Source organism: Sprattus sprattus (genome assembly GCF_963457725.1).
Source record: "Sprattus sprattus genome assembly, chromosome: 20".
Classification (NCBI taxonomy): domain Eukaryota; kingdom Metazoa; phylum Chordata; class Actinopteri; order Clupeiformes; family Clupeidae; genus Sprattus; species Sprattus sprattus.
This window is the reverse complement of record NC_137918.1, coordinates 23263427-23335515: the sequence shown is the minus strand read 5'-3', so window position 1 is coordinate 23335515 and position 72089 is coordinate 23263427. Positions and strand designations below refer to the sequence as shown.

At 44.4% G+C, this 72089-nt stretch overlaps 3 protein-coding genes across 3 annotated transcripts; all 3 read right to left on the bottom strand.

Annotated features, from left to right (window-relative positions):
* Window positions 1-17509: 17509 nt before the first annotated feature.
* On the bottom strand, window positions 17510-24808 carry LOC308381667 (uncharacterized protein; the record flags this gene model as incomplete). The annotated part of the gene is made up of 3 exons (XM_080859254.1): window positions 17510-17557; window positions 23199-24484; window positions 24763-24808. 3 exons carry the CDS (start codon window positions 24806-24808, stop codon window positions 17510-17512), a joined length of 1380 nt encoding a protein of 459 aa, XP_080715380.1.
* A 16066-nt stretch (window positions 24809-40874) lies between these two features.
* mogs (mannosyl-oligosaccharide glucosidase) lies at window positions 40875-45836 on the bottom strand (the record flags this gene model as incomplete). The annotated part of the gene is made up of 5 exons (XM_080858875.1): window positions 45789-45836; window positions 44752-45113; window positions 44174-44397; window positions 43186-43379; window positions 40875-42654 (listed from the first exon to the last, which is right to left on the bottom strand). Exons 2-5 carry the CDS (start codon window positions 45098-45100, stop codon window positions 40875-40877), a joined length of 2547 nt encoding a protein of 848 aa, XP_080715001.1. The 5' UTR covers window positions 45101-45113; window positions 45789-45836.
* Window positions 45837-46345: 509 nt separating this feature from the next.
* pdcd4a (programmed cell death 4a) lies at window positions 46346-69242 on the bottom strand. The gene is made up of 12 exons (XM_080859719.1): window positions 69022-69242; window positions 68765-68887; window positions 61049-61348; window positions 60710-60807; window positions 57366-57479; window positions 56520-56741; window positions 55766-55863; window positions 54959-55073; window positions 51276-51383; window positions 50749-50859; window positions 48787-48926; window positions 46346-48544 (listed from the first exon to the last, which is right to left on the bottom strand). Exons 2-12 carry the CDS (start codon window positions 68808-68810, stop codon window positions 48493-48495), a joined length of 1404 nt encoding a protein of 467 aa, XP_080715845.1. The 5' UTR covers window positions 68811-68887; window positions 69022-69242; the 3' UTR covers window positions 46346-48492.
* Between the last annotated feature and the right edge of the window lie 2847 nt (window positions 69243-72089).

The following is a 72089-nucleotide window of genomic DNA, read 5'->3' as shown; positions in this document are numbered from 1 at the left end:
ACTCTCAGTATCACGCTGGCTTCTGAAGGTTGAAGTGGACATAAGACAAAGGGCTTGTCAAAATGTTTTGTCCCAGAGGCTGTCTGTCACTGTCTCTGCTGTCTCCTGTTGATCTGCAGAGGACTTCACTGGGCCAATTATCCTCCATTACACATGGATCATCACATGTTGAAAGCCTCAGGGGGATTCCCACAAAACAGTCCCTGTACAACGGCCCCATACCACCCCATCCCCGCCCGCCTCCAGTGGAACGTCACTAATCTATGTGAGCAGCAAAATGGAGCTAAACCAATCCTGCTTATAAAACAACCCCCAGCCATTTACTTAACTCTGCCCATTATTATCTTTGAGGTTAAGTGGCATCAGTCAGTCAGTCGTATCAGAATTGTTGTATTCCTGGCGTCACTGTCTCCCCCGGAGTAACTAAGCACAAGTATTAGACGTGAGGTAAATTCAAACATCAGCAATCCAGCACCCAGGTTCCTGCAGAGATCTCATCTTCATGAATGCAAATGACACAAACAGGCATTCTAAAACTGATTGTTCCAATCCTTGATTGTGATTGGCTAAATGCGTTGTAAAATCCAGCATAACCTTTCAAGTTGTCCTCATAACATTCTATGATAACATTCCATATTACTGAGCATAGTATATTTAAAAGAAAAAAAGACGTTACAAAGTTACAACGTAGCAAGCAACCTAGGTTCGCGTCGTGCCTAACTGTTCTAAAATCAGCGCAAACCACGGCCTCTTGGGGCTTATTGCTTAAATGTGGCCTACGGCCCAGAAACCAGTGACTAACAAGTAAAAGACACTCATGAAACCAGTGACTACCAAGTGAAAGACACTCATGATGAGAAGGCGGAGACACATTGACCCTCTACACGAGGTCATCCTTTCTGTCTGCACGTCAGTACTGTTGAGCCACAGAGGAGCGCAGACACATTTGTTGCACCACTGGTGCCTTTCATGAACCCAACTCAAGCGTGCTAAAGCGTCTCATAAGCAGCCCTCATGCAGCACAGAAGGCCAATATGCTCCTGAAAAGTAGACAGTGCTCCAGCAAATGATCCAGAAAATGTCCCAAAAGCAGCACTGTGGTTTTTTTTCATATGGTGCTCTCTGCTATGGTCCTTAACACTTCTTCACAACAGTCAATCCTAAGGACTGACCGCCGTGATCTACCGCAGCCTCCAGGGCACCCAGAGAATCAATACACACACACACAAACACACACACACACACACACACACACACACACACACAGACACATCAATACTGGTAATGTATGTCTCCCCATTAGTCTTCACTCAGCGCAAGACAATCACCTTCACTATATGCTAGCACTCGGGAAGGAGCTAGCTGAATACATGTAGTTTACTCAGTTGTCTGGGTAAAAGTGGTGCGCTCAAAGCATTTGAAAAGATGTAAAAACATCAGTTCAGAAAATCCATAAAAGGTCTTCAGGGGGAGACACTTCCCCTAAAAGCAATGAAATATGGATGGGCTATGTAATGGTTAACAATATTGAGGTAACTATCTCTAAAGCACATCTCTGTGTTGGATGGCATAATCCATAGAGCTAAGACCAAGACTAGAGCTCAGACAAAGACTGTTCAACACACACACACACACACACACACACACACACACACACACAGCCTTTTCATTGCTGAGGCACAGTCTGGGGAGCTGGCTTGTAGTGGGACACACCCCTTTCCAGTCACTCTCCCAACACTCAGCACCGGCAGCCGCCCAGACGAAGGCTCAGTCATATCCTGCCCATTTATACTGGGCTACCCTAACCAGACAGTACACATCACTGCCTGTGGCTTAAATCAAGTCAACGAGTAGAGCTGTCGCCCTGATACTGGGGTCCCATTGAGCACAGAGCACAGTCAAAATGTCAATCGACTTAAAAGGATTCAATGCACTGTCTCCATGGTTGTCCTTAGCACTGAAGTGATTTGAGGGGAAACAGGATATTGAAAGAGGAGAGAAAAGAAAACAAACAAGGATCATAAACAGCTTTGTATATTGACCATCCCTCGTGATCAATAGAGATATCAGGTGCAGCAGACAGTCGATGACTTTTGATGTGAATAACGCACTCCCTCATTACAGAGATATGGCTGCTGAACAGGACAGAATTCAGAGCAATCGATGCCCTGTGCTGAGGGGGACGATGGGAAATTATGGCGAGGGGATTCGATGTTGTCACATGTAATTCGTACGTGTACAAGCAAAAGGAGGTGCAAAAGGAGGTGCAAAAGGAGGTGCAAAAGGCTGCACCAGAAGGCGGTGTGAACACAAGAGCAGTCTATTAAAAGAAAGAAAACTGTACTAGATTCATTATTTTTAACCAAAGCCTGTCACTGAAAAGGGCAGTGCAGTCATCTTTGAAATAATCTTGTAAGCAATTATTCTATTTTGAACTATCTTGATGTTCCAGGCATTTCATAGAAATGTCTGTTTAGACAAGTGGACAAACATAATCAAAACAGCAGTTCTACATTGCATGTGCAAATAACTGTGATGAACAGTTCTGTGGTCAGGTTAAGCCTTCAAGATTACATATGCCTCACTATTCAGATTTAAACTTAATACATGGGGGGGGTTAGACAGGGCCTAGACATTCGGCCAGAATACAATTTATTGAAGAGCAAAGCAACTCTTAATATAATACATAAACTATTGACAATTCCACAGGCATTCCTCAGTCAAACCATGCATCAATTCATAGGCTATAGGCCTTATTCAAACTCAGCAATGTTTGACTATTGATTCTAATCTGGCTAACTACTGACATAACAGTACTAAAGTCTAGCTCGTCTGGGCTCTTTCTAGCATTGTGACTCTATTCAGTGATGCTGTGAGCCACTGCTGGAACATATTTTTGCCTGAGCAGTTCCTCCCGGGGCTAAAATGAGAAGTAAATAAATTCCCACAGTGCTAATGTGCGTTCTTCAGATATGTTACACCAAGTCAACTGCTGTTTTCCAAAACAATTGAAGTGCAAACATGCTGACAGATTCTGTCATATTCGGTATCCAATACTATGTTACAGATAACAGGATTCTACCATCACGAAACTTGAATTTAGCTGGAAGACAGTTCGCGGGCCCTTATTTAAGACATTAGGACAGCATAACACCTTGGCAAAAAGCCAACAGGGGCACTGCATGTTGACACGCTAACCTGTTTAGGTAGATAAAGTCAAATCATTGGACGAATCTTCTTCACCCCTAATACCGGTGGGGTTATCAACACCGAGGGCGCCGAACAGGGCCAGTGGCATTAGCGATTCCAAATGTAACGCTATTAGACTACAAAGATTTGTGCGTCATTTGGGATTATCTACGAAGTCCGCACACCCCCTCCGGACGATCGACAATACAGCGATAATCGTACTACATTATTTTATAGAATATATTACCGGTGAACGCAAAATGCAACATCTTAAGCCTATTCCACGATGGGAACCGGTGCAGTTCGCACCACATGCTGCAGCCTTAGCTCATACAAAACGTGCATTTTTTAATGTAAGTCAAAAAAAAAATCTAAGGATATAAAGTCTGTTCACAGTTCGCATAGGAGCGCAAGGACATTCCTCCAGGCCGAATGAAATACAACCGATTTGTGCCCAGCGGCAATGCCAGCCATCATTTTTCACCATTTTCCTTCATAACGCATCCGATAAGAAGTGTCGTTACCTCTTCTACAACGTTTCACAAACACAGCTTTGAACTAGAAGGCGACCGCACTGTTGCCCCATTAAGAATATGCAAGACCTTTGTGCTGCCATCCATTAATAACATGCATAATTGTATTTTAAAAAGCGGCGCTTCTCACCTCGTAATTTTCTCCCCATTTTTCCACCCGAGCCAAGGAACCGCTCCAGCATTGACGTCACGCGCACCGCTCTGCAGTAGAGTGTACGCGCGCCTCCGCTGTGAAGGCGTGTAGCTGGAAGAGGAGACCGGGGAATAGAGCAGGGATGTGCTGCCTCCACGGCAAGACAGCCGCAAGACCGAATACTACAGCTGAATACAGCAGGTATCGTTCAGAAGGGCGATAAGAAACGTAAATTAATATTATCATGCTCTTACAAATATAACATTTGTTATTATTATAGAGTGGTCGAGTTCTCGCTCCATGAACATAGGACGCAGGTACAATAGGAAATCGTCATGGTGTATCTAGGAAAACAAATATCCAAATTGTTCACATTTACATTATAGCCATTCATTATTATGTATTTAGAAATCGGTAGGAGCCGTCGGGCCGGGCTAAAATCTGCAACGACGTTAATGATAGATAGATAAAGCTTCATTAATGCCTGATATTAAAAGGCAGTGTTACAGCACCACGTCATATCAACCAAAAGCAATGTCGTATGTAAACAGATAGGCCTATATACGATAAATGTATGATAAGTGTGTGTGTGTATAGCCTTCAATATAAAGATACAATGAATAAAACTAGAATTTGAAACTATGGATAGCACTAGGATACTGCGAAATTGTATGTAGGCTACAATATATTGTGACAGTCAGGGGAGGAGAACCCTCTCATGAGAAAAGACATTTCACTGGGTTATGGCAGTTGGAAGGAACACGTTGCTGTATCACAGCGGAATTAAAGAAACATCCAACTGACAATGCGCTGCTGTTTGACCAGCAGGTCATGGTGGGGGTGTGAGGCGTAATGATGTCTAACAGCTTCTACAGTGTTTGTTAGTGTCACTGTTTCTGATTCTGCTGCTCCAGCAGTCACAAAGAACTGTGTACTTGTCACAACCAAGTGATTTGCAACAACTTGCAGCACACATAAAAGACCCCAATTTCCACAAGAGAAGAGTCTGCTCATTCTCCTCCTGTAAACAGCTTCTGTGTGACATTTCCAGTCCAGTCTGTTGTCCATATGTATCCAAAGTATCTTAATGCGCCCACCACCTCCACCTCTTCTCCAAGCATGTTTTTTCCCACAACACTTCACAAAGTTGTCAATTCAATTCAATTGTATTTATATAGCGCCATAACAATACAATTGCCTCTAGGCGCTTTTCAATCAGTTCCCTGCTATCTGTCAACTGTCTACCACTGTTACACCCCACCACTGCAGAGTCATCTCAGAAAGTCTGCAGATGACAGGACTCACAGAGCTGCACTGAAGGTTTGAGGTGTACAAGGTGAAGAGGAAAGATGAGACGATGGTCCCCAGTGGTGCTAACCGCCCAAACCATTGGTTTCCTGGAGTAAATACACCTGTACTGGGACTTGTGGGTGTCACTAGTGGGCGACTCTCAGGAATCACATAAAGCTGCAGGCCAATTTTGTGTTCAGTAGATAGCCGTTGATATATAGGAGGCAAGAGTGTAATAGTCGGGTAATGATATATAAGAGGCAATAGTGTTATAGTTGGGTATTGATATATAAGAGGCAATAGTGTTATAGTCGGGTAATGATATAAGAGGCAATAGTGTTATAGTGGGGTATTGATATAAAGGAGGCAATAGTGTTATAGTCGGGTAAAGATATATAAGAGGCAATAGTGTTATTGTCGGGTAATGGTATATAAGAGGCAATAGTGTATTAGTCGGGTATTGATATATAAGAGGCAATAGAGTTATAGTCGGGTATTGAAAGTAGCAGAGGTCATTATAACAGAGAACAGCAAAGGAGGGTGGTGTTTTAGTCGTGTTGTGGGTGGGTTTCAGAAGGAAAGGAAGGAGCCGTCATTGTACTCATCACAAAGTGTTAAATGTACATATGGCCCCACAAGACTGCTTCTGTCTTCCAGCAAACTGTCCAGTTGACATTGGTGCCAACTCCACTGATCATCAGATGGCCGCGCTAAAAACTGCTCAGTTTGTTAGATTGAAAGGGGCTGGTAAACATCTACGGCCATTTAGCTAGCATGTTCAGACTTTTGCAAGGGTCTCTTATCTTCCTACTTGTTTAGATTATGGGTGCTGCATACACAGACTGCAAAACGATATGTTTTCCACTTGCTACATAAGGTTTTACTGGTATCAAGTGAGCATCTAGTCACAGGCATACCTTGTGTACTGTCTGAATCATTGCCACTTATTTCATGCCAACATAGATGTTTATAGGAAGCAGTGTTTTACCTACACAGCTCTCTGCATCTAATGTTATCAAAAGTATCATACCATGAACAGAACTGTTTTCAACTCCACACAGTTGATGTTGTTGGGAATGTTGTCCACATACCCTGCAGCCCAGATCCTCTTCATGCACTGATCCAGCCTTCCTGGCTCTCAATGGAGGTTTTTATTGTACAATGGTTCCTAGAGCTAGAACTCTAAGTGATTGAGATGGCTATTGGCTATTCATAGCCGCTACTGTGTGGGAAAGTAACTATTTAACTAATGTTACGGCAGCAAGTCTGCTGAGGTTAAACACGCTATTTGATTGAACTGGATGAAATGGTTTTCCACAGACATGTACAGAAACATCAGATGCTGGACTGCATGTGACTGACAGCTAGCCATGTGAAAGAAACCCCAAGAAGACAATGAAGTTAACTACAACATGCAGAGTCACCAGGTGATTTGGCAGAAGATTCTTGACAGAGACTAAAACAGTTATGAACGTTCTCCTCCATTTCTACCCACCGGTGGTCTGAAGCAAACTAAACTGGACGTTTGTCATCACAAACGAGATGGCCGATTCATTCAACATTCACATACAGCATTCAGTATACAGTATTATACTCCTGGTACCGGTTGTCTGCACATTACACAAGGCAGGAATTTCCTTACTGGAGACATTAAGCTTCTGTGATCTGAATCTCCAGCTGTTTGGTTTGGTGGTGCTGCACCTGCAGTGAAGACTTGCAGTTAACAGCTGCAGTGATTACTGAACTGAGGCGGTTCCCCATTTATTCAGTGTTATTGTGTGAAGGTGATTCCCATCAGGGGACTCAAATGTACACCAATAATTAGGGATTATTTGTAATGAATGTACAACAAAGCCTATGTGACCTAGTTTTCTGGTTTTACATATGTGTATTTGTATACTGTAAGTGTATGTATAATCCAACGAGTGCACTGAACTTGCCAAAAACGATAGAAGACATTCCTCCAACATACCTCTTTTTAATGATTAAATTGCCGTTTCATGATTCCCGTTTAGAAATAAATAGTTCTTCAAGCAAATAGAACTTTGAAGTTGCAGGTGTTGCGTAGCAACCCATTACTTGCGGAGTGCACTGATTGATGCTGATATCTGGCTGTTGGATGGAGCCTCCAGCAGCACTCCACATGTCCACAGCAGCAGCTTAGGCCTCAGGTACACTCACGTGTGGCAAATGACCTCCAGAGTAGGGGATATTCAAGAGGGCTGACAACTCCACACTGTGGCCAGACCAGGTTACTGCAAACTAACACACATCAGTCATTTTTAGGTGGACACTAAATTGTGTCACCAAAATACCTTCATTTGGTAGACTTTAATCAGCGTATGAGGCTACTTGCTATAAGACAGGATCTCCTCTGACTTTAGATACAACCAGGAAATGAGCCATATATAGAAGTTGCCTTGATCAGCTGTGTTTCAGGGGACAATATCATATGACACAGGTTTAAAAACACCTTCTATCTAAGAGCTATCATTGCACTAAACAATGCACAAAACTAACCTGTATTTGTCTCTATGTTGTGAAATATGTCTTGTGTTTTCTTTTTTTTTTTTTACTTGTTTTTACTTAAGCTGAGTATTTATTGTGTAAATCTGTATTAGTTATATTGTATATATTCGTATTGTTTTTGTTTTTTACTTTTCAATCGCACTGAAGTCTGAGAGCTGCCACCTCAATTTCGTTGCACTTGTGCAAAGACAAATAAATATATTATTTTCTATTCTATTCTATTCTTAATTGACACTTTTTTGACTGGCTTTTTTTAACCTAATGCTATGAAGACTAGCGAGGTCATTGGTGATTTAAGTGGGAAGACAGGAGATATCAAAACTGTACTGGCACATCTTTACTTTGATATTTGTGCAGTGTTTAGTAAACGGACACTCTGAATCTCATGTGACTGGGGCAGTATATCTGAAGAAGACGAGGAGAGCCTGAAGAGGACTAAGCTATGTCAGTCATTAGTTGACAACTGGATGATTATCTAAAAACATTTTTTACATTTTAAACTGTTTAGACAGTTTAACCGACAACCTCACAGACATACTAAATTCATAGACTTATCATTCATGGGATGAAGAATTTCTTTTGATCTGATTATTTTAGATTGAATGAATATTAGCATACATTTCCATGTATGTAATATGGATAAATAGTTAGTCATATCCTATCCTACCCTAATTAGATGTATGTTAACAGTGTGTTTGCACTTCCCAGAAATATATTGAGCCTTCTGATGCCATTTCTGTTAAATTATTGCTGTGTGACCCAGATCTTCTGGTTGAGTTGTTCCTGTCTCCATTGGTGGTAACACTGAGGCAACCGATAGGGTCAGCAGACGTGCCCCTGAGCTGCTCTAGTTGATCAAACCAGGACACCTGCTTACTCCCTGGCCATGAACACATTTCATTTCCACTAAAGAAATATCTCTCTCCAATGTGCATGAACAGGCAAGATTGCATATATGTCACCAGTCATATAGTCATGAAATTCCCTCTACAGACGAAGCCTTAAAAGTCTAGGCCCTTTAATCACAATCAACAAATGGATTTGAGCTGTGCTGAGATGTAGATTAGATAAATAGATAGATAGATAGATTGATGGATAGATAGATAGATAGATTGATTGATAGATAAATAGATAGATAGATAGATAGAGGGATAGATGGATAGATAGATGGATAGATGGATAGATAGATAGATAGATAGATAGATAGATAGATAGATAGATAGATAGATAGATAGATAGATAGATAGATAGATAGATGCATACTTTATTAATCCTGAGGGAAATTTAGGTAATTACCAATAATAAGTAGCATAGCGTCATAGTAATAAAATATCCTTACCTGTGGTTGCTGTTGACCCATCATTTTCTGGGAGCAGCTTTCATCCTGAGAGTCGACCCTAAATGATTTAATTTCCCTTTCCTTTGGCACTTTGGGTTGAACTGCCCTCATGCATTGTTAATTTACCTCAATATTTTATAAGCGAATTTCATGGCTGTGTTCATGGAAATGGCGTGGCTTTTCAGGAACGCTAACACAGCAGGGGTGTGTATCAAAGCCACACAGACTGCCCCCATGCCTCTACTCTGCTCAGTGGCAAACTGACACATTTCCAAATGGCAGTAAAATAATTGGCATGATTCCACTGTATTGTGCATAGAGTTTCATAGAGAAAGGATATGAGAGTTCATGTGGTTTGAAGAAGTCGCTGTTCATTACTAGCATCATTGTACACACAATAAACAGACAGGCACTCACACACACTACCAGACATACACCTCTATACATACTGAAGTAGGAGTCAAGCTTATGTTTGCTACAGAAGGGACTGGATGGCAGGGATGCTAACACGTGAGGGAAACTACACCACGGCATTTACGCACAACACACTGACTCTAAGTGCTAACAGAAAATACACACTAACATTTACACAACAAGGGAGCACGAATATATTCCAAATTTGAATATTCACCACAAAATTAACATCCACAGAAAACACACAGAATTATGGGAACTACACACAATCAGGAAAAGCACCTGGAACACACACACCCCACTCACACGTTATAATACCTACAGATTTCCAGACAACCTAATCATGTGCTGTTCTTTAACAAGCATGGTGATTATATTCATAATTCCCCCAGTAGCTGGGGCAAACTAAATGGGCCCGATATACACGGAGCCTAATGTCTTAACCCAACATCACTCACATGTGTCAAGGATGACAGCCACACTATGAGGTAATTACTGCCCTACCGGCTGCTTTTGTCATCTGATTGGCTGCATTTGAGGCACTCTGTGTTTTCCTGTTTGTCTGGCTCACGCAAATGGCGTACGGCGTGGATATTATTAGTCGCCATTCACTTGGCAACCAGAGCTAACGCATATGTGGCATTGCAGCACAATGCAGTCATTTCCTCCGGGTTATTTCAGCACTTGGCACAGAGATGGGTTGACAAGAGTATAGGAACAGAAAGGCTAAAGGCTATTCAGTCTCTCCAGGGAAACTTAATTTATCTTAATTCATCTTTCCAGGCCGAACTAGATTTAGGGTTTACAGTGGGATTTAGGATTGAAGTGCCTGCCTAGAAACTCTCATCTGAAGAAAGTGCACAAAGGTATATAAAAAAGGGTCATTTTAATCACTTGTAGAGACCACCTCTAACCAGCAGAGGGCAGCATGAAAGTGAATGTCAGGGTTTCCAACTCTACACTGGGAAAAGCTGTAGATTATAGCTTTTCAAAGACAATGCAGAAATGCACATTTCTCCAGGAGACCATGGTCAGTTCTGCTGTTTGTCAGCAAAAGCAGGCAGGTATATCACAGTCACCATTTTGTATACATTATATAATATACGTATATGTAATGTAAATATACTGTGTAAACTATTGCAATTACAATCATCCAAGTAAGAAATGCTATTTAAAGAGAACAATGTAACGATTTTGACACAAAGTCATTAAAACAGCAGATATGAGCAGTTGAGCATTATATAAACATGGAATTATGGAATATTAATTATTTAAAAGAACTCTATACAATTCATTTAATTTACATTTTAAACAACATGACTGGCAAGAAAGGGTCAAGGAGAATCACTATGAGAGAATCCTTTTCAGCTGACATTTTACAAATGTTTGAATATGTAGTGTACCTGTTATTCCAGGAAATGTGGTGTAAGAGTTCTTTCTGGCCTGAGAGTGATGCGAGGGCACAACAACATGAAATAATAAAGTCAAGTTCAGTAGCATTCATGCCAGTTGAATACCTCAAGTGGTCATTAACAACGCTAAGTGGATGAAATATCAACAAAATCGAGGGGGAGAGGCTTCATAATGACAGGCACATGGTGTGCATACCAATTCAACTGAGACACAGCATGACTAAAACGCTGAGGAAATTCAAGTTATTTTTCTAACTCACTGAAATGGCTTGAAATCCCCCCCCCAATCCCCCCCCCCCCCCCCCTGCCTGTGCGCGACCGTTGAAACCCCTGCAGGTAGCAAGTCACCTCGACCTCCCTGCAGTGAATAGATGGTGTGCCATTACCCTTTGAACATGACAAGTAAAATAGCAGCAAAACTTTAAATCTTTCTGTGCAATTCAACACAAACTGACTACACGAGAGCACAATGAATGGTGATCAGACACCTCGCCATTAATGACAAAGCCATGCTAGTAATTATGAGAATCCAGGCGCAGTGATGACAGTGATAACACAGACCGCAGCATTCTTAACTTGAGCCATGGACGTTGCCATAGTAACAGAGTATGTCTTATCAAGTATGGCTCTTGTGAATTTTTTTTTTTTTTCCCAGCTGAACTTATTTGGGCTTGCAGTGTAGGTATGACAACAGGCTGTTGAATTGTTGCGTTCATTTGCATGTTAATAGTATTAACTACCAGTGTGTGTGTTAACTTAACCCCTAGCAGGGGTCCCATCAAATGACTGTCACACCACCTGAGCCTGGCTATATATAGAGGCTTTTATGTAAATTATAAAATACACTTCAAAACTATAAATAGGCACAGTGCATAGAACATTACGTTGGAGAGAATACCAACACAATTACAAGGAATTGTTTGAAATGTAGTCCTGTCCTTGATGTAAAGGAATACAACAAGGAAGTAAGGGTTCTGACGTACTTGCAGGTTTATTCTGAAAAAAATGTTAACATTGTAGACAGAGGAAAGCACACTGGCAAAATGATGTTAGACCGTTATACAGTTTTGTACTGTACTCTTGCTGCTGGCCTTGAAGTAACAGAATACTAAAACGCTCGGGGGAATTGTGATGGATGCATTCATTTGGTCCCATTCTGCAAGGAGGACCCCGGTTAGCCTTTATCACACTCTCCTTTGGAAGTAGTGCGTCTATTTGAAGTGAGGGCTCTGGTGTGGTTCATGACAGGACGGGGCTGCATAGGTGAACCCTCAGGTTAGTCTGGGTTGTATGAAGCCGTTACTTTAGGGTTGGACCACTCTGGACACATGACCAGCATGCAGCAGGCGTGTCCGTTACTGACGGCTGCAGGGAAGAACGACCTCTCTGTACAGCCAACTAATGGACTGACCACTACCCTGCCACCTCTCCCCTCTCTGACCAGAAAGGCCAAAATAAGAGGTGAGGTGCAGGAGAAGGCTTTTAAAGCACACCATAGAATATGACCTATAGAACTTTTAACTTAAGGACAATCTAAAGTGGACCTTGAAGGGGGGGCACTGTGGCTCAACCAGTAGCCCCGACCACATTCCGGCTTGATGCCCATGGAGGACACGGGTTCGATTCTGGCCTGGTGTCATTTCTCCAGTCCACTCACTACCTCTTCTCCCCACATTTCTTGTCCCACTTTTCACTACAACTATCAATTAAAAGCCCAAAAATAAATCTTAAAAAACTAAAAAAGTGGACCCAAAAAAACTCGTCCTTTGGTGTCTAAAACACAAGAACTGTAATCTCCCTGATAAGACTTGGTGACAAACTTCCTCATCCTAAAATGTCACCAGCGGTATCCGAGCTGTCCACAGATCAAACGTGTCAGCTTTGAGTGACAAAACAGGATGCAGAAAAAAGGGAGGAGTGTGATGTTGAATTCTTTTGACAACATCCATCCCTCCATCCACCCTACAGAAAAAAAGAGTGTGTCAAGGACCGGGTAAATGGTTAGCTGGGCCACATAATCCATCACTACTGGAGGACGATCCCAGCTACAGGACCCAGGGCTTCAGCACTGCATCTGTATGTGGTTAATGATTAACCCAGCCATCCTGCCAACAGTGTTGCCGGTACAATAGAGCTTGTAGGACTGGTGTCCCAGTGTGAAGGAATGGTGATATCTGTCTTCATACCTGCTTCCTCTTTCCCTCACACGCAATAGGATTTGGTTAATGGTTAATACAGCGGCTGGTGGATCGAAGCCTGCGGAGGCCGCTGCAGACCTGTCACACATCTCAGTCTGCAGGAGACGGATGGGGGAAGCACTGACAGGTTGTCCTGCTAAGCCCTGCTTTCCCAACAGGAGCCAGAGGCATACTGAACACACACCAAGACCAAAAACATCCAAAGATCATCATCCACTTCTGTTTAAAGTGCCATTACTGTGAAATCCTGCAGATAATCTAATGGGAAGCCAATTGGTGATGCTAGCAACCTATCACATGAAAGTGCTTTGCGGTCACACCAATATGGGTAAAGTCTGCTTGGTAGTATTTGTGTTTTTTTTTTGAGAAGGTGATGTGACTGCAATGTGAATTAAGCGCTACGAAGGCATGCTGGTGCTGTGAAAGATATAACCAATCTATTTTAAACACCAATATGGCCACAAAATCTCAATTTGGCACAGCTCTTCTGTGTAGGTAATACTGATAATTAGTGAGGGGGACAGAATGCATGCGTTATCCCAAAGGGAACTAAACTAAACTGTGCAGAAATGTATCTCTATGAGGAGTGGGTGGAAAAAGGTGTGGTGAGCCAAGCAGAGAAGGACTTTCTATTATTATCATTCTATTTGATGAAGTAATTTGCTTATTCCATTCGCACTTGTGCCGAAACTACTCTCACTTATGCTGCTGAAGTAATAACACAAGTGTTACATTCATTTACATAGTTATACTACATATCCCACTGTCATCATTGCTGAGAACATGAGGATTAATGTGTGTGTGTGTGTGTGTGTGTGTGTGTTTGTGTGTGTGGTTGTGCTTTGAATTTAAAATGGGTTCATCAAACAAGATTACAAGGCATGCATTTAGGTGGTGATTTGTGGCTTGATAGATGCCTTCTTTAAAAACTCTCAGCAGGCAATTGGCTTAGATCCTTGTTGATCTGAGAAGCGCCCTGTCCTTAGCATGGCTCCAGCATGGCTCCTAAAGGGCTCCTAAAGGGCTCCTGTGTTAGTCACCGCATGGGGCCTTTACAGTGAGACACAGGGAAGACTCTCCTCATGCCCCCCCGCTCCTCACACTGACATCCATCTTATCAAAGGGGCCAAGGTGGGTGGGGACATACCATTATGCATCACAGAGGGGGGTAGTGGGGGGTATACATGCCACTTTTCTTTTTTCATTAGCGGGACTAAAACTGTTGATAAAGGGGCCTGAAAACACAGGGATTAGGCCTGGACTATGTGGATTGACAGTTTGATATAACAACTGATGAAATAGGCAAAATGGCTGAAAGTGACTCTCTCTGTATTGTGCATGACAGTGAGCATATGGCTGGGCCATCAGGGCCATCAGGGCCGGAGTGAGAGTCATGCCCTTCTGATCCGCTGTGGTAACTCTCTGGCTGCTGACCCACCTCCCCTGCACGATCACAGCCAGATTAGCACATCATTCTTGGCTTTGGAGGAATTTAAATGTCACTTATCCTAATAAGCTCCTACAATGAAGTTTGCTGTCTTGTTCCTCCACGGGGGAAAAGGCTGATAATGATGTTAAAGTGTTTTTAATTGGCCGTCTTCTAGGATCACCGAACGTGGTGGTATCTTACAGATCTGTCCGTGTGAAGGATAGAAATGGTCTTAATTCGCTCTCGCCTGTGTTGTTAGAGCAAACCAAGAAACCCATCCCCCCGACCCCCCTCCCCCTCCCCCTCACCATTTTAACACATAATAAGACTAAAACACTGTGTGGCATGAAAAAAAAAAAAAAAACATCAAGAGCAGTGACTCTATTCATCCATAGCAATATATGTGCATATATTTCATGCTGATCGGATCCTTAATGGGCGCATTCTGTGATGATTCATCAGCAGTGAGAGCGGAGCGAGGAGCGCGGGCACAGATTCCTCCAGCTGAGCTTGGGCTGATACACTTCAGCACGGGAGCAGCAGCAGCTCTTCCTGCCCACACACACACTCCTAATGCTCTCTTTGTCCAGGCTTCTGCCAGGCTCCTCTCCTCGGCTCTCCCCCTGCCTGCCTGCCTGCCTGCCTGCCTGCCTGCCTGCCTGCCTGCCTGCCTGCCTGCCTGCCTGCCTGCCTGCCTGCCTGCCTGCCTGCCTGCCTGCCTGCCTGCCTGCCTGCCTGCCTGCCTGCCTGCCTGCCTGCCTGCCTGCCTGCCTGCCTGCCTGCCTGCCTGCCTGTTCGCCGCCATTACGTCCCCCTAGGCCCCTCCATCATACGAAGTCTCTCTTTCATTTTTTTACGTCTCTCTCTCTCTCTCTCTCTCTCTCTCTCTCTCTCTCTCTCTCTCTCTCTCTCTCTCTCTCTCTCTATCTATCTCTCTCTCTCTCTCTCTCTCTCTCTCTCTCCAGCTCTGGCTCTCTGTCTGTCCATCTCTGGCTGACACTGGCTATGAGCCGCGGTGAGGGAGGTCTGAAGTGACAGTGACGGTCCACAGCAGGTCTGCCTCACCGGTCCTTGGGCTGCTGGATGATGTGGCACAGCCCGATCTGAAGACATGCCTCATTACTGCAGTGCAAATGTCAGCCGTGCTGCCATCACTGTCCTGTTCTGCTGCCGGGGTGCATTCATCTCTACGGCAACTCCCTCTCATGGGCGATTCTACTATGCATGCCTTTTATGGAACATGGGTCTTATGGACTTGCATTAGTATCGAAAAGCAGAGTGTTTTACAGGATTCGGAGAGATGGCACCGCTTGGATGACACTTGTTGGGTTTTTTCAGTTAGCAACAAAGCGGTGGCTTGTACTGTAGCTGCAGTCCTTTGTCATCCCAGAGTTTATCAACTACTGCCATGCCTCTAACAGTCTTTTGACATCCCAGAGTTTATCAACTACTGCCATGCTTCTAACAGTCTTTTGACATCCCAGAGTTTATCAACTACTGCTATGCTTATAACAGTCCTTTGTCATTCCAGAGTTTATCAACTACTGCTATGCTTATAACAGTCCTTTGTCATCCCAGAGTTTATCAACTACTGCCGCCATGCTTCTAACATAAACGCACACAAGGATGGAGTTTCTGTAACTACATTCATAGTCATCAGTGCCAACCATCACCAAGAGCTCCAACCCATCTTAAATCTAGAAAGTGTGTACAGCACTGGAGAAGGGCTCAAATACACATAGGCGTTTTTTTTAAAACGCGACGCTAGGAAATGCATTGATTCCTATGGTACGGCGCGCTTTCACGCAAAGCGCGCCGTAACATAGGAATCAATGCATTTCCTAGCGTCGCGTTTAAAAAAAAAAAACGCTTATGTGTATTTGAGCCCGAAGGGAACCAGACAGGATTGAATTTCAGGCAGTACATCAGTCAATCTAGGGTCAGGCTCAGAAAGACATGCCACCCAGGGGCGTTACGACAGGGAGGCAAAGCATGCAATAGCCTGGGGCCCCAAACTGGAAGGGGCCCTCGAGGATAGCTAATTACCTTAGTCCATAGCAACAACAATTCTGTGAGAACACCCTTAAAATCGATGATTTCGTGCGGGGAAACCTCAATGACATGTCCAGAAACTTCCTACCAGGTCCACATAACATTAGCTCGCTAGGAGCTTCATAATTGGGCTGCAGTGCTGTAACATTGAGAAATGCAACTACCTGTAATACTACTCGAAACGAATAAGCGGGCAATAGGAAGGGAAAAAGAAAAACAAAGTAGTGGTTAGTGAGAGTCAGTTACGTTGACTGAAGTAGGTATGGCAACAGTTTAATTTGTCCCTGCAGATAAATGGGTTGACAAATCTGATAACAATTATTTAATACAAATAAATGTACACTATTTAATGTGCTAGGTGTTCTGTAAGGAGTTTGCGTTTACATTCTGGCTGCTATGGTTATGTCCTACGCTGTCATCTGCTTTAATAACCTGTTTTCATGGATAAGCAGCCGATACTGTGTGTAATATGGTTATTCAGGTCTGACAATGGACAAAGCTTTGGCATAACCTAGCATGTAGCCAAGGCTGTGGATTAAGAATTTCATAAAGATCTTAAAAAAAGGCCTTTCGGTGGATGTGAATAGCTGGCATTGTTCTCTCAAAACCAACTGAAGTAACATCTGTTTTCAAGGTAGCAGACCAAATACTAAAGAAAGAAGGTATGATCAGTTTATTCTTATATGAATATGACAGTGCCTTGGATTACTAAATATCTTATTACAGTATTCTGTATAAGGCGTGTACACACACACACATTTTTAACTATTACAATTGATACATAATTATTTATTTGTAGCAGTTCCATCACTTTCCACCTCTTGCTCTGCTCATGATCTATATGTGCACAAACATGACAATCACTAAATACAGTATAGTATGCAATTCATTCTGTACTTTTGAAAACTAAAAGGCTCACTTGAGCCGTTGTAGACGTGTAGACATGGGGGTCAGGGGTATAGGGTTAAGGGGCCCATGCTCAAACTTTTGCTCAGGGCCCTAAGAGTGCCTGGAAAGCCCCTGCATGGCTCAACGTCCCCTGTGACACAGGTGTGGAGAACACAGTGACAGCAATGAGCACTGATCTGTCATAGTGAAGGAAGCAGCCATCGCTTGTGAGGAGGAGCATTTCAGACAGCATCGGGCTAATGGTTAACAGTACATCCTGCCATCCATCCTCAGACCAGCGGTAGACACACAGAGACACTGGCACTGACACTGACACAGTGCTGGCTGATCAAGTCCTGAATGCCACTCACAGTGGAAGGGAGGAGGTGCTGGATGTCAAGTGGAAGGATTTGTAAGTTGCAGACCTCTTTAGAGGCTGTTCAGTGACGAAAGATGTTTAAGCTAAGCTACTCTGAGAGCGCAAGTTAAAACTCTTCTCAAATATACTGTAGGTTAAAAATAAAATGCATTCAGGGTTGATTACCTTACCAGGCTCAATTGTACTGAGACAGCGGTCATTTTGGATGTAAAACAGGATTTGGGCTTATGCATTTGCACATTCAGGTTCTGAATTTTGCTTGGTTCAACAGTGTAGAGCTTCATCATCATGGACATTGCTGAGATGTGCTCTGGGGGTCTTATACAAGACCCTTTGCCTCAATCGTTCCCATCAAGGACAGGGGCGAATTGTACTACAGTGTGATTGAATTGGTTTGAAGCGATTTATCTCACTCAAAACGTTCACCTCTCTCCATTCCGTTTGGATGCAACTCGACACCTTTGACTTTGTTGCCATAGCAATATTGCGCAGAGGAAGACAGCTCAAGACTAGACTCCTTGACCCGCAGAGGTTTACTTGTAATTTAACATGGATGAAAAACTCCATGGAAAGTTGTTCAATCTGTCACTAGCGGGTATCTGTCCTGACTGGTAATACTAATGAAGAAATTCATTTTCCGAACAATGGCGAGAATAAGGTACTCAAATGTTTGCATAACGAGCTCCTTTACCTCGCCATTCTTGTCTTAATCACCTGGACTCTCCAAAACACCTACACCCCGCTGAAGGATCAGACCTTGGCCCGCCTGGCTCCCGCCATCCCGGGGAATTAATCCGCTGCGGTTGATTGCCATTAGAACCGTGTGATTATGCAGCCTGATTACGAGGCCCACCCAAGGACCAGAGCCGACTGCACATCGCTGCAATGGGGGATAAAATCACGCAGTGATTACGCTAGAACGGATCAATCTGGAGCGGCCGCGCCGCAATACAGACTGTCTAAAGTGCGACTCTGATTATTAGGGCACACTTGAAATCCATATAACCATTCTCCACACTTAACAAGACCTTCGACTTACACACTAAACGCTAGACTCTCGCAATTACAAGAAAGCAAACATTCGATGCGAGGAATTGACATTTGCGAAGACAACCCACTTTATACTGCACTCATAATTAATTTACTTTCCATATTAATAGTGTCTCATGGAAAATACATCTTCATGGAGGACCGGATGTAGGCTAACAACTAGGTAGCCTATGTGCTGTGACTATGGGTCGGGTGGTCGCCTCATAATCCTCTACTCTTTTTCACGGTGCGTGTTTTTTTATCTCTAGTCAGAAATGATGTACAAAACAGATGAACAGCCTGTTGATTTATTCAACCAGCAATAATAATTATGTAATTTTTTTGGAAAAAGACAAACAAAAGTTCCCCCTGTTAATCCACTGCACAAAATAACATCGACTGCTCTTCGGTGGATTTGAACAAGAAGTCTGATATTGCAATGCTCTTTGAGGTGAGGGTGAGGGGTCTGGACCCCGCGATTAGTTTCCTCTCTATACATTTATGTGCTATTCTGTACTGAGGATTGAGACAAGCGCCTCGATTTACTGATCAATTAGTTGGATTCAGAGATTTCTATCATTAATACTCAAAACTTCTCAAAAAAAAAAATGTGTTAATGCAGCTGCCCCTACTTTTGTAACCCCCATTCCCCAAAGCAATAGGTGTGTTCTCTGCCTTGGAGTGCACTCATTCACTTCCATTAGGTGGTCAGGGTTACTGAGTTAGTGCCATACCATACCAAATGCTGGCTGCCAACATTATTCTTTGCATATGTGTAAGTGTGAGCTGCGCAAGCTAGTGCCATAGTTTAACAATGCTTCAGAAATCAAGTGCCATGATATGGTCAATGCAGCAGCCTGGCTTCCCAGTACATTACCATCTCACTTACTTTCCAGTGACCACTGTAAGAGGACTATAATAGCAACTGTACTCTTTCAAATCAAGGGTTCTCACCAGAGCCATTTTGGGGTTACCCATTTGTTATTTTTGAAGTATTACTGTTGCAACAAGAGACCATTTATATTGTACAGGTTTCTGCTTGGCTCTGTAGTAACGTGTTCTCCAGAGATAAAGGGAGAAGTGCTTTTTTGATGGTATCCCATAAGAGTATCACCACCATACACTAATGCTCTCTGCCCCAGGAGCTCAGGTGGAGATGCGATTTTTAAACTGGGGGGGGGCGCTAACATCGCCTAATCAGCTGTGCAGAGTTATTAACTGATGATTGTCGCCTTACGTAGGGAGAGTGGGGGGGGGGGGACAGATCGGGGTCACTATGAATCTGGGGGGGACATGTCCCCCCCCCCCGTCCCCAGTGCTATCTGCGCCCCTGCCCAGGAGCTGGGGTGGAGGGCCCGCTCTGATCACATGGTCAGTGTTGTGTCACTGAGACGGACAGTGCCGGCTCTCTCACGCATTGGCGTGGGCCTTGGCCCGATGTTCTGCCAACAGGCTGCGTCACATCATGTCCTCACGGGCGTCCTACGTACCGAACCGCTCACCATGGAGTTCCTGGGGCTGCTGCTGCCTGCTTGCCTCTCGGCGACAGATTGTAGCGGCCTGGAGAACCAGGCGAGACACCCAGGGAAGCCGAGCCAAGCCTCCACTGACAGCTCCCCATCTCTCTCACACACACAAGAGACACACAGCTCCCCATCTCTCTCACACACAGGAGACACACAGCTCCCCATCTCTCTCACACACACAGGAGACACACACAGCTCCCCATCTCTCTCACACACACAAGAGACACACAGCTCCCCATCTCTCTCACACACAGCTCCCCATCTCTCTCACACACAGGAGACATACAGCTCCCCACCTCTCACACACACACAGGAGACACACAGCTCCCCATCTCTCACACACACAGCTCCCCATCTCTCTCACACACAGCTCCCCATCTCTCTCTCACACACAGGAGACACACAGCTCCCCATCTCTCACACACACACAGGAGACACACAGCTCCCCATCTCTCTCACACACTGGACACAAGGACAGAGAGGGACAAAGAGAGAAAGAAAGAAAGAGAAAGAGGTTCTGTTTGTGGGAAGTGAATATCAGATGTACATATGAATAAGTGGGGGGGGGGGGCGACGAGAAGGTTGGCGTGGAGGACTCGGCAGGACCACATCAGCGGGGACATCAGCGCTCTAACTACATAATGTGTTGCTAATGAGGCTTGTCATTTACGCTGATCTCCTCCAGCCACAGTGCAGAAAACAAAGGATCTCTCTCATGCCCGCCTTTCACTCCCAGTGCAGGGAAAGCATCAGGTCACACACACACACACACATGTGTTTTTATTCTCACTCATTCAAATCAGGCAACAACAAGGGACTCCCATCTTTGTCTTCACACGGCATGGTCACAATTAAGCGCCTGGGGGAAGCATTAGACTATTCATCAACCCAAAGTGGTGGTTGTGTTCCATTACAGGCTGCTGTAGGTATCAGGCAGAGTGAGTGACAGCTGTGAGGTGTCTCTTAATTGGAACTTCTTTCATCTTTAGTCTTTAAATCTTTAATATTACTAGTTGAACCGTAACAGTTCTACCCTTTGAGTAAAGCATTGTCTATCTATATTGTCGAAATACACTTTGACTTGTCTAGCTAAGGCACTGGATAAAATGGGGTATGAGATGGCAGCTATCAAATGGAAGACCACTTGAGAGAATGGAGATGGGATAGTGCCCTAGAAGAAGCCACCATTTCTAGTTTTCCCTTGAGTGTTTTATTTCTGCTGTGTCAGTGTAGATATTCAACAAAGCACCTCGAGAGTGGTTCAAGAAAACAAAAGGTTTTATTCATAAACATTTGTCATAAAAATAACAACATCAAATGCTCATTCAAAGTATTCTGTATAAACAGTGAGAATATATACAAACATTTCCGAGCAGTTAATATAACTTAAGGCATGATCACTTTATCTTTGTTTTACCCTGATTGTTCTTGACAATCTCAATTAAAGACATTCCATTATGAAGAAGCACATTTCAGTTTAGTCAGGATGCCTTTTTGAAATAGCTCATTTGTCATCTATAAAAGAGGTACAGGAAATCGCAGCAATGTGTGCTACCTGGTTACTCAACTGCAAATGTTCTGGCTTGGACAGCCAGTTGTCACAAACTACAACTTATTGTAATTCAAAAATATATACATATATTGTGATTCAACATGTTCAGTTCTTAAATGATGTCATGTAAGTCTCTGTTCATACCGGATACTATCCAACTCCTTTTTTGACAGAAAATGTTTGAAACCAGTCACAGGTCTGGTATTACACAGCAGGGACATCAGCTATTTTCTGGAATTGTAGTTAAATAGATGAACCACTTTCCTGAGGCCTTGCAAAAAACCTATCACACGAGAACATCGTGAGTAAGTTTAGAAATTCAGTGTATCTTTAAAAAATCAACAAGAACAAGTTGTTGTGGAAATATAGATACACAGTTATAAAAATACAAATTAAATATAGTCATACAAATATATTTATTTTATCCACTTATTATCCACGTACGTCCTACACAATTAATTATTTTTTGCCATTATTAAGAACAACACAATAACTATTAGAAAGCATTTTAACAGAAAACAAACAAAATAAATCTGGAAACCTTGGCACAAATGAATAGCTTTGTAGTCACGCCAACATATCTTACATTCATGTTATAAAAGGAGGTCAGATAGCATTTCCTCCGCCTCCTATTGGGACCACGTTGTGATCGTAATCTTCGATCTTAATCAATAATACTGAACATATAAACATGCATTTCAAAGAAGCATAACTGCTGGCAGCGATGGTATATAAAAGCCTCAGAAGCATAAAAGACTCTCAATTTGAAAGTGGACATCTCAGTGTAGTTACTGTAAGTGCAATACATTCCAGCTCTTCGGTGTAGTACCGCTTTAGGCTTTAGTGTAGTGTTCGGAGCTGTCCAGCACTGAAAGTACCAGACCACTCAATGTTCTGCTGCTGCTGCGTTCCCTTGCAAACTGGTGAGATCGTTTGGAATACCGGGTTGTCTGTCTGCATGGACACTTGGAAGTCTTTTACAATCAATTTATGCAATTGTTGCATAGGGGGTTCAGCAGCACTTTGTAAGTATGGGGGTCGAACAGGCACTTCCCCCTAAAGTCAGTCGCATTTAAAGCATACTGTTTCATTCTGTCTCTCTGTCTTCTTTCAGGCCTTAGACACTAAAGCCGGGTCTTTTGGAACCATGCCTCACACCGCACAGACATCGATCAGTGACCAGCTGTTTTCGCACGGGCTGAATCTTCCAAGACGGAAAGATTTTGACATAAAGCCAATTTAAAGCGCGTTTTTAATGAGCGCCTCAAATGCCTTCGGGGAGAGTAAATGGCCATGCGCTAATCACTTGAGGCTTCAGCTCCATCTTCTCTTTCTGTTTAAGATGAACACGTCCATGGCGCTTCCTCTCGTCGCTCCTGGCAAATCGTTTGCCGCATACGTCGCAGGAGAATGGCTTCTCTCCCGTGTGAGTCCGGGTGTGGGTTGTCAGGTGATCGCTTCGGCTAAAGCTGCGTAAACAGATGCGGCACTGAAAGGGTTTGTGTCCAGTGTGGATGCGAATGTGCCTGTTGAGCTCGTCGGACCTGGAGAAGCGTCGATCGCAGTTTTCCATAGGGCAAGTGAAAGGCTTTTCTTTGGCTGGGCCAGTGGAGGAACCAGGAGTTTTCTTCACACGGGGTGCCTTTTGCGGGCGAGTGTAGGTCTGATTAAAAGACTCAGGCAGCAACGAGGAATACAAAATAGAGTCAATAGTGGAAGATGTGTATGAAGTGTCGCACTGACTCGACAGGGGCTGCAGCTCAATATTTGGAAATAAAGTCTGTTTCAGAAGATTATTGGTTGAGAGATCAATAGCTGGGGAGGGGTAACTAAAAAGTGGGGTGCTGAAACTTTGTGAGCATGTATCCGTGAAACACTGCTCCTGTTTGATTACACTCTCTACTTTGAACTCCATGTCTGGGTTGGGGCAAATAGGGGAGAATGTGTCCAGAAGTTCCTTCACATCGACTTGATCAGGTGGGAAATCACTAGACATGGGAAATGTCTCCGACTGAAACCCCGCGTCCAAGTAGGTGTCAGTTTTATTAAAGGCGCCCCACTCATAGCAACTGCTTTCGAATTCGTTCTTCACGACCACTGGGAACGAAGCTGTTTCAGACTGAGGTTCGGATGGCTTTTGACTCACAACTGGTGTGGGAAGAGAAAAGTTTAACTGAGTGGAGGTTGCCTCAGGAGCTTGTGTGTTGGTCTGCGCGTCGGAGAACGTTTGACACATATTCCCCGGGGAGAAAAGGGGCGGGGTGGTGGTGGTGCAAGCGGGCGCTTGCCTCTGGACCCCTGCGTCGCTAAAACCGCCGCTTGTGTTCTCTATCGAAGGTGGGCTGGTGGTGTACGACGTCCCGGTCCCGCTTTGCAGCTGCACCTCAGTTAAAGGCGTAGTTGAAATACCGACAATCTCGGTGATCATGTTGAGGAGAGTCTCCGTGCTGCACGATGCGCCCTGAGATGTCTCAACATAGAAGCTGCCAGAGTATGCAAGGGAGGAAGCGTAGCCACCTTTTGCGCCGTCACAAGGGTTATAAAGAAAATCTGAATTTGTAGGTTCCGTTTTTGGGGTAACAAGTGTCCCTCCTAAAAAGACAGAAAAAAAAACTTTGTGTCATTACACTATCATGAAATGAGTGCAAATGCATATGATGCGTTTGTTACATAAGCCTAAAAAAAAACATTCAATAGGCAAATTCACCATTCTCCATTTGAATGAAATTACAAAAGAACTGCAATGCCACTACATTTAAAGCACATGCAATCACACCACTTAAATTGCTTTTGCAAATTAACAGCAATATTTGTAAATGTCAATGTATTTGACTGAACAGCAACAGATTATACCGCAGCAGTGAACTTACCAGTTGCGAAGGGAGCAGGTGTTGCGCTGTCAGCATCTCCAAACATATCCTGATTATCTTTCTCTCCAGTAGCTTCCCTTCCAAGTGAGGAGTTTTCGAAATGGAGGTAGTATGAGTCTTGAGAGTTCAAATCCATGTTGTTAAGCATGTTTACAAGACTGAAGTCCAAATGTGAAGTCAACCTATTTTTGTGCACCACGGATGGTATACCACAACAGTGTCCCTTCTTCACGCTGCAAATGTTGCGTATGTAAGTCCGAAAAGGCAATCGACGTGCTTTGAGAGAATGTAAATATAAAGGGATTCCCTTCTCTTCTGAGTGCTGCGCGATGTCCAGAGCTTCTTTGCTATCTGCTGCTGTGAATTCACACCAACGGCTTCCCTTCTGTCTCCTTATATACTCTTGGGCAGAGCGATGGTTCCTCCTCCCCATTCAGCGTCTCCGGTTTGAGGATTCCCCGCTGCGTGTCATCTCTGTGCCCATACATGGACAGAGGATGTGACGGGCTTTCCCTAAAAAGGAGAGTTACGTTTGTGACGTTGCAACAGGTCTCTTGCACTTCTTTGCCTGAGAAACACTGCGAACACTATAGGCTATATGACCGATGCATCTACAACACTATTAAGATCACTAGCTGTCTATTTAGGACAAGGGTAATTCAGTTGTATGCTTGGCAAGGATAACTGCAGCTGATTTCAGTGTAATGTAGAAGAAAGTTGACTTGGGTAAATCATTTGCAGGCAATTAAGCCACAGATTTGAGTTCCGTTCAGACGCGCGCGCATGCACACACGCACACATTATCAAAATGATCACAATCTTAAAGGATAAATAAACATAGCTATCTGCACTAATTGATAGAGCAATTAACCTAAATTTCATATAGCATGCATTGCCTTTGTGTATCTAGTTCTGAGGGGAAAAAACAGATATGTTGGACTACAGCATAATAGATAACTTGCTTTTTGTAGACTTGATGCAGACAAAAAAACTAACCGGCACTTTATCTGAGTGACTGCACTGTTAAACACTGTGTTTAAAGGAATGTGTGCTTAGAGTAAATGTATTTAATGGCTGACTGCAATTGTATGGTAAAACCCGGGCTTATACAAGTATGCTAAAAGGTGACGGGGACTCTTAAGTGCATCCCGAAATAACGGAAATAACGGTGGGGTAATTGTCTCCATCAGTTGCAGACACACCGTGCACGCCGTCACACCTGCGGTTTCAGTCTGCATGAGCTAGGCTTTACTTGACTTCTATTCAAGATACCATTGTACTTAGAAATACCAAACGCAGCATTGGCCTTTCGGAACTGGGATAAATCGATTGAACCTCCTGTGAGTTCAGTGGTTGATCTCACCCGTTTAGGCAATGACATTTTCAACACAGTCGCTTTCATTTTCAGCTGCAACATAGCCATTCGCACGCGAAATCAACAAACCCATTCGTAAAAAAACAGCAGTACGTATCATGAAACACCAATAAAATAGTAGCTACTTTGAATAGGCATAGACGTCAACTGCTTTTTGGATCCACTGTCTGATGAAGCGCTAACTACGCAGCCCCCTTGTGAGCGCTTTTAAAATCAGTACCAAGGACAGCTCCAGCGCAGTCCTACTTCTGCAAAGGCAGTTTCTCCTTATAACCGGCAACAATCCGCTTGTCATAATTGCTTATCTGTGTTTCTTTGATTTAGTGTAAACAAAACAACGACTTTAGGGAAATGAAATGTATTGAAATACATTTATCACATAGGTAATTTGACAGACAGATGATCATTTTAACCAGGCCTTCTCGCGAAATTGCATTCAGCAAATGTCTTCAAAGGAGTTTCTTTATGCATCTTTAAATTGATGTCATAGGCGAATGTAAAAGTGCACCTGGTGTACCTTTAAACTTAGGATAATGACACAATTACGTTCGGCGTCCAGGTTGACATTCTCGGGGAAATTCAGGGGATTTTTTTTGCAGTGAGTTAATGTGTTCCTACTCCAGATACCTAAGTGTTCCGAGGTGTCCTTAAGTAAGCCTAAATCTATTAAAAAGGTCTCGTCATATTTAGTTCACCAAGACGTGTTATGATAACTGCTGAGTGAAGCCTCACCTCTCGCCTCTGCGAAATATCACGGAGAACGGTAATGGCTTTATGTAATGCTGGCACTTACAAAGATCAGGAGGAAACCATTGTTGGCCTAATGACTCCAACGTTGTTTTTTTTTCTTTAATCCAAACTGCTACTGCTATATAAACCACATATGTGTGTATTCTACAGGGAAGGCCTATGAGTGACATTGTCATTACAAATGAGGGAAAAAAAATTCACGTACCACATGTAAAGTAACTATTTCACAATAACGCCTGGTAGGAAATGTAGGAGAAAGCTATGCAATATGCTTTGACTAGTGAGGTAAAGATGTTTTAGACATTTAGTGAAGATTTGAATTCATCCAAGGCCTTGCAAAATAAGTTGTTAGGCATCCCTTTCAGTCTAGCTGGCACTGCCAGCCGCTTTTGCGTGCCATTAGTTGTGTGCCATCTGGCCTGTGAACCCGCTGCCATTTCAATGCATAGATTCATCTTGAATGCATCACCTCCTAAATCACGTCTTTTCAACATTCATTCCCACCTTGCGGCTCTGAAGATGGCTTCAGAGACACGAGGTGGGAATGAATGTTGAAAATGCCTTACAACTCATTTTGCAAGGTCTTGGATGAATTCAAATCCTCACTAGAGGTCTAAAACATCTTTAGCTCACAGTAGGATGACAGACTCCCTGTCCTCCAACAGCTTTCCCTAACAGCTAATGAAATGTAACATTCCTTCACAACAACAAAAAATCTCTCATCATCTGCATCACAACAACACAGCCAAGAGTGATAGATGATAAACAGAGGGGACTGAAAGTCACAGCATTGAAATTCACTGCACAGTGTGTGTGTGTGCATCATTCTGTCAAAGCAAAATAGGCATCTCCACGCTTTCATGGAGATTATGTAAGCCCGGGTCTACCACTGCAGGAGTACATTCTTAAATACATTTGAAACCAAGAGGGCGAGAAGGGAAACGCCGCTGAGCCACGGCAACCATTTGTCTCAATAATATGTTGCTGTAGCTTGTGAGAGTAGTGTGCCAAGCTCTGCTCAGCTGCTCAGAAACTGACTACAGTGCTAAGTTTGGGAGGTACAGTGTAATGTTTTGAGTGCAGAGGGAGTTTAGGGTTTAGAGTTTAGTTAGTACAGTGCTAAGTTTGGGAGCTACAGTGTATGTTTTGAGTGCAGAGGGAGTTTAGGGTTTAGAGTTTAGTGAGTACAGTGCTAAGTTTGGGAGGTACAGTGTGTATTTTGAGTGCAGAGGGAGTTTAGGGTTTAGTGGGTTCACAGAGGAACACCAGCAGTGCCATGGTGTTGCAGGGTGGTTGGTTGGTGGTAAGAAGGATCACAGGCGCCCCCAGATCAGATTTCTGCACCATGTCCCACATTCCAATCCCCCTCAAGGCTCCGGATGGAAGGATCAGCTCCTCCGTGCCAGGGGAAAACAATGGAGTTTCTAAGAAACCGCAAAAAAAGGATTTGAAGAGCAAACCATCAGAGAAACCTCTGCCGGAAGCACGACTCGCTATAAATACAAGACGCTCATCTCAACTGCCAAGTATGATTTTTTTTTCTCCTTCACGCTCTCTCTCGCTCTCCTTCCATCACTCTTTTTTTCCTCTCCACGCATTGGTTGGTTGCATACCAGCACTGCATGCCCTGTGTGCAGGAGAGGAAGCGAACGGAAGCGTGGTGTGTGTGTGTGTGTGTGACTGTGTGTGTGTGTGTGTGTGTGTGTGTGTAGGGGTGTGTGTGTGTGCGTGGTGCCTTTGAAGGAGCAGCCCGTGGGTCTCTCCTTATCGCTCTCGTTCTCCCTCTCTCTCCGCTCTTCCAAGTGTGGGAGTGGGGTTAGGGAAGCCCGCGCTGCAGCTCCAGTCCCCACTCAGAGAGAGAACGACAGGTTTCCCTTGTGTTCCCAAAATACAACCTGCAGCCCGCCCGCCCACCCTCGTCCCCCGGCGGACGCCCATCCACGGGATTAGAGGCTGCTGTTCTTCTCTCCTTCCTGATCGTGACTGCGGAGCATTCAAACGGTTTCCCTGCCCACCCATTGGTCAAACTCCCCCACACACTACTGCTGCCAGTGCTCGACCGACCCCCCTTCTCTCCACACTGAAGGTCCTGAAGTGCACTTCAGATGGGATAACATCTGGCTCAGCTCCAGTTACCTAACCATCAGCAAGAGAGTTAAACCCACTGGGGCTGGGCTGGCTGTGCATGGGTGATACACGGCCTTCTTTTTCCATTTCATCATTTCTCCAATGCAGTGGTTTCCAAAGGGGGGGGGGTAACAGCAAGGCTTGGGGGCGAAAACATGGAAGAATAACCCTAAACAACCAACAAGTGGTCATGTGAAGTGCCAGTGCTGTTGCAGCATAGCAGCCTATAACTAGTCAAATGAAGTATGCTATTGCTGTTGCAGCAAAGCAGCCTTTAACTAACCTACTGGTCAAATGAAGTATGCCAGTGCTGTTGCAGCATAGCAGCCTTTAACTAACCTACTGGTCAAATGAAGTATGCTAGTGCTGTTGCAGCATAGCAGCCTTTAACTAACCTACTGGTCAAATGAAGTATGCCACTGCTCTTGCAGAATAACAGCCTATAACTAACCTACTGGTCAAATGAAGTATGCTAGTGCTGTTGCAGCATAGCAGCCTTTAACTAACCTACTGGTCAAATGAAGTATGCCACTGCTCTTGCAGAATAACAGCCTATAACTAACCTACTGGTCAAATGAAGAATGCAAGTGCTGTTGCAGCATAGCAGCCTTTAACTAACCTACCGGTCAAATGAAGTATGCCAGTGCTCTTGCAGCCTATAACTAACCTACTGGTCAAATGAAGTATGCCAGTGCTCTTGCAGCCTATAACTAACCTACTGGTCAAATGAAGTATGCTAGTGCTGTTGCAGCATAGCAGCCTTTAACTAACCTACTGGTCAAAAGAAGTATGCCAGTGCTGTTGCAGCATAGCAGCCTTTAACTAACCTACTGGTCAAAAGAAGTATGCCAGTGCTCTTGCAGCCTTTAACTAACCTACTGGTCAAATGAAGTATGCCAGTGCTGTTGCAGCATAGCAGCCTTTAACTAACCTACTGGTCAAATGAAGTATGCCAGTGCTCTTGCAGCCTATAACTAACCTACTGGTCAAAAGAAGTATGCCACTGCTGTTGCAGCATAGCAGCCTTTAACTAACCTACTGGTCAAATGAAGTATGCTAGTGCTGTTGCAGCATAGCAGCCTTTAACTAACCTACTGGTCAAATGAAGTATGCTAGTGCTGTTGCAGCATAGCAGCCAATAACTAACCTACTGGTCAAAAGAAGTATGCCAGTGCTGTTGCAGCATAGCAGCCAATAACTAACCTACTGGTCAAATGAAGTATGCCAGTGCTGTTGCAGCCAATAACTAACCTACTGGTCAAATGAAGTATGCTAGAGCTGTTGCAGAATTTCTCTTTCAGAGTAGTCAGTACATTGGTTTTGGTTATTTCATTACTCCGTCTGATTGTTGTACCTTGAACATCATATAGATTCAAGGCATGAGTTTCCTTTCACATATTAGTTCAAATGCCAGAATGTAATGGTGTCACCTTGAAACCTAATTCAATAACAGTAACATATAACGATCCCTTTGTGCACACCCATCGCCTCCTCCTGATGTACAACCAGAGGTGAAAAGAAAATCGCCCTATTGAAATGAGCTTTTTTTTCCTCTTGTGAGGAAACAGACTAAGAATGTGGAGCCTCGCTTGGCGCTTAACAGTAACTATGGTAACAGGCGCTCGGCATGGCACAGCTTCCACAGGCTCTCCAGAAATAAAACTGTTGGGCTAAGAGTGAGCAGGTAAAGACAAAAGATCCCAGCAGAGCCTATTTATAATCGCCCAGTGCTTGCGTAACACACACATATACACAAGACAGCATCGGCACAGGCAGTCAAAGAAGGGTGCAGGACTAGGGGCCACTAGGGGCCACTGAGGGCCCGGGGCTGCACAGGGCTGCAGAGGAAGGGCCACTGATGGCCATCGGCCCCCTCTGCATGGAGGCACAGGAAAGTCCTGAGGTCTGAAGAAGGCTGATTGGAAAAAGTGCACAGTTAAAAGAAGGGCATTCGCAGCGAGAAAGGGAGAGAGAAAGAGAGGGATAGAGAGATTAAATGCAACAGAGATAGAGAGAGAGAGAAAGAGAGAGAGAGAGAGAGAGGGATAGAGAGATTAAATGCAACAGAGATAGAGAGAGAGAGAGAGAGAGAGAGAGAGAGAGAGAGAGAGGGAGAGAGAGAGAGAGAGAGAGGAAGAAAGAGAGGGATAGAGAGAGAGAGAGAGAGAGAGGAGGGTGTTTTTATTGATGTTTGACAATGGTGAGTGATGGACATGGAGTGTAGTGTGCCGGGCGGCTCTCTCTCATAGGCGACTCCCTCGGGAGGCATGAGCGTAATCGCCACAGTACCAGAGGGTGAACGACCAGCGTCACGGTAACACTGTTTGCATCATTGGACGACCTCGTTGACGAGGAGTGTTTATCACAGTGAACACTCACGGAGGGGAAAAAAGGCAGATAACAGGAAACAAAAGGCAGTGTGTCCTGAGGGCTTTGTTACTCACACAAACATGCGGTCCTCGGCCTATCATCTACAACGTCACCACCGTGTGATGATGAGGTCATCCAGGAGAGGCCTAGGGCCCTGGACATGAGCAGGGGCTAGTGGGTGGGATTCTGTTCATGCATAATGTCATGAGAAAAACAGCCAAGAAAAATGCCAGGAATTACTCCACTATAACAAAAATAATAGTTAAAATAATAATTAAAAAAACATTCCAGTGAAAACATGAATTCTTTGAAAAAAAAAAACTTTTACTATAATTTCAAATGGCCTGTAAATCACAAGCTATTTTTAACAATCTCCTTCTATAGTACATCAAAAAAGCTAAAAAAACAGCGCCATCTAGCATAATTACCTCGTAATTGCACCTTTACTTGAAGTCAGACTCACGCTGATAAATGACCTTTTCTTCCATTTCACACACATAAAAAAGGGACTTTTCACAGTTGCATTAATTGGTGTCTTGCTCTGAGAAATAAGAGCTAGAAGTGATGGCAGTGACTGGAACCCATTCTGTGTACCCTCTGACCACGGGCGCTGGCCTCAGAGAAGCTTCATTGGACCTCATGTGTGTGTGTATGTGATTCTGTGTGTGTGTGTGTGTGTTTGCGTGTGTATGTATGTGTGTGTAAGTGTGTGTGTGTACCCGTGTGTATGTATCTGTGTGTGTGTGTGTGTGTGTGTGTGTGTGTGTGTGTGAGTGAGTGTGTGTGTAGGTGTTTCAGAATGGTGGTCCCTGGGACAAACCCAGTTGAAAACCCATGCCTTGGAGTGCTTCCCCCCTATGCTCCTGTGTGTATTCTTCATTTGTACATAATCACAGACATATTTGGTGGTGCGAGCTATTAACTTTACTGAGACACCATTGATGTATCATTGCATGAATGCACAAATCGTTCCGACTCCTCCTGAGTCTCCTTGTGCACGGCACTGATCACCCAACCGCTCCCGGTGTGCAGGTCGCCGCCTTGTGTGGTCGCCTCCGCCGCCGGTGTGTGACTGGGTAGATGTCTGAGGCATGAACATGTAAGGGCTCAGATACACATACGCGTCTTTTTTCAGGCAGAAACGCTTCAGTAACGCCTTGGCAAAGTGCGGCGGCCAAAACAGAAGCGGTGCGCTTCCCTGCCTTGCGCTGGAAAGTTGAGAATAGTTCAACTTTTAAGCGCGCCTAAAAAACGCTTCAAAGACGCAACGCGTGGTGAAGAAGGGGCGCACGCTTTTAAACGCGCCGTACCATAGGAATCAATGCATTTGCTCGCGTCCCGTTTTTACAAAAAGGCGTATGTGTATCTGAGCCCTAAAGCACCTTGAGTAGAAAGGCGCTATATATACAAATGCAGCTCATGTACCCTAAACCAATGACACAGTGTCCTAGAACCTCCCTCAGTGTGCAGTCTGTCCCTCAGTCCTGTGTCTGATGCACGTCTGACACAGCGATGTCCCAGCCTGCTCACAACAAAACCCCCATTCCATTCCAGTCCAGTCCCCTCTCATCTCAGGAGTTCCCTTACATCTAGCTCTGTTCACTACACCAGGAGGTTATCTCTGGCCTACTACACTCACAGGTTATCTCTGGCCTACTTCACTACACTCACAGGTTATCTCTGGCCTACTACACTACACTCACAGGTTATCTCTGGCCTACTACACTACACTCACAGGTTATCTCTGGCCTACTACACTACACTCACAGGTTATCTCTGGCCTACTACACTACACTCACAGGTTATCTCTGGCCTACTACACTACACTCACAGGTTATCTCTGGCCTACTACACTACACTCACAGGTTATCTCTGGCCTACTACACTACACTCACAGGTTATCTCTGGCCTACTACACTCACAGGTTATCTCTGGCCTACTACACTACACTCACAGGTTATCTCTGGCCTACTACACTCACAGGTTATCTCTGGCCTACTACACTACACTCACAGGTTATCTCTGGCCTACTACACTACACTCACAGGTTATCTCTGGCCTACTACACTCAGAGGTTATCTCTGGCCTACTGCACTCACAGGTTATCTCTGGCCTACTACACTCAGAGGTTATCTCTGGCCTACTACACTCAGAGGTTATCTCTGGCCTACTACACTCACAGGTTATCTCTGGCCTACTACACTACACTCACAGGTTATCTCTGGCCTACTACACTCACAGGTTATCTCTGGCCTACTACACTACACTCACAGGTTATCTCTGGCCTACTACACTACACTCACAGGTTATCTCTGGCCTACTACACTCACAGGTTATCTCTGGCCTACTACACTCACAGGTTATCTCTGGCCTACTACACTACACTCACAGGTTATCTCTGGCCTACTACACTCACAGGTTATCTCTGGCCTACTACACTACACTCACAGGTTATCTCTGGCCTACTACACTACACTCACAGGTTATCTCTGGCCTACTACACTCACAGGTTATCTCTGGCCTACTACACTCACAGGTTATCTCTGGCCTACTACACTACACTCACAGGTTATCTCTGGCCTACTACACTCACAGGTTATCTCTGGCCTACTACACTACACTACACTCACAGGTTATCTCTGGCCTACTACACTACACTACACTCACAGGTTATCTCTGGCCTACTACACTCACAGGTTATCTCTAGCCTACTACACTACACTCACAGGTTATCTCTGGCCTACTACACTACACTCACAGGTTATCTCTGGCCTACTACACTCACAGGTTATCTCTGGCCTACTGCACTACACTCACAGGTTATCTCTGGCCTACTACACTACACTACACTCACAGGTTATCTCTGGCCTACTACACTCACAGGTTATCTCTGGCCTACTACACTACACTACACTCACAGGTTATCTCTGGCCTACTACACTACACTCAGAGGTTATCTCTGGCCTACTACACTCAGAGGTTATCTCTGGCCTACTACACTACACTCAGAGGTTATCTCTGGCCTACTACACTACACTCACAGGTTATCTCTGGCCTACTACACTACACTACACTCAGAGGTTATCTCTGGCCTACTACACTACACTCACAGGTTATCTCTGGCCTACTACACTACACTCACAGGTTATCTCTGGCCTACTACACTACACTCACAGGTTATCTCTGGCCTACTACACTACACTACACTCAGAGGTTATCTCTGGCCTACTACACTACACTCAGAGGTTATCTCTGGCCTACTACACTACACTCACAGGTTATCTCTGGCCTACTACACTACACTACACTCAGAGGTTATCTCTGGCCTACTACACTACACTCACAGGTTATCTCTGGCCTACTACACTACACTACACTCACAGGTTATCTCTGGCCTACTACACTACACTACACTCACAGGTTATCTCTGGCCTACTACACTACACTCACAGGTTATCTCTGGCCTACTACACTACACTACACTCCAGTGGTGGTCCGTCAGGGCCTTCAAGGCCTTCTCTGCTGGCCTAAACATCATCAGAAAATAAATGTAATAAAATAAATGTAATTTTAATATTTTCTTTTCATAAATATGTATTAAATTATTCCCCATAGTCCATTATCTTCATTTCATAGCTTCCAGCGTTGTTAATTTATGTTAGAGCTTTCATCCAATCATATTTCAGCTATCATGTGTTGCCACGCTCCTAGCAATCTTCCCCGAGAACAGAAATCTTCCCTGAGGCCTTCAGAATTCATACATTGAAGGCCCGTGTATATCTGATTGGTTATCACAACTGTCTGTTTCAGTTCATTTAAGTTGAATGAACTGAAACAGACAGTTGTGACAACCAATCAGATTTCGAGTTGGCGACACTGGGCCTTCTAGAAGGCCCGGAAGATTTCTTTCCTCGCGTTGAACGTGATACGTAAACGTCCTTTGATTGGATACTGAGGCAGACCGGTGCAGTGCTTCAGTGCTCAGTTTAGCTGGCTAATGCAAAATCGACGTTCATCGGTTTCAATTGGTAAGACTAAATATAATAACATTAACCAACTCAAATAAACTAGTTTACACCAACTTGATAATTCCAGTTTTTGATACAATTACAACGCCATTTTCAAGACGGAACTTTCAAGAAAAACTGGATATCGTGAGGATGGGAAGTTTAATGAAACTGCTTTGCAGGTGGGACAATGCGATGTTTAGTGGACAAACTTGTTAAAGCTCACAAAAACTTTGTAGACTAATCCCTGAAAATCTTCTTTTGTTTTTAAGTTGTGACAGTAATATCCAAGCGATCATATAACTGAGAGTTTACTACTCTTAATGTATTGTTAATACGGGTGTATTGATTTTAAATGCTCCGGAAATATTAATAGTCTGTTGTACTCGACTATGTTAAGGTGATGCAATGCTCACTTATACTGCCTTTCTGTATAAATATAATGGTTCGAGAGCCATGGCGTCATAATGATGGTATGAGGAGGTGGATTCACTCAGTTTAAAATCGTGTAGGACATCGCTGAAGGCCTAGTCGTGAAATGCACGGACCGCCACTGCTACACTCACAGGTTATCTCTGGCCCACTACACTACACTCAGAGGTTATCTCTGGCCTACTACACTACACTCAGAGGTTATCTCTGGCCTACTACACTCACAGGTTATCTCTGGCCTACTACACTCAGTCAGAGGTTATCTCTGGCCTACTACACTCAGTCAGAGGTTATCTGTGGCCTACTACACTACACTCACAGGTTATCTCTGGCCTACTACACTACACTCACAAGTTATATCTGGCCTACTACACTACACTACACTCACAGGTTATCTCTGGCCTACTGCACTGCACTCACAAGTTATCTCTGGCCTACTACACTCACAAGTTATCTCTGGCCTACTACACTACACTCACAAGTTATATCTGGCCTACTACACTACACTACACTCACAGGTTATCTCTGGCCTACTACACTCACAGGTTATCTCTGGCCTACTACACTACACTACACTCACAAGTTATCTCTGGCCTACTACACTACACTACACTCACAGGTTATCTCTGGCCTACTACACTACACTCACAAGTTATATCTGGCCTACTACACTACACTACACTCACAGGTTATCTCTGGCCTACTACACTCACAGGTTATCATTGGCCTGCTACACTCAGAGGTTATCGTTGTCCTACTGGCCTACTACACTCACAGGTTATCTCTGGCCTACTGCACTACACTCACAGGTTATCTCTGGCCTACTACACTACACTCAGAGGTTATCTCTGGCCTACTACACTCACAGGTTATCTCTGGCCTACTACACTCACAGGTTATCTGTGGCCTACTACACTACACTCACAAGTTATCTCTGGCCTACTACACTACACTACACTCACAGGTTATCGTTGGCCTACTACACTCAGAGGTTATCTCTGGCCTACTACACTCACAGGTTATCTCTAGCCTACTACACTACACTACACTCACAGGTTATCGTTGGCCTACTGCACTACACTCACAGGTTATCTCCGGCCTACTGCACTCAGAGGTTATCTCTGGCCTACTGCACTCAGAGGTTATCTCTGGCCTACTACATTCACAGGTTATCTCTGGCATACTACACTCAGAGGTTATCTCTGGCCTACTACATTCACAGGTTATCTCTGGCATACTACACTCAGAGGTTATCTCTGGCCTACTACACTACACTACACTACACTCACAGGTTATCTCTGGCCTACTGCACTACACTCAGAGGTTATCTCTGGCCTACTTCACTACACTCACAGGTTATCTCTGGCCTACTGCACTACACTCACAGGTTATCTCTGGCCTACTGCACTACACTCAGAGGTTATCTCTGGCCTACTTCACTACACTCAGAGGTTATCTCTGGCCTACTACACTCACAGGTTATCTCTGGCCTACTACACTACACTACACTACACTCACAGGTTATCTCTGGCCTACTACACTACACTCAGAGGTTATCTCTGGCCTACTACACTACACTACACTCACAGGTTATCTCTGGCCTACTACACTCACAGGTTATCTCTGGCCTACTACACTACACTACACTCACAAGTTATCTCTGGCCTACTACACTACACTACACTCAGATGTTATCTCTGGCCTACTACACTACACTCAGAGGTTATCTCTGGCCTACTACACTCAGATGTTATCTCTGGCCTACTACACTGCACATCAGAAGCTGCAGAGCTGGATGCAGATGTGGTGCACACATGAAAGACATATCGATGAAGGGAACCCTGCAGAATGCGCTGCTGCTAAACGCCATGTTTTATGTACAGATCATAAATCCTTTAGGGACATTTCTTTTAACCAAGCTGTTTGCTCTAGACGTGGTGCTTCGTGGAAGCAGTGCATGTGTAGAGGGAAGATTACTGTGGTGTGAGTGCACACAGTTTAATAACAGGCCTGTATAAATGCTGTGAGCGTTTCTTTTCTTTTTTTTTTCACGCTTTCCACAGATGCAGTGCTTTGTACTGAAGGCTGCAGTCGCTGAGCTTCCCGAGCGCAGGCCTATTTATAGAGCAGTAACCTTACTGCGCAGAGCGCTGCCTTGAACCACTCATCTATTCAGACTGGAGCACATGAAAGGAAACAGCGTTACACTGTCAGGGCTACTGCTAACACACAGGTGTCCAACAGCAGCAGATGCCACAAGGCCTGTCGATGGTTTAGCCTTTGGTAGATAAAAGTTCATCCGTCTATGTGTGTGGCAATTGAAAGGGAAGAAGGGAGAGGGGGAGGGAAGAGAGAGATAGAGATAGATAGAGAGAGAGAGGATGCCTATCCACTTCCACCAGTGTCTGTATTTCTGACACTTTGGTTGACGGAGCCCTCAGAACAATACCTTTCCATGGTAACGAAGCACAGTGGAGACAATGCAAGCCTGACGCAAGCTGCTGTCCCTCAGCGTGAACACGAGGCGTGAAGAAAAGCTTCGCTCCAATCCGATCAGAAGGACACACTCTCACTCTTCACCATTCAGTCTAACTTGACTTGAAGGTAGCGTCGGCCATTCTGGGAAGATATTCGAGCTCAACAGCCATTCAAATGACATCCCTCGCTTCAGTGCTCTCAAAGAAATGTGTTGATTTGCTGTTATTGTTCTTGGATCGGTCCGAGCGACTATGTTTGCTTCCGAATAACAGAGGAAGGACTGTGTATAAATCCCCCAGCGCTTCTTTAGCGCACACAAAGCTACATGACCCTGAGGAGCAATTCGTTCATGTTCATGGCTCGGTTTGTCTTAATCGAAAGGTATGATCTGATTCGAGCAAAGCTTTCTTCATGATGAGGGACAGCAGCTTGCGGGAGTGCAGTGTAGCGACTATGTAGGCTTCCGAGTAACAGAGGCAGGACTGTGTATTAACACAAGCGCTTCTTTAGCGCACACAGAGCTACATGACCCTGAGGAGCAATTCACTGAATCTCACCATTAGTGTATCGGATTGGAATCACAGGCTGCGGGGGTTCCGGTCATGACGTGCAAAAACTGTAAGAATGGTTTTGTTATTTAGAACCTTAAATCCAAGTTGACAAATATAGGACCGGCACATATTTGAACTACATCCTGCATAGTGCAAGACGGCCATAAAGAGAGGGGACTCTTTCATGACCACTGAACACGTCAGCATGAGGTGCCCCTAATTATGAATCTACAGTGCCTTGCACAATTATTAGCACCCCTAGTAAATTTGAGAAGGATATGAAAAATATGACTTTGCTGTTTAACATCTTGGTCTTTCACTCAAAATATTTACAAAAATCTTACCTTTTCATTGAAGTAAAATGATAGAAAGAAACAAAAAACTGTTGCCATTAAATAAATATTTTCCCCCAAAACGGCACCCCTAGAAAATTCTTCTAATTAAAATATAACTGAAGTATATTTCCAGTCATGTTTTATATTTTAAAGTTCAACTGTTTGATTAGGAACTCTTAAGAGGTCACCCATGACTTCCTGTTCCACTGGCATACAAACATGAGGTGACACAGGCCAAGTCCATTAGTCATTCACTAAACAATGTGCAACGAAAAGTTGTTGAGCTGCACAAATCAAGAAATGGACAGATAATCTCTAAACAGTTGAAAATTCCCATTTCCACTATCATGGAAGTTTAAAGCGACAGGGCATCACAGCTGGAGAATTGCAGAGGTTAGTTGAGTTTTGGGGTCAGAAATTCTCCAAAACTACCATCAGATGTCACCTACATCACCACAAGTTATTTTGGAGGGTTGCCAGAAAAAAAGCCTCTGCTGTCAATCAACAACAAACTAAAGCACCTACAGTTTGCCAAATGTAAGACAGACTTAGTTATATGGTCAGATGAGACCAAAATAAAGCTTTTTGGCAACAAACATCAAAGGTGGGTTTGGCGTACCTAAATGAAAAGGCAAGATTTTACTGAATATTTTGATAGGAAGACCAAGAGGATAAACAGCAAAGACATTTTTTCATAGCCTGTTTTGCTCATATTCACTAGGGTCCCAATAATTGTGGAGGGCACTGTTATCCTAGTGAACTACAGCTGGTGTGTGTGAAAATAACTAATTCCGGAGAAAATAATGTGACGTTCTAACTAAACATTCGTTAGTTACTTTTCTCTGAAGCCTCAGTAATGAACACCCCCTGAAACACACAGTTTTGCATTATTAGTCTGATGTATACATTCTCCTGATCTCTTCACATCGTTAAAAGTCTGATGTATACATTCTCCTGTTCCCTTAACATTGTTATCAGTCTAATAGATAGATTGTCCTGTTCTCTTCACATTGTTATAAGTCTGATGTATACATTCTCCTGTTCTCTTCACATGGGCAGAGCACACTAGTGGTGCTTCAGTAGAGCACTCACACCTCAAATAAACACATGCAGATCTTTGGAGAATTTACTTTTATTCATTTGTTTGTTCTTCCAACAGCAGGATCAAAAAGGTACTCTGTTCTGTTATATTTTGCAGGAATACCTTCCATCTTTACCCTGAGGACTCAAATTGACTGTTAGGGATGAGCAAGAAATGGCATTTAAATTGCTCCAGAGTGGTCTCCTTCTTTTTATGTTCTGAAAATTCTGTATAAAATGCTCTTGGCCGGCGATGTAAACACCCTTATTCCTTCTGTGAGACTAAATCAACTGACCAATGTCAGACTGGGCATAATTCAGGTCACTTAAAAACATCTGAATACTTCAAAAGTGAAAGATACCAGTGACATGTCCTGCCAGGACACAAGTGAACCGACATGAACCATCATTAAGACAAAAACAAAGATAAAGAATGTCATGGAACTCCTTCAGAACAAGTACACCTAGTAACCATGGAAATACTCAGATGACATCAGCTGACACATTTGAAGAAAGCAGGCTAGAGATGATGGCACTTTTGCTAAACAGGAAGAGAAGTAGAGTTGATGGCTCCTTTGCTAAACAGGTAAAGCTGTAGAGCGACTGTTCAATACTGCTCAGCCATCATGAGGACAGTCAGCGCAGACCAGCCAGTGAAGGGGTGACTGCCCTGTCCACGGCCTGTGCCGTCATTGTACTGTTCCCATACGTAACCTGTGTCCATGTACTGTCTGTAAACGTTATTGACAAGGTTAGTCCTGAGCTCTTGGTAGAGGGCCGCTGCATGTTCCTGATATGGCCCTTCCAAGTTGCCGTAGTGGTGCAGGGCCCTGACGGCCAGGTAGTTTATATTTATCCATATCGCACCGCGCCAGTAGGGGGCATCGTGCTCCGTGTTCCGCTCCATGTAGATGGGGTCGGTGCGGGAGAGCGAGCGCAGGCCGTACGGGGTCCACAGGCGGTCCGGGTCCCTCATGTCCCTCAGGATGTGCTCCAGCTTGGGCGAGTCGGGCGTCAGGATGTGCAGTAAGAAGGGGAAGAGGCTGACGTAGCCCAGCGCGTTGACGAACTGCAGCTTAGGGGCGTTGCGCCCCGAGCCGACGGAGCGCACCAGGCGTGCCACGGGGAACTGGTGCCGCGGCTGCCCGGGCGGCACGTACACCTTCTCCCGCAGCAGGGCCACGGCGTGAGTGTGGTTGCCATAGTCACTGAAGGCGCGCAGCTGCTCGGACCAGTGCAGCTCGGCCAGCAGCTGGTTGTCGCTGAGCATCTGGTGGGTGCGCTCGTACTCCTGGTGGGGCTCGCCCAGAAGCCTCGCCACCCTAGCCATGATGCCCGACGCCTGCGCCATCCAGCAACGCAGGTCCACGTGGCGCTCGTCCGCAGACGGGTGAGACGCCCGCGGGTAGTCGTCCAAACCCGAGGTCAACGTCTTGGGGTTGAGGAAGACGTTGGTGTCCTTGTCTCGGCCCCTCCAGCGGTAGGAGTTGGGCAGGGGTCCGGCCTGGGTGGTGTTGTACCACTCGAACCAGGTCTGGAGTCGTGGGTAGAGCCTGCGGAGGAACGGCAGAGTTCCCCGGGTGGAGGGAGCGTCGGGCCGAGCCGCCAGCTGCTCCACCAGCTCCTGCAGGGCCAGGAAGAGGGTAGGGGGGTTGGCGTTCTCGTTGCGCTGCACCACGAACTCTCCGGGAACTTTGCTCCGCGCCTCGTCGCCCAGGATCTGCTCGCGCGGAATCCAGCCCTCGACGTTGATGAGGTCCAGCCAGTGGGCCACGGCCTCCCGTGTCACCTGAGGGTCCCACTTGCTCAGGAGCAGCTGGTGGAAGCCCTCGTCCCACAGGAAGCCTCGGGGAAAGAAGGAGCGCGAGGGCACGGCCGTGAAGAGCGGCCCCTCCGGGTAGAGCAAGGGGTACTCGTTATAGACGGACTGCACGATGGACTGACCGTAGAAGTAGCCCATACCACCCAGCATGTTGCTCAGCGCGGCCTTGCTGAACTTGACCTGGGACTGGGTGAAGCCCTTAGCCTGGAGGCCGAAGGTGTTCTCAAACTTCCGGTCGAAGGCCACCTTCCTCTTCTCCAGCTCCTCAGTCAGAACAGAGCCTGCTAGCTGGTCCGGGCGATCGTGGAAACTGCCGGACTCGAAAAGAACCTCGATCTGGAAGGGCATCTGGACTGTAACCTGGTGAACCACAAAGTCGCTCTCCTTCCGATTGTCGGCTGGTTTCTGTTGGTGGTGGTGGTGGGGAGGCTTATAGGTGTCCACGGCGATGTAGGGACGCTTCTCACCTGATGGAGGATTGAAGACAAACCTTCGGTTCATGCTGTTCTTCACTATATCCGTGAGCTTCTCCAGGCCAGGAGTGGCTGTCTGCAAGTAGTTGTAACTGTGGTGAAGAGAGCACAATTTTAAAAACTTTTAACTTATTCTTTGACACTTTGAGAGCCATTCTGGTCAATAGAGGTATTTTTCAATCGAGGTCTTTTTTTTCAATTTGACACAACATGGAACTGAACCCTGACAAGATGTCTTCAAGAAGTTTAAATTTTAAAGCAAATATTAAGTGACAAAGGATAGTAAACACTGATTACATTAGAAGAAATTAATTAATTCACAGGTAATGATGTATCATAATGCACATGCATAACGTTGTTTGAATATAAACCTCCAAAATCCTACATATTACATAGTCTACTAAACATTCAACAGAATAACCATAAGTTTCATTGAAACATAGACATTCGTTTTCTATTTCTTGAAAAAAAGAAAAAGCAGTATTTATTGTTACACCAGGTTTTAGTGCTCTTAGCTTGATTGTTCTCTCCCTTGTACGTCACTTTGGACAAAAGCGTCTGCTAAATGACTAAATGTAAATGTAAATGTAAATGTATAAAAGTGTGAGGTGAGCTATGCCTACCTGGCATATTTAGCACTGGCGGCATCTCCAGCGGTGGGTTTGCGGAAGGTGACCTTGAATTGGCCCAGCTCCTCTGAGGAGCCAGTGACGGTGCTCAGCCGGTTCCGCTCCTCCACGTGTGCCTGCAGCGCCCCTTGGGTGTCCGTGGCAACGTAGAACATGAGAGAGATGACCGGTGCGTGGGCAGCAGAGCTCTGGGAGAGAGGAGAGAGCCAAAGAAAAAAGGTCAGTAGAAGTCACAAAGCAATCAAGCAACCAGATGAAGACAGCCAGCCAGGGAAGACGACACGGAAAGCCACTTTAGAATGCCTTTCTGTCAAGTACAAGAAGAACTAAAAAACAACTGCCACTGCATATAAAGCTGTGTCCTGGCCCCTGAACAATGGGCCAACAAACCATAACAAACCAAAGAGGCTAAATTCAATGATTTTCTGCGTTGCGTTTCGAGGGCATAGTCATTTACCAACATAACAATACTGGTCTCTCTAGCCCTCTTTGGCTGAGGTACATTGCCTATTTTCAGTGTCATGTTAGGACAAAGGTAATAAGGTCAATTGAAGAAGGAAACATCAACTCTGCTGTGAGTAGCTTTTAATTCAGTTTCTGCACAGACTCAACGGTGATGAGAGGGTTGACTAACAGGACATACACAGACCCTCATAACTGTTCATTCATCATTTTTAGTGCTCATATATAATTGTCGGTGAAATAGCAGCAGAGCTTTGCCAGTTAACACATTCATCATGTAAAACGTGGAAACCAACTGTTCACTGGCCATCTGTGCCCACTCACATGCTGTTTGGGTTAGGGTCTATACATTAGAGTCACTCTCCCGACTCACCCCACTCACATGCTGTTTGGCCGTTATCCTCTGGTCTCTCTAGCCTTCTTTGGCTGAGGTACACCAGGTTGTCTCTTTTCAGTGGCATGTAAGAATAAAGGTAATTAGGTCTATTCATTAGAGCAGCCAGTCACTCTCCCCACTCACATGCTGTTTGGCCGTTATCCTCCAGGTCCAGTCTCCTCCGTGCTCCCCACCCTTACGCTTCACAAACTCGGTGGTGAGGGTGAAGTCGCTGTCCCGGATCTCCTGCACACCGAAGCTAACGCCGTCATGCATGAGCCACCCGTAGCCCTGCAACCGGTCACTCTGCTCGCAGGTGTGCCTGAGGTTCACATCCATGTCAGAGAATTGACGGAACCACATCAGTCCTAAAGGAGTTTGGAGGAGAGGGTAGGAGGTGCACATACACAGACAAAAAAAGACTGTAAGAGCATTTCTCAACAATAAGACCCACAAAGCTGATCTTGACAATAAACAGAGTATACACACAAACACGAATAACGACTTTAAAATTATGACCATGTACTATGTCTGATATAAATGGAAGTGCTAATCAGAAATATCCATATGAAGACTGTAAGAGCATTTCTCAACAATTAGACCCACATGGTTGATCTTAACAATAAATAGGGTACACACACAAACACGAATACGGACTTTAAAATGATGACCATGTACTGATGTCTGATACAAAGAGAGGTGCTCATCAGAAATATCCATACCAGTGACCACAGACGTGGGGCTCCTGGTCTTCATGCCAAAGTACACCTGTGGCCGAAAGGACCCCCAGAACCTCTCCGGGGATACCTCTGCACTGGTGCTGTTTGCATCCAGCACGCGTGGGGACGTGTGTAAGGTCACCACCCTCTTAGCCAGGGAGGAGCGCATGTAGAGAGCATAGAAGAACCATATGAGGCTGAAGATGCAGAGAACGATGGAGATGTTGATGAATACTTTGCCGAGGTCAGCTTTCTTTTTCTTCTCCTTGCGGTGTGGGACTGGCGGCTTGTCTTCCGTCCCAGGGTGGGAGAATCCATCACCTGCCACAATCCTTTTTCTCTGCCGGCCCATTCTTCCCTACAGGCTACAGTTACAAAGACAGATACCATCAGGCACGAAGGGATAATGAAGAAACAGAAGCATTGTCTCTGTTGGCCACGAACAGAAATTCACTCTGAAATACCCAATAGTTCATGTCAAATAGGTAGTGTATGACAGGAGTAAACATTACACTAACATTAGCTTACTGATTATAGCTCGAGACACAGTTCAATGACATATTCAGAGGCATATGGTATAAAAGTAACATGTAAACAAAGTAACATGCAGTTAAATACATGGAAAATGTCCGATAAAATAGATGGATCTTGCATAGTAAAGAATAATGTCTTAACTGAAATAACTGAGTTTTGACAAGCTGGCTCAAGATAGACGAGATCTTGCAATCACGACGAGTCACATAATGTTAACTAGTGAATAGTTTAAATAAATCACAATGAGATCCCTGCATAATCAGCTTCCAAAAGCGACACATTTTTATTTCTTTATTATTTATCCCAACACGTACGTGTATATACAAGTAAGCATTACCATTTCAAGGTTAGCCAACTGGCTAACAGTAACTACCGTATGAATGACTTCAGGTGTCTAACATGAAGTCCAAGCAATTGGCGCGACCGCCATTTAGGAGGTCTGTAAAATCATGATTCATAGTGGCTTCATCAGATTTCATCTTAACCATAGCATGTTAATTAAATACCTTAAGATTTGCCTCGATTTTCAGCGGCATAAAGTAGTCCTGTTACTTCCTGGTCAAAGACGCCATCTGTGCCGTCTCCTGACGTGTCCTCATCTCTCGCCGACGTCATCGAACAGCATGTATGCAGCTTTTTCGATTCACTTTACGTTTCACAAATATCTCCGCATATCTTCCCCATCTTATATATTGCAAGCATTATACCTCGATACGGTAATTTCTTTAAAAGACAAAGAAAATTATGTTAACCTACCAGAAAACGTAGTTCTCCTCTTTTATTCTGAAGTTTTGTAGAAACTGCAATTGCTACTTGCAGCCGGTGACATGCGCTAAAGTGCTGAGGAACCCCTTCTCGTTTAGGTCTATGCCCTTTAGGTGACATGAACTCGGTTGAGTACGAGATACTACAGGATATTTAAGAGCATCCCAGGCCCGAGTTTGTGGAATTACAAATTCAGGATTTTCTTTATATTTCATGTGCAGCCGGAAATATCTGATACAAGTACTGGGATAAATAACTGGATTAGACAACTACAATAATTTTACTTTCACAGACACCATTCAAGAGCAATGAACCTTTATTGAAATAATTACAGTGTCAAAATGAACTGTATTGGTAAAGCTGGGATTCTGTAACAGTAAGAGCTGTTGAAAAATAATGCTTCTGCTTCAAAAAAAAAAAAAAAAAAGGGTGTCCCATGAACAAAGTAATACAAAGATGGGGTTTATGTACAAAACAGGCAACACTTTTTTTTGGTTATGACTTGAGATATATTGACATTACATGCCAAAAGAGCTTGACACCATATTTTTTTTTTTCATCTAGTAGATGGATGGAACTTTGACAGACATACTCGAAATAGTACAGTGATTTCACAAACATTAATCAGTTTACTTATTCAGAACAAAGTGATGTTGAAGAAACTTAGTATTCCACGGTGGGGGATGCCTTAAGTAAACTCCACCATGTGGGTGGGATCATAGCATGTTCCTCATTGATTTTGAAACTAGTCAGTGTCATATTAAACTTCAGGCTTTCAGCCCAGGTATATTTGAGTATCTATCAAGCTCTCTCTCCCAATGTGCGCGCACAGACACAGACAGACACACACACGATTGAGCGATCTGCCCTCTTTCAACAGGGAGAAAAGAACACTCACTGAAAAACAAACAAACAAACAAACAAACAAACAAACATACATACATTCACAGAAGGAACAGTCGTCACCATGGGGAAGTGCTGTGGGGTGAAGCGCATGCCCCAGTGATGGCGGTTACCTGTTGAGGATGACGTGTGCTGCCTACACTGCTTTCCAAAGCCCCAGGGACATGACCAATCCTAAAAGCTCACTACAGGCAGTTTATTGCTACAGGACACATACTCTCGGGAAACAACATTCGCATTTTGAAAACAAGCTTGGTGATTGGCGCAAATTATTATCCACTTGAAACCCACCACCCCCCCAAGCCCCTTTACATCATCAAGGACCCATGCACTGATGAGCCTCTACATGCAGCTTATATTTCAATGAAAGCTTCTCTATTTGAGTGGATTTTGATTCTTTATTTTTACCTTGGCACTAGACATTCTGCTCAGAATGTGTTATTCAACTTAACTGTGACTTAACATTTCATGACCCTAAAATTTGGGGTCAGATGTACATGAAGTACCGTAAATACCAATTGTATCTGATATTACTCTCCTTTGTACATATAGAGTTCCCACTTTAAGGAGGAATATCCTGCACTCTCTTCAAAGGGTGGAAAAACTGTGAGGGGCTTCAGACCAAGTCAACTGACACACAGTTTACAAAACCAGATTAGGTTTGAATCTGGCAAAAGATTTCTAGTAAATAATAAAACAAAAATACTATTTCACAGTTTGAGCTCTTGGACTGGGTGATAAGGCCTTATACTGACAGCAGTAGTGAAATCAAAGAGGAAGAGCTGATCCCTATATAAGTGAATACAACAACGAAAGCTGAAGATGGGGAGACACCATGGGCCAGAGTTTGGGTTCTGAGAAAAAAAAAAGTACCTTTTAATGTCCAGGTTCATATTCTTCGATTCGTTCAGTCATTTTTTTTTTTCTTTCCAAAAATATGTGCTTTTTTTTTTGCGTTACACATGCGAAGTAAAGAACAAAACAAAGAGGACACATCACTGTAGCAAAGCAAAAAGAAGCCAGAAAACACCCCAAAACCCTTCAAACCCCTACACCAGTGCCCAGAGTCATCCCTCACCCCCCCCCCCCCCCCCCAAACCTCAATCGCTCCGGACGCCTCCACCTCACAAACCCCAGCCAAGAGACCCAGGAGGAGGAGCCACGGGCCCTTTCCCAACAATAAAAATGAGTAAACAACAAAAAGACCCACAAAGCCCTCTCCAAAACCCGAACGGAAACCCCAAATGAAACGATACCAAAAGAATGAGAACAACACCAGAGAGAAGAGAACAGAGAGGTGTTCCGGGACCACGGGGCTCTCCTTGATCAGGGTCGTCTGCCTCCAGCTGCTGACGAGGCAGGAGGTGGAAGTGTGTGTGGGCGACTGTGTGGATGGAGGTGGCGGCGGCGGCGTTGATGACGGAGGGCCGGGGCCAAGCAGAGCAGGGGAATGGAGTCTGACGTCACCTCTGGCCTGCCCTGCCTGGGACCCGGGGAGTAGGCTAGGGGGGGTGGGAATGCCAGACCTCGCTGCCCCCCAGTTTAGCTCTTCACGAGCCCACCGTCGCCCTCACTCACAAAGCGTTTACGCCCCCTAGTGGAGGCAAATAGTCATTTTAGCGATGTACACCACATGCGCACCCGAATTCACACAACTCATCAAGACATCTTTGCCACAAAGTATTGTTTAACTTACAATTTTGGCAAAGTACTATGTTTCAAGGTTTAAGTTGTTTGCAAATAAGAATGATCCTATATTCGTCATACAAGCTTATAAAACGAACACTCTTCCTGATTTGAAGTACTCTTTTAGACATGGCATTGTACGCCACTTACCTCGAGGGACAGGCATCTCTCAGTTGTTTGGTGATGACGGACTCCTGGTAGCAGAGGTCCACAAAAGACTCCATGATGGAGTGGGCATGAGGCACATCCACGTTGATCTCGGGGAGTTCATCATACACTCGCGTGAAGCCCTGTGGTAAGCAGTATTATTAAAAAAGTATTTTGTATTTTATATACAGTGGTGGCCAAAATTATTAAAACACTAGACATGTTTAAGAGTTTTCAGTTGTTTTTGTTGAATTGGCCATTAAAATACCCTAAAAAAAAATTCAATATCTACAAAGTCATCATTATGCTCGATACACCATAGAATAGAGACATCATAATGAGATTTAGGTCATTTTCCGTACAAGCAAGCTAGGCCTATTTCACAGTCAATGTCACACAATCATGTTCCTGCACAGAAGAAGCCAAATTAATTGTGTAATCATTGTCAAGTGTTATTGTGGTTAAATTGATGGTGATGCAAGAGTCTTAGGACACAGCTCGGCGATTCTTTTGAATGTACAAGGCCTATCCTGCTCATTAAGTGATTGGTAACATCAGGGTTTTGTCACTGAGGCCACACCACCAAATGGTATAGATCCAAAGCCTCTAGAAGCAGTCTTGAAGCACATGTTGCTCTTTGAACATGGCTAAGGTGAAGAAGGAGCTAACGAGTGAGCACAGGGTTCGAATAAAGGCTTTTTTTGATGCTGGCTGGAGTTACTGCCCCATAGCCAAGGACTTGAGATGCAGTCCAAGCACTGTAAAGTACACTTTAGACCACCATGGCACCAGAACCGAAAGGGGAGAAGTTTCAAAAAGGAACTCTCAGACACACAAGTGAAGCATCTCAAAATTCTCAGTCTTCAGGACCGAAGAAAGACTTTACAAGAACTGTGTGACGAGATCAACATCACAATGACTAATGGTGCAACAGTGTCTTCAAGAACTGTCCGCCGGAAACTGGGAGAAGAAGGACTTTTTAGCAGAATAGCAGCAAAGAAACATTACTGAAAGAAAACAATTGAGTGTAAAGCCTGAAATTTGCAAAAGAACACAGGAAATGGACAAAGAAAGATTGGTTTAAGTGTTGTGTACTGACGAGTCCAGGTTTTAATAGTTTGGCAAGAAGCAAAGCGTGTATGTTCCACGAAGTGAGGGGGAGAGATATAAAAATGAGTGTCTCTTGCCAACAGTTAAACAAGGAGGGGGTAGTATTATAGTGTGGGGTGTAATTTAAGCCTCAGGAACAGGTTACTTTGGCTTAATTGATGGCATCATGGATACAAAAGTATACCACAACATTCTGGTGAGGCACGGAGTTCCTTCTTGGAGATGTCTTATTGGGCCTGGATTTATTTTCCAAGAGGACAATGACCCTAAACATTATTTTAACTATTGCCGGATCTACCGGCGACAAGGAATCTGCTGTAACATTGAAAATTATGGACCGGCCCTCTCAAAGTCCGGACTTCAAACACAACAAGCAAATTCGGGGCAAGTTGGAAAATAAACTCGACAGATCTATTGTAAATTCCAAGGAAAGCCTTTGGCTTGAGTTGCAGAAGGCATGGGATAACAGTAGTGTTGAAGTTCTCAAGAAATATATTGACTCTATGCCAGAGAGATGTGCTGCTGTAATTGCTGCAAAAGGTGGATGTACCACATATTAAAGTTAAAAGTGGATAAAAACAGTAGGACTCACTTCATCTGATATTTGTTGTGCTCAGAACAGCCATCTGCATGTTTCATGAACATTATAAATTTAAATCATGTTTTGGAGGCAAAAAAAAGTAATTATTCTCAGATCTGTCAGGTGTTCTAATAATTTTGGCCACCACTATATATATAAAAAAAGCAGTATTTATTGTTACACCAGGTTTTATTGCTCTTAGCCTGTCTGTTCTCTCCCTTGTACGTCGCTGGCGATTAACTAAATGAAAATGTAGTTTTCACCAAAGTACTGACCCGATTCATCTGGTCCAGTGTGATCAAACCCATTTTCCAAAAGGCCTGGAGAAGTTTCACCATCATCTGGATGGCTTTATCTCCTTTGGACTCCAGAACCATGACAACAGCCTGCAGGGCCCAACAAACACACACCGCCATTGTCAGTATGGATAATGACCGACAACAAACACATACTGCCATTGTACATCGTTTAATTTGCCCCGGAGGGTCAGTGTTCTTTTTTTACTACTCAGCTATCAGCCATTGGACCCAAATTCTGTTCATATTTCATACCTAACTCTTACTGTATATATCTTATTTATTTACTTATTCCACTTTACATATGCACATACACTGCACTTTTATTGCTATTTTGCACTTCTGGTTGGATGCTAAACTGCATTTCATTGTCTCAGTACTTGTTCTCTGTGCAATGGCAATAAAGTTGAATCTTATCTAATATAAACACACACATATGACAATAACACTTTTATTTGGTCAAAGGTTTTCTGAGGCAGCATTTCCCCACACAGACGATGTTTTACCTCATAAACCAGTTCATGGTGGAAGTGTGGGACTTCCAGGTCCCTTAGGCATCGCTCTGCCTCGGGTACATCCCCTGAGATCAGGTACTCCTTCAGCAACAGGTTCATCTGCAACACACAAACGGCCTTGCGTCAGCACTGCCTTCGCTTCTGGAGTGTTTATTTAACAACCCAGACCATCTAATCTACTTCTGCCCCAGAGCAGATAGCAGATATCAGTTTTACTAATACATTGCAAAAGTATCATTGCAGACAGACAGGGTTGCTACACCCAAAACCACAAACTGCCCATCACTGACCACACCTCCTCTATTTAAGCTACTGAACTCTGAGTCACATTTGCTTTTTACTTTTGCGAAAATGCTTAAATTGCGACATTTTGTTGCATTTTGATAGCAACTTCACTGGAGGAATTCTGTTCACCCACACCATGTTTTGCTGATATAAAGGATTTATCTCGTCTTGTGAGGTCATTGCTTTAATAATAACTGTGTATAGTTGAAGGCTTTAACTTGTGATTTTGAAACGGCTGCTTGCAACAGTGTTTTGGCTCATTTTTGCCTTTCCATGTGGGCACGAATGAGCTCTCAACGCGTCCTGTGGATGTGAATCTGTTTGAAAAGACAAAAACAAACATAGTTTTCTAAACTCAGGACCCTCCACAGTCCATCTTACACAAAGCTCACATGTCTCTCAGGGAAGCACCTCAAGGGTGCTGACCTCTTAAGAGGCTCTGCTTGCAGTGCCAGACCCAAACAATCCCCTGAGAAATGGGTCTGAGGAGCTCAACCACCAATCCCCTCACTCCATCTCTTCTACACCAATCCCCTCACTCCATCTCTTCCACACCTATACCTCTCCAGTCATCCTTTATTAATCAGGGCAGACGCCTTTCGGTGTCATAATGGACCATGTCAGGGCCATGTTTATGCTTGCTAATCTGGCTGCAGTAGACAGTGTTTACTGACTTACATGAGGACATGGAGGCAGTGAGAAGAGACAGGGGGGGATAAGATGTGTGTGTGTGTGTGTGTGTGTGTGTGTGTGTGTGTGGCTCAGGGACAGCACACCACTCAGATTAGGAGAGGCACACAGGACTAGGGTCTGGAGCTCAGGTCTGCCCACAGATGGCTTTGAGTCAGTGAGGGGGGCACAGTGACCAGGGCATAGGTCATTTCCTATTGGTTTCATCATCAGTCAATCAGAGGGAAGTCTGGGTAAACCTCAGTGGCCAAAGCATACAGTAAAAAAAAGTTTGGACACCTTCTAATTTTTTTGAGAAGTTTCTTCTTTACTTTTATTATTTTCTTCCTGGTAGATAACACTTATTTTGTTTAGTACGTCATTCCAAATGTGTTCTTTCGTAGTTTAAATGTCTTCATTATTAATCTACCATGTAGAAAATATTAAAAGTAAAGAAAAAAACTTTTGACTACTGTAGGTCATTTCCTATTGGTTTCCTTATCAGTCAACCAGAGAGAAGTCTGGGTAAACCTCATCCTGGACAAGCATTCTTGCTCTGGCACGCGCTTCATACTGATGCAGGCTTACTCTACTATCAGTTTATAGAAGGGAAGGGTGGTCTACAAATCTGAAGTGGATAGCCATATATGTCGATCATCTCAACTTTGGCATGAAATTGAGAGGTAATGTTTTTCCAAAAAACACAGGATGTCAATCAGTAGAGACCCCATGACGTGTAAATCAATCCAAGAGCAGACCAAAAGCCTTTTTTAAGTTGTTTAGCCATTTTCACTCTGGCAGGGGGACTGCCAATGGAAACTAGCCTTTTGGCTACAATTGGGTGCATTTACATTGAAAACTGAAACTCAGACAGCTTGAGGGTTTTATCAACACAGGGTCCCCTGTGGCCCTCCAGAGGCTGCTGCTGCAGCAGTCAGACCTGTGCTGCTGGATGACCAGGACATCATACCGCCCAAGAGGCTGCTACAGAAACATCAAGTTATGCAACAGCAGAAACGGCTGGCTGTCCCTGCCTCCACGTCAGAGCCTGGCAGGCCAGCTAGTGGCGTCTGCCGAGGAGAGGGCCAGCCCAGGCCAGCTAGTGGCGTCTGCCGAGGAGAGGGCCAGCCCAGGCTAGCTAGTGGCGTCTGCCGAGGAGAGGGCCAGGCCAGGCCAGCAAGTGGCGTCTGCAGAGGAGAGGGCTAGCCCAGGCCAGCTAGTGGTGTCTGCAGAGGAGAGGGCCAGGCCAGCTAGTGGTGTCTGCCGAGGAGAGGGCCAGGCCAGCTAGTGGCGTCTGCAGAGGAGAGGGCCAGGCCAGCTAGTGGCGTCTGCCGAGGAGAGGGCCAGGCTAGCTAGTGGTGTCTGCAGAGGAGAGGGCCAGGCCAGCTAGTGGCGTCTGCCGAGGAGAGGGCCAGGCTAGCTAGTGGTGTCTGCCGAGGAGAGGGCCAGGCTAGCTAGTGGTGTCTGCCGAGGAGAGGGCCAGGCCAGGCTAGCTAGTGGTGTCTGCCGAGGAGAGGGCCAGGCCAGGCCAGCTAGTGGCGTCTGCCGAGGAGAGGGCCAGCCCCAGGCTGCCCAGGGTGCGGCATGCTTGTTTGTTTTGGTAGGCTGGTCAGGTGAGGCTCTGTGTGTGGGAGACGTGTGTTTGTTCAGTCCCTTGTGGCCCTTTGTGTGCCACTGTATAGACCTGAAAGGACACCCTACTCAGAAAGGCAGAGAGAGACCATTCTGCTGACACGAGCATTTAACACAGATCGGCCTGTGGCTCCTCTCCCAGCATGCACTTCACTCCTGTTTATATTACATAACAGCAGTCATGGATGCCAAATGGCGTACTCCTGCACCTAAAATGCTTTTCACTTAGAGCTGAGTGGGGAAGACATTCTAATACGATTTTATGATGAACCACACTATGATCATCGTATTTAAAGTACCAGTCAAAAGTTTGGAAAGACCTTCTAATTTTTTGAGAAGTTTCTTCTTTACTTTTATTATTTTCTACATGGTAGATAACACTTTTTTTGTTTAGTACGTCATTCCATATGTGTTCTTTCGTAGTTTAAATGTCTTCAGTATTAATCTACCATGTAGAAAATATTAAAAGTAAAGAAAAAACTCCTCAAAAAAATGTAAGGTGTGTCCAAACTTTTGACTGGTACTGTATGTTATTCCTTTAAAAGTAGTCTACACAGTAGTGAAGGAAAAAACATGAAAGAAAGGCAAGGAAAGAAATTCAACATTTGAAGTTATGAAGATAACTGCTAAGCACTCCGTTACTTTGTGTTCGTTAACTTAACGTGAGCACAAACACATCTTGGGAGTAGACAGACTGTAGACTTTACAGTATGGAAGATTACCAGGATCAGACAGCTTTTTCAGCCCCCACCTACATGCCCCACAACAACAGGATTTAGGAAACCTCACACACTCGACTCACACAATCACTGGCTACTTTCCAGTTGCCACTGAGAACAGGAATTACTATCAGGTACTTGCCACAGTATAAAAAGAAATTGTTATTTCATCACAATTCTGTGTTTCATTTTTTCAAAAATGTTTCTACACAATTGCAAATTTCACCCTCTCAGATAACTCTGCTAAGGTGATGCACAGTCGTTGGCAAAGAGCTAGGAGTCGATCTTATTCCATTCGGTCAAATGTGAACCTTGATATTCCCAGCCCCCACATCCCATGTGCACTGTTCCATAGCCTCGTTCCCTTACCTCTTTGATGAGATGTTTGACAGGTCTTTGGCCGCCGCCCACTCCCCACACATTATCTAGCCGCATAATCTCCCTCTTCATGGAGAGGAGGACAGCTGCTCTGTCCAGTGCAGCTCTGAGAGAGAGACACACACACACACACACACACAGTTAACAACAGTTATTATTATTCATTTCACACACACACACACACACACACACACAGTTAACAACAGCTATTTATATTCATTTCACATCCCTGCACTGGCTTTGTGCTTAGACTTGACAGATATTTGAAACGCAAAAAGACAGCATATCATTGAATTTCATTACAAAGAATTATTAAAAAAAGGAGGAATGTGGGCATCTGATTTCAGGCTCTCTGGGAGAGAGCCACCAGAACCAGTCCTGGCATGAGGCGTGTGTGTGTGTGTGTGTGTGTGTGTGTGTGTGTGTGTGTGTGTGTGTGTGTGTGTGTGTGTGTGTGTGTGTGTGTGTGTGTGTGTGTGTGTGTGTGTGTGTGTCCTGGAATGAGGCTGCACTACTCCGGGGGCGGATGTCTAAGCTAACAGTGAAGCCGCAGCCTCTCATAATGGCCGTCCTGGGAACACTTCATTCAGCCAAAATCCAGTTACATGAGATACAACACTGCCTTCAGATAAACGGCACATCCATGTAGCAACCGCTCTGACTGACCTGGCATGGTGTGTGTCTCTCTGTGTGTGTCTCTCTGTGTGTGTCTCTCTGTGTGTGTCTCTCTGTGTGTGTCTCTCTGTGTGTGTCTCTCTGTGTGTGTGTGTGTGTGTGTGTGCAACCGCTCTGACTGACCTGGCATGGTCACAGTCCACTTTGCCTTTGTAGCGGTTGAGGAAACTCATTGGCAGCACATGGTCCGCAATGGCTCTGGCTACGAACTGGCCCAGCATCTACAGACGACACACCAGTGACACCAGTCAACGTGCATGCATGCAGACACAGGAGATTAAAAGGAGGGGAGTTCATGTGGATTTAAGGGAAACTTTGGGATTTTTCAACCTGGGCCCTATTTGTAGATCTTTTAGTGTCCAATATTTTAGAAATTGGACCATGGCCGAGTTAGAACGTTAAAACCGGCCAACCCAAAACTGCTATATAATGGAAATCCTAAGGAGAAGCATGCACTTGTTTAAGCCACTGACAGGTTCGAGGTACGAGCTAAAAACAAGTGGTTAACTTTGACATGCATGCTTGGTCCACTGGATTCCTTTCTATAGCCATTCTGTGGTTGGCGGTTTTAGCGTTCTAAATCAATACTGGACCGATTTCACTCTCTACAGTCCAATGCCTTTTAGACTTTTCTAAGTTGTCTGACATGCCTTGATGTTTTTGTACATTTCCCTTAACTAAAAACAAATGGAATATCTGATTATATATTCTAGAAGACCTCAGCAAAAATATCATGTAAGTAAAAGGAGTGTAGTAAAAAAAGGTTTAATTTAAATCAAATGTAAACATACCCTACAAAAAAAAATGTATCCCGGACGAGGGATATGGACTGATGACACTGATCACATAACACATCTTAGGCTGCGTGAGGTCCTACCTGTGGGGCATCAGGTGTGTCCAGGATGAGGTCAGGCAGCTCTTTGAGCATTCTGTCAAAAGCACGCGCCATGTCGCTTTCAGAGAGCATTTTGCCGGAGAGGTCCGACAGCAGGCGGGAGGTGAGCTCCCTGTGGCTGGCTTTGTACTCGAAAGACAGAGACACAGCCATCGAGGAGAACTCAAACTTGTGTGACCCTAAATTCAGCTCCTTCAGCAACATCTGAGGGAGAGACACGGTGGAAATGTTATAAAAAAACAACAACGGAGGGAGAGACACGGTGGAAATGTTATAAAAAAACAACAACGGAGGGAGAGACACGGTGGAAATGTTATAAAAAAACAACAAATGAGGGAGAGACACGGTGGAAATGTTATAAAAAAACAACAACGGAGGGAGAGACACGGTGGAAATGTTATAAAAAAAACAACAAATGAGGGAGAGACACGGTGGAAATGTTATAAAAAAACAACAACTGAGGGAGAGACACGGTGGAAATGTGTGAAAAACAACATCTGAGGGATAGACAGGGTGGAAATGTTATAAAAAAAACAACAAATGAGGGAGAGACACGGTGGAAATGTTATAAAAAAACAACAACTGAGGGAGAGACGCGGTGGAAATGTTATAAAAAAACAACATCTGAGGAGAGACACGGTGGAAATGTTATAAAAAAACAACAACGGAGGGAGAGACACGGTGGAAATGTGTGAAGAAGAACAACAACAACAAAGGAAATACACATCCTCACTCATGCACACGCTGACTGCTTTCAAGGAGAGTAGACTAGAGACACCTTCTCATGGGCTTCTGCGTGTCGAGGTGAGGCCTACTGGGGCTCCTTACCTGCACTTCTTTGGTGTCTCCGTGCTGGAAGTACTCCTTCACGATGGGGTTGACCATTTTCACCAGTTCTTTCTCGTCCAGCTCTGGCACCACAGTGGCGTAGATCGTGTCTCCCTATCAGAACACACAAACACACACACACGGTGACATGTCTGTGACTGCTGGACACACACACACACACACGTCTATGACTGCTGGGCACAGATAGATGCACGCACACACACACACACACACACACACACACGGTGACATGTCTGTGACTGCTGGGCACAGACGCATGCATTCATACTCTAAAACTGGCGCAGGAAGTTGTAACTTGCATCAGAGCTTCAAGTGTGTTAAAGGCAGAGCCGGTTCAGACCTCCATGGGGCCCTAGGCAAAATTCTGCCAAGGGGCTCTCCTAACTGAACCCCCAAAATGTTCAACCGTCGCACCTGACACCCAGTGCTTCCACTCATCCCCCCTTTAAATATATTGCACTTGTGTTGGAACTAAAACCATTTTATTTAGCAGATCCATATTGTCCGTTTTCTGTTGAAGTGGTTGCTAGGCAAACAAATTGAGTCGTGAGAAGACTTGAGCTTAACAAAACGACATGTTTTCGATTTACAATGACCGTGTCTTTATAAAATGAAAGGAGAGTAAAATGCCATAATAAACAACGTACTAACCCCGAAACATCAAACCAATACTTCAAGCAACAGTTTGATATTTCTCGGTATGATCTCACTCTATTAATAAGTGTTTATTATTTAGCACCATTGTCATAATATTTCACGAGTTTTATTTATTTACCAAGAATAAATCGTATCTGCGTCTATATTTGCCTGTGGGCTATCCAAGCAAACAAACTTCAATCTTAGTCAATATGTATCCATTACTTTCCATTTTGTTAAGTGCAGTTGTAACTATACAAGGCTACAACTAAAATTATAGAAGCTAGCCAGACGCACACAGAGACCGGGGATCCCCAAGGGCTCACCGCCCTGTTGATGAAGGTCTAACACGGACTGTCCCTCCCTCTCTCCCACCAGGAGAGGAGAGTTAAAGGCTTTACCTGACTGCTGCTCCCGCAGTTCAATTTCAAGTTCCTTCCTCTTCCTTTTTTCATTCCCCGAGGGATAGCTCCACTTCATCTTTCTACACTGATGATGCAATGATGCGCATGGGTAGCTATCTGACGTCCGCGACGGACAGTTACGTTGTCACGTTTTTTTTTTTTCCCCACGGGGCCTTTATTATAAATAATACATTTGCGGGGCCCTACGCAACGTGCGTAGTGTGCTTATTGAAAGAACCGGTACTGGTTAAAGGCTTGAGGCTATGACGCTTCCCTGGAGATCCTAATTTCTGAGATTTAGCTTAATTTACTTTAAGTTTTTCCAGTACGCTTATGAGCCTTTGCAAAACACAGAAGTAAGTGGAGAACTGGAGTACTGCATTTGAGACGTTTAATTACGCTATTGACCTGCAAGAGAACATATGTCCCAATTTGATTATACAAAATCTAGCTGCAGTGAACCATCTGCGTCAACGGCTTTAACTGCTTTAGTTTCGTTAACCAGCTTAATATTTTAACTCGCAAAACGATAAGCGCGAGGTAAGTGGGAAAACCACAGCTGAGGACCCCTTCCAAGGTCGAGCCAGAGAACACAGTTATCAAAGCACTGATACGAAGGGAGAAAATAGGAGAGAGTGTTTCGTGTGCACATGTGACATTTAGCCCACGCCTGTTGCCAGGAGGAAACCGAAGGAGAGCGCCTCCTCAATCTATTGTTTTGACCCACTCTGAAAAGCAAGGGCACTCTTGAAAGAAGGGAAGAGTCTGCGGCACTCTAAAGGGTTTGGCCGTTTCCAAGCCACTGACTCACTTTCCTGTTTTTCTTTTTCCTCTCTGAAGTAATATAGTTTGGAGGGGGTTAGGCAGAGTACATGTTCCCAGTGATAGCTCGAGGATGCACGGGGAATGAGAACGGCGTAGAACAAAATAGCACACGTATCTGGAACGCAGATCAAGATTTCATATCAAACCGTATTTACGTTATAGATGTAGGCTTCACATCTGGAGTTTAAAAACAAATCACTGTAGTGTTTCAGCTTTCAACTGAAGCAGAGTGAACCCTGGCTGGAGGCTGTACTCATTACAGACTATATACATGTGTGTGTGTGTGTGTGTGTGTGTGTGTGTGTGTAAACTGGCAAGTACAACTCTTCTCTATAAGACTCTGTGCTTTCTGAAGAAGTCTTCTGAAAACAGCTACGAAATGAATCCAACACATCTGACATATTGCCAGGGGGCTGACCCTGCAGCTCAACACAACCGCATCCGAGTCCATTTCTGCAAACACAGAATCGCTGGGAGAATTCCAAAGCTGTGAAAGAAACGTGTTGAAATGAGGTCCACCAAAACAGTTTGGGTACTCGCACACTAAATAGCCCCATACACTTATGTGACAGTACTCGCACACTAAATAGCCCCTATACACTAACGTGACAGTGCATGAATGCTGCCCATTCTTGAAAGCGCACAGTGGCCCCCAGGGACGGCCCCTGACAAGCAGCACACAGAGGGGGCCAACACGGCCGCTGCGACTCTCCTCTTGTCTGGCTGCACAATGTCCGCTCGCACTGAGCCTGTGGCCCTGCACTCAGCAATCGGGCCTGCAGAACCGGCATCAGCAGGTTTGTGTTTCGGGACAAGCAAACGGTTTTGACCCGACAAACCGGGGCAAAACAAGAGCGGGGGTTGTGATGAGTGGTCAGTTTCTTTTTCACAACAGCGCTTTCCCTCTCTCCACGCGGACAGCAGATGCTGTTTCTTTTCTGCTGGGGCTCATTTTGATTCAGAAAGAATGGTTCAAGTCTGAGATATAAATCCGCTCAAAGCAGTGATGGACACAAAAAAAATGCCAGAGGCTTACAACTACTTCTATGTAACATACAATGCAGGTCCATAGCAGAGACTTCAGGAGGACTATTTCTTCGGTCTTACATAGAACCTGCCCAAAGGACAAGAGTGTTCAAACTGGTTCGGACTGTGAAGGACTGTACATACAAGAAAGACGTGTTACTTGTCAACACGGGAACCCGATCCAAGTCGTCAATCTCTTGCATCCCATCACACAAGCCTAGCAGGCACTTGTTTAGACATAGTTTATGACTGCTGGCAATTTTGCAAATAGTAAAAACACACCACACATAGAACCATGGATCTCCCATGACAGCCACTAAATCTAGGCTACTTTTCCAGATTTCGCATCTAGCAAATGATCCCCTCTTTTCCTAAGGGCCACATCGGTGAGCAGACAGTCTCCATGGATACGTGGCCTTCCCCATTCCTCACCTGTGCAACATCATCGTAGTTGGGGTCCTTGGTATCTGGCTCCTCCATCTCATAGACCATGCCTGCAGCTCCCCAAACCCCTTTACCTCCAGCGCCACCTAAAGGAGAGGAGGAGAGGACTCCACTTTAGTGGTAAACACCAAATGCTCACAGAAACGAAAAGACAGCACAGAAATTAAGCTGCTCTCCAGTAATACAAAGCTTTGGGTTAAATACATTGTCCTCGAGCTTATGATTAATCCCTTAAGGTAAGAACTACATCCAGATCCTCATCCGAAGTTACACCAGTTACACCTTTCACCAACACAAGATCACCTATCACCTTTCACTAACACAAACCTTTCTTAGGCAGCCCACGGCCTTTGCCCGTTCTGGACTTGCGGTCGCTGACGTTGATCTTGCCCTTGGGGCTGTTGGGGTCGGCACCCAGCTCTCCGCTGACGGACTCCGAGAGCGACTCGCGGGTGGAGTCCCGGGAAGAAGACTTGCGCAGGCGGCGCTTGGCCTTGGCTTTGAGCTTGGCCTCATGCAGGGCCTTCTCCTGGGGGGTCCAGTTCCCGTTCACCTCCGCATCGCTCAGGTCCTCATCCCCAAAGAAGCCGTCCTCCCCAGCGTGCTCCTTATCGAAGGAAAATACACCTAGGAGAAAGAAGAGGAGAGAAACATCAAGATTTGATTTTTGATTTGATTTGTTTATTTGATGAAGAGGGACAGTGTGCATTAATAAACATTAACATGTAAATGCACCCAATTGTAGCCAAAAGGCTAGTTTTCATTGGCAGTCCCCCTGCAAACAACAGAGATCAGGCTCTGTGCAACGAAACTATCATACTACTCAAAACAAAAGTGCAGGTGATAGGTGATAAAAACAGTGGTTAGTTGCGTTGACTGAAGTAGGTATGGCAACGGCAGATAAAAGGGCTGTCAATACTAACAACAAATAGTGAGCCAGCAGTCAATAATAATGAGAGTATGTTTTTTAGCTAGGTGTTTTGTAAATTTGCATTATTGTCCTGGCTGCAACGGTTATTTCCTCCATGGTCATCTGTTTTTAATAACCTGCTTTGAATGCGTAAATGGCAGATATTCTGTGTAATATGGTTGTTCAGGACTGACAGTGTACAAAACTTTGGCACAACCTAGGATAAAGCCTGGAGACCTTAAAATTGGCCTATAAACCTTAAAATACCCCCTAAAGACCTTAAAAATAGGCCTGTAGACCTTTAAAACAAGGCTATAGACCTTAAAGATTGGCCAATAGACCTTGATGGATGTGAACTGTGATGGCATTGTTTTCTCCAAACCAGTAGAAATCAAATATTTTTGAAGCGAGGTGACTGGATACAACTATTCTCTTTTCTTTGAAGGAGATTTGCTTAAGATTCTTGATGCATCCCAACAAGTAGGCCTACATGTCTCCCCCAGATCTAAAAACATGTTATTCAGTACATCCAGTATAGTACACACCACACTTCAGTCATTTTATAGAGTGTGACCTTCTACACTGAATGATTGTGAGAGAAAAAACAAGCCGTCTGTATGTGCAAAACCATACCCTGTACACCTCCTCAAGTGGTATCAGAACCTTAAAACATACCGGTAAGCTTTAAACTTTGGGTGCACCTAAATTAAAGGTGCACCTGTGCAACCAATGTAAAAAGTTAGTCTGAAGCCCTGACATGGGTTTGATGCATGTTATCTCAAACAAACAAACCAGCCCAGGGGTGCATGGATTGTAACTTAAATGATGAATAAATTCACAAAGTCTGTGTGGTTTAGGTGGTCTGTGTTTGGGACTTTCCTCTCAACAGTGAGAGAAACCCCCCTGTGCAATAATTTTGTGAACAATAGCCCTCCACACCTATCAGACTGAGAGCGTGCGTGTCATGGCCACGGTGCACCAGCAAAGACAAACAGACCTAGTTTAGAGTGTCAGGTGATGATAATGTGTCACATAGAGAGACCCGACTGGTCATGCAAGTTTCTGCGTGACAAAAAAAATGAAGCAAGTTTGAAACACAGGAAGAAAAGAAAAAAAAATGAATCTTGTTATAGGAGGTGCTAAAACTAGCGAGCCTGTTAGGTCCAATAGGCTTGCCTTGCAAACACAAACACCATAGTTGGCACACATAAAAATAAGCCAACACGTTAGTATTTTGGTGTTTGCTTTGCACCATTGTACTGTTTAAGCAGTTACATTTTTTAGACCTGGAGCACAATAAAAATACATTTTAGGATGTCATAGCTCCTAGAACTAGCTACCAACACACAGGCCAAGGACAGACCAGGGACATTACACCACACTTACTCTCTAGCCAGGGACATTTACAAATAACACGTGAAAAGATTTGCCACATGCCTAGTTATGGCACCACATGATGCAATGGAGAGAAATATGTGTTAACATTAGCCATGGAGTTCTTTGGGTGGTGCTGGGGGGGGGGGGGCCCATATTGATAGGACAGTGAAGCTAGGACAGTGACGCTCAAACAGGAAGTGAGTGGGAGAGATGGGGAGTGGGCTCAGGCCAGACTGAAGCTTGTGTCGCCATGGACACTGGACATGTGTGTGCCGCCTCGCTACGGCTAGCCCCATTAGCCTGCTCGCACTGACTCCATTATTTCATGAATTAAATCGCTCTTTTTAAAATCTAGCATCAAAACCCACCTGTTTAGGCAGGCGTATAACTTTTAATGTTCCTGTCTGCTGAAGTTGTTGTTCTGCTGCTGCTGCTCTGCTTTGTGCATTTAGCAAAAAATTTGAATTAACTGTATTGTTGACTGTTGTACGGCGACCTTGAGTATCTTGAAATATAATTATTATTATTAGTATTATTATTAATAAACAAAATACAAAACAGCTCATATATTATGTGAGCCATCAACCATTTAGTTTAGTGACTACTTCCTCTCCGCTGTGCAGTAGTGCCGAACATGCCCACTCAAAATGACAACATGCCAGTGGAGCGAAAACATTACCCAGTGCAAAAACGCCACACTGGTTCACCAACATGGCCGACTACATGTCCGTCTCTGAAGTACGTCTTGAGCAAAACAACCCTCTTCACTCTCCGAGGATCACACCCATTTTTACAGCCTCTTGTTATCAAGCCAGCACAAGAAATAACGCAAGACTGTTGACTGATTACAGTGGCAAACAGTGCTGTTGAATGTCATCTAGTGATATTGACAGCTCAACGTTTTTCTGCGCTTACAAACCCAGAGAGAGAGGCACGGTTAAAGCCCTCACAGCCGAGGGCCGTGCACTTTACTAGAGAGAGGAGGGGGAACAGCATGTTCAGTTGAAGGCTTGTACAGCTGTTTGTGACCCTCAAGGCTTGCTGTAGTTTGAGGCACAGAGAAGTACAACATATCTCCACATGAGGCTTTTTTATGACCAAGTTGGAAATGTTTCCTCCAGGGAATGGGGGCGACTCTGGACACAGGCCCATTCAGTCTGAAACTTGACATGCACTCTGCATACAGTATGGTTGTGTGTGTGTGTGTGTGTGTGTGTGTGTGTGTGTGTGTATGGTTGTATGCTGTTCAGTGGCAGCTGGCAAGACTACAGGCAGGATTTTGGGGACGGCCCTGCACAATGGACAGGCTGCACCTGTGCCATGCGGTCAGACATGGACGTGAACAAGGAGCATGTCCAGTAAACAGCCTTCGCTGTGGGACACAACACCAGCACAGAAACGCCCGTGCACGCCCCCACAAACACACACATACACACACACACCCTGACTCAACACTGCACTCCATTTAGCAGCTCCAAGCACACCATCTCTTGCAACATTCTACCACTCCTCAAACTGCCCTTCCAAACGAGAAAATCAACAAAAGGAGGGAACAGACATTTGAGACTCGAGCCAAGCAGGATGGGCCACATGAAGGACAAATGCTGATAGGGCAGTTTTTTCCTCCCTCTCCTTCTCTCCCTCTCCTTCTCTCCCTCTCCCTCTCCTTCTCTCCCTCTCCTTCTCCTTCTCTCCCTCTCCCTCTCCTTCTCCCTCTCCCTCTCCTTCTCTCCCTCTCCCTCTCCTTCTCTCCCTCTCTCCCTCTCTCCCTCTCTCCCTCTCTCTCTCCCTCTCTCCCTCTCTCCCTCTCTCCCTCTCCCTCCCTCCCTCTCCCTGCCCTCGAGGCTCTCTCCCCCCTTACCACTAAGAGAAGGGGTGACTACATATGGCAGTGTAGGGCCTGCCAGCGGTCACATGACGACTACTCCTCGACTGCGAGGGACAGGAATCTCCCAGGGCGTAATAAATACCCCTTCATCCAGCAGCCAGAGACTTATGGCCTATAGATTACAGACTGGAGCTAGGCAGAGCAGTGAGGGGGAGGAGAGAGAGAGAGCGAGAGAGAACGAGGGAAAGAGAGAGAGAGAGAGAGAGAGAGAGAGAGAGAGGGAGGGAAAGAGAGAGAGCGAGAGAGAGTGAGAAGGGAAAGAAAGAGAGACTGAGAGAAAGAGAGAGAGAGAGAAAGAAAGAAAGAAAGAAAGAAAGAAAGAAAGAGAGAGAGAGAGAGAGAGAGACTCCAGACTGCCCACGTGAGACACAGTTTCAGCTCCACAAGACAAGGCCTCAACTCACCAACCAAACCCAGAACCCAAAAGCAGAGTTTGGCTGCAGGAGACAGGCCCCACTGAGCAATGGCTTTACAAGTAGAGATATCTGACGACATGCTGCCAAAGGGTGTGAGTGCAAGCTAACCTGCCTACTGTGCAAACACTGTGACGGAAGACACATCTATTTAACAGGGTTAGGCGGAATCTATGAAGCAGCACTATGGTTCCAACTGACCTAAAGACCAGGCAGAAGGGTTTTATTACTTTTATCATGATTACAGTAATCCAACTGACCTAAAGACCAGGCAGAAGGGTTTTATTACTTTTATTACTTTTATCATGATTACAGTAATCCAAGAAGCACTAGCGGAACATCAGGTTCTGATATGATGTTGATCATTATTTTACTCCATGCGTTGCTCTTGCTGCTTGTTTTTATAGATTTTATGTAAAGCACTTTAAACTGCAACTTTTGTGTGAAGTGTGCTTTATAAATAAAGTCTTACTTACTTACTTACTTACTTACTTACATGTATGATGTTCAGGGAAAACACACACACGATAGTTTCTAAAACAATGTGCTGCAACAGAGGCAGGATTTATTTCATAAAAAATTTATTTTAAGAGTTCAGTTCTAATATCCACAATGCCTTTCAGTGAGCCTGTGAATAGGGGTGGCGAAAATATTGTTTTATAGATTAATCGAAAATATGTCCCGATATCAATCTCAATATCAATATGTAAAATTTAAGGATCAAACCTTTAGGCCAATATGCATTCTTTTCCAGTTTTCTAGTTCTAACTTCGCAATAGTTCAATAATATCCTAACTGTCATTTTAAAATGGCAATCCAATTATTACCAGTTTATATCCACACTATATGTCGCTCTCTTGTTGCAAATCTCTGTTATCAAATATCTCAACGGTCTTAAGGTAACATTATGTAACAATTTAACCTTAACATAACAGCTTCAAAATGATTTTGGTGGTACACTGAATACGGAGAATGGCATCTGTGCCATTGCCACAACACACGTGGTGCGCCTGTTATTGCACTATGTAACTACAACGTGAAACCTCTCGCGAGAACTAGTGCTTTATGGCTTCACCTCACTCAACAACAACAACTGGACCCATGGGCTAGGTATGCGAGGAAGCTAGTACAGGATCCTCTATAAGGTCATCATGGCAGAAGCGAGAAACCAGGGACGACTTTGTCAGAGGATACGAAGAAAAGAAGCGAGAAACATGAAAGAAGCAGAAAGGTAACTCCTCATGCCTGACCATCAGTATGACGGAGGGAACTGCTCTCTGCAAGTACAGGCTCACAGAGAGCCTGAGGCAGTGGCCATTGGAGTAGCCCAGAGAACACTTATGGTGAGAGAGTGGTGGGTGTGGCTGACCAGTGGTCTAACAGAAAAACACAGGGCCATGCACCTATGAAATACAAAAGCCTTCATAGATGATAACCACCCGTTTGCTATTTGTATTTCCCAGGTCAATATGTGGTTTTCTACAGACATAATCAAAAATTGATTTGGCAAATGTTACAGCATGTTCCAAGGCTGTTCTATTTTCTATTTGCCTCTGGACCAGTAATCACTAAGAGGCTAGACAGGCATGTTGAGAGCAAGGCCAGCGTGTGGCACACATTAAGCGTATTCAGTAGTCCATGGTTAAATCAGGCTTGACATTTGTGTGTGCACGGCCCATTATGTTCCCCAACATACATCTACCTCAGCTGTTACGCAAATGCTCTAGCAGGTACAATGGTTGGATACAAATGGGAAAGTTTGAAAATCTAAATATTAAAACCAAACCGTTGGTTAAAACTAAGTTTTACATAAAAGGAATATTTACCAGCAATAACCAGTAAGAGAAGAGAACAGGAACCCCAACATTTGTACTAGTTCTGTCTGTATTTTTTGTATTAAATCTGGGACTAATAATGAAGGTTTGTGCACTTTACAATTATGAAAGAGACTATGGCTAAAGAAGCATATGAATAACGGAAAGATGGATTGCATTCACTCACACAATGGCTTCTTTGACTACATGTTAATGCCACACCAGCAGGATTGTTTATTCAAGCGTGTCAGTCTATCGTTGCAAAGGGCCACAAGAGTTCACTCATAGTGCCCATCTGGGCCTCCCTGCGCTGACCAAACTATAGGCACGGGTGGGAAAGGATCACTCTGGTGCCTACGTTAACCGTTAAAGCAAAACGTAGGTCAATGGGGTAGAATGAATGATTAGTCAAGACGCGACGCAACACAGAGTAGCTATTCAACGGTCACAATCGGTCACAACACAGATCACTATAGTAGCGGACACATCAATAAATATCCTGCGATTCATTGATAATATAAAATAAAAATATATCTTTTACGTAACCAACGAGTAGAAGGAGCCTGTATGTTACGTAAGGAACAGCTATTGGTCCGTACAGCGACATATATTCGCCTGCGTCACCTAATCCACAGATAGGCATGTGTACATCGAGCAGAGTGAATGGTGCACGGAGCTGAAATGTCATACCGACACATCGGAATGTTCAACCACGACAAGTAAACAAACATGATTGAGTACGGTAGCGTACTGTACATTGTAAGCACCAACAAAACACATTGCGGAAGTGAGGAGGAAGCATCACACCAGTTAAGTGTTGTCGTAGATATGAACAACCCAACTAGAGATCTATACTGCTCATAGCGTCAACATAAAATGCACAGTTTAGCAAATGTTGTGACAAATGCTTTGCTCTAAACTGTAAAGGTCACAACATATGTTTGGTGATTTGGCAAGGGGGCGTGGAATCAAAATGTTCTTCACGCCACATAGCTGCGCTAGTTTCACTTCTACATACAAATCATGGGAAATAATCATCTCAAGCCAGTTCAGTAACATTAGCTCAGTTGTTAACATGAAATGAACCCCTGTTGCTGAGAATATCATTCACTAGCCCGTGTGCATGTTACACCCTATGGTAATTCAGTGACGGTGTGTTGTTGACACTGATACGCAGCTAGAACGACAGCTAATTCAATTATGATACAAATACGATCTTGCATTGACAAGTCCACGCACAACAGACCTCATGACAGCAAAACAGACAAAAACGCTAAATAGCTAACATGAAATGAATCGAACTGTCCCCACCCGAAAGGGTTAAATCACATTGCATGTTCTTGAAACGCGTTTTAACCTGCAATAATTGAGTAATATTACAAGTAAGGAACATACACATTTTAAGCTAAACCAAATGCTCCCGTTGCCTCACAGTTGACACCCCAAACAGTCGAGCAATCTAGCTAAGAAGTTGTCGTTACATGAGAGCACATGGTGGGGAGTTCATGCAACTGCAGCCTTTCCGAGACAATGGCTGGAGATGACTGTAATGTTAGCGTATTAGCAAATATCTCATTCATGCACACCTCTAGCAATGTCAGAAAGAACACACATATGCTACAACATGAGAAATGCACTAACCATCGTGTTGTGCAGCGCCAGTCCATGTCTCAACTTCGGTCGCCATTGCTTTCGTTGCAAGGTAGCTGCTGACCGCGTGCTTGTTTATTGCTTGCTAGTTGCTTGCACGCCCAACGCGCCTGCCTATCATGAAAATAAATGGTATGGTTATGTTCGCGATTTAATCAGGATAAATCATTTAAGTGCTCTATGCACGATGTATGTTTTCGTGAAAATGTCCAATTATTTCCGTGTAAAACCTAATTTTACCACCTCACCTTTTTCTTTAACTTGACAAGCAAATCGTTAAAGCACGTTAGATATTCCCCACAAATTATAACCGTTAACCGTTTCTGAAATATTGAACAAATGAAAAACCAAAACAAATCAACACAAATATAGAATCAAAGCAAACAAATGAGTTAACACTTGTAAACTACAACTAATCAAGCATTCAAAGCTATGTGGGACTGAACACTAGGTCGTGCACATTTCAAGACTGCGCTGCAAAACAAACAAAGTCTGTTTTTAACTTTGGAACGTCTGGACAAAATCACGTGGGGCCAATGTGGATGGGGAGTGGTTGAAAAAGGGGCAGGGGCACTGAAGCTCCGCCCAGTCAAATAGGAAGCAAATACAACGTGCTCAACATAAGTAAAATATCCTTGTATTGTGGTATTTACAATTTGCCTTAAAACCAAATGTCTGTAGCACATCGTGTCCATCCCAGATGATGTTATACCCTTATTACTGTTTACATTAGTGCGCGTTGGGTAGATGGGACGGGAGCACTAAGCCTATTTTACAAACAGGTCAGGGTGAAAAATGTGGTAGTAATAATGATAAATGAAAATAACTGTTGGATTTACCTCATCAATGTATGTCCTTATGACCAATATGCCCATTCGCTTTTTGTTTGTTAGTTCAGCACCAGGCTTGGGAAACAGATTTGTTGCATAGCCTACTTCTTGGGGTGACAGTCTGTAACCATTTAGCAATACGTTAAATAAATGTAGCTATACTTTAGCAGGTTGCTGTTTTAAACCTCTCATACAGCAGAAAAAAACATTAAGGGAGACTTGCATTTTCACCATTTCCTGACTGAGCAGTAATAGGAGCTATTACCTGCAGTTCCGTGTAGAGCCAGCTGAGGGAGGCAAAGAGCGGCGTCCAGCACTTGGCTTTTCCAACAAAGAGCTCAAACTGAACGAGAACACTCTGCAGAGCAGCCACTGCAAGATGCTGAGAAATCTCAAGGGCATTCAAAGTCATGACAAAATCAAGAAAGGGGGACACTGAAATTATCCCCTTTTCCAGGGCATTGGGAAGCATCGATTCCCTTTGTGGGATAATGTTCCATCATATTATTTATTCATGTCATGCATGTACTTTCATGGATCGCTGACAGCAATCAATACAAATTTGGTTGAGGTATGATTTTCCCTCTCTGTCCTGCTTTCAACACTGCCATTATCTGAGAGGAAGACAGCAGGGCGGGGGTTTAGGGGTCCAGGCAGGGAGTGCTGGTCCTTTTAACATTCAGCCAGCAGTGTGTAGTCAAGTCAGGGTCTCACCAAGCTCTGTCTGCACTCCATCTCATCGTCTGCTGGTGTACATTGTGTATGTACAGTGGAGTGATGTTGTCCGATGAGCTAGAAGTACTACGTGCAGATATACTATTCCCCTATGTTGGGGAGGCTCTAAGTGCTGTTGTTATTGTTATTGTTATTGTTGTTGTTGTTGTTGCAGCAGTGTGTAGTCAGGGTCTCACCGTGCTTCATCTGCACTCTATCTCTCTGGGTCCAGTGAAGGGGCCATGAAATCCCACCTCTAGCTCACTGTCAATCAGTGAAGCACTGCTATAATATTGCATTCATCGCCTTGGAAACCCACCTGCCTACAATCTCGGTAGAGCCTGTGCAAGCAGTGGTGTAGTGGTCCCTGGAGAAGCGGATATACTCTTGATTTTTTTTTTTCATGCAGACCATACAGCACAGGATAAACGGCCTGTTTTGAGAAGTGGGGTATACGTAATGCTGACTGAGAAATAAGTGGTTATACTCCGTATACCTGCGTATACCCTGGACTACACCACTGTGTGCAAGTCAAACGGGATCGCTACAACAGACAGCAAAAGCATGTGTGTTAAAGAAAGTCTGGAGAAATCGCATACACACAACACTAACTGCACCGTAACATCAGGACAGAGACACAGTCCCCCAATATAATATTCCGCAGACACATCCTACGAGTTCTAGCTGCTGAAAGGAGAGCCCAAGGATATCACAGACACATGAAGGAGACTCCACACTGAATTCACACATATTCCGTACATGTGCCACAGATGTGTACCACTCTGAACATTTATTTCAACACAAATCAACAAATTTGTTTCATAGCGTCACAGACTGCCGAGTCCTACATTTAAAAATAAAAAAAGTTTGACATTGTGACAAGCATTTTATGACACCGTGGCAGGATAAAGTGCTACATAAGACATGACATGGTGGGATAACTGAAACCGTTAAACAGATAAGAAGCGACCCCAATCATCACAGTATTAGCACTTGTTTCTTTAGGGCCTGAAATCAAAATGGAAATGAAAGAAGATGAAAAAAGCTCACAACAGTCAAGTTAACACAAGACTATAGGGATAAAGATCCCAAATTAACATTATTTCAGACTACTCAACACAAAGTGGTCATCTGTTACCGTCACAGACTACTCAACACACACTGGTCATCTGTAACCTTCAGACTACTCAAAACACACACTGGTCATCTGTAACCATCACAGACTACTCAACACACACACACTGGTCATCTGCAACTGTCACAGCCTACTCAACACACACACTGGTCATCTGTAACCTTCACAGACTACTCAACACACACTCACTGGTCATCTGCAACTGTCACAGCCTACTCAACACACACACTGGTCATCCGTAACCGTCACAGACTACTCAACACACACACTGGTCATCTGCAACTGTCACAGACTACTCAACACACACACTGGTCATCCGTAACCGTCACAGACTACTCAACACACACACTGGTCATCTGTAACTGTCATAGACTACTCAACACACACACTGGTCATCCGTAACCGTCACAGACTACTCAACACACACACTGGTCATCTGTAACCGTCATAGACTACTCATCACACACACTGGTCATCTGTAACTGTCACAGACTACTCAACACACACACACTGGTCATCTGCAACTGTCACAGACTACTCAACACACACACTGGTCATCTGTTACCGTCACAGACTACTCAACACACACACACTGGTCATCTGTAACTGTCATAGACTACTCAACACACACACTGGT

Bases quoted from the DNA above. Each gene is read 5' to 3' on its own strand.
- pdcd4a (XM_080859719.1), bottom strand. From the start codon at position 68,810: ATGGCGACCGAAGTTGAGACATGGACTGGCGCTGCACAACACGATG. The intron at 55,864-56,519 runs GTAGGACCTCAC...TGTCGTCTGTAG, and splicing joins ACACACCTGATGCCCCACAG to ATGCTGGGCCAGTTCGTAGC. The intron at 48,545-48,786 runs GTAAGTGGCGTA...TGCCTCCACTAG, and splicing joins AGAGATGCCTGTCCCTCGAG to GGGGCGTAAACGCTTTGTGA.